Source organism: Macrotis lagotis, chromosome 4, assembly GCF_037893015.1.
Source record: "Macrotis lagotis isolate mMagLag1 chromosome 4, bilby.v1.9.chrom.fasta, whole genome shotgun sequence".
NCBI lineage: Eukaryota > Metazoa > Chordata > Mammalia > Peramelemorphia > Peramelidae > Macrotis > Macrotis lagotis.
Window position 1 is genome coordinate 115,457,853 of NC_133661.1, and position 71,025 is coordinate 115,528,877.

Consider the following 71,025-nt stretch of genomic DNA (forward strand, 5'->3'; position numbering starts at 1 on the left):
GAGAATTTGAAGGATTAGAGAGGATTAATACAACTGGTGAAATTTGCTACAAAACTAGTGGTAGAAACATGGTAGCATTTGGGTAAAGATCAATGGAAGTAAAAATAAAATTAGTATTGTTGCCAAAATATACTAAAACTATCTGGTCAGAAGGAGGAAATCGTTGAGGAATTCTGTAAATAGTAATAAGCTTAATATGGGGGGCGGGGATGGTTGTGTGACTGTCAAATGCCTTTTTTTTTTACATTTTTGCAAGGCAATGGGGTTAAGTGACTTGCCCAAGGCCACACAGCTAGGTAATTATTAAGTGTCTGAGGTTGGATTTGAACTCAGGTACTCCTGGTGCTCCTGGTACACCAGGGCTGGTGCTCTAACCACTGTACCACCCCACATCAAATGTCTTCTTGAACATTTCTAGTGACAATTTCTATTTCACATTTCTACTTCACAAAATAGTCTAATCCATCTAAGACAGATCTAATTATTAGAAAGTTTTTCCTTATATTAAACCAAAAAATCTGCCCAACTGTAACCTAAGCCTTTTGACCATAATCTTGATCTCAGGAGATACAAAGATATCTATTTCTTCTTCCACATAACTGTTCTTCAGAGATTTGAATATAACTATCATAATCTTCTCCTCTCAAACAAACCCTACAACCAAAATGACTTTTATTTAACCTCACTCATTGTAGATCAAAAGCCAAAGAGACTAGGAGAATCAGAAGATAGTTATTTCAGTGTGACCTAGTGGAAAGAGCATTGTATGATATTAGGTAATTTAATTTATTTGTGTCTTAGCTCCCTCATTTGTAAAATGGACATAATCACATTTGTCTTAGACACTTCACAGGGTTATTAGGAAAGTGCTGTCTTCAGGTTGGGGCTACCTAAAAGTCTTAGTGAGATTTTAGGTTTTAATAATTAAAACTTTTGTGACATCCTGAAGTGAACATCACCTGAATCTTGGGAGTTCTCATGTGAGAAGCAAAAAAAAAAAAAGCAAAAAAACAGATCTCTTTTAGTCAAGATTTGGAATCCCAGGAATCTAAACTGTTGATGTAACTAAAGTGGAAGCAGCAGGAAGATCTTAAAGATGAAATGTGAGCTTGTAGAGAGGACATAACCATTGACATAAGGTCTATACAATGATAAATGCATCTTATAAATTTCTCAAGGACTATCCATCCTCTTACACTGATTGTTGGCGTCCCTTTCCAAGAACATCAACTTTATGAGCAAAGGGAGAGGTGACCAGGGTTCCAGCCTTCCTCTTAGTATCAGTTTATCATCAGTCTTCACATTCATATATCTATTTCATCCCTGACTAGACTGTGAGTTTCTTGCAGGCAAGAGACTCTCACTTTTGTATTTGTGTCCCCAGCATCCAGCACAGTGCTTTGACACATAACAAATGTTTAATAAATACTTGTTGATTGATTTATTCCAATATTAATATTTTATAGATGAAGAAACAGACTCAGAGTGGTTAAATCACTTAGCCAGGGGCAAATGGATAGAGTTAACAGTCATAATGAACATTTATTTAGTGCTTCAACATACAAGACCTTCTTTCAGCTTCATAATACCTACCTTTACAGGTAGGTACTGAAAGCATTATTGTCATCATTTTATATGATGAAACTGAGATTTGGGGAGGTTGTATACTCTAACTTTTCTTATGGCAGTTAGGTGCCACAGGAGGTAGAGTATTGAAATCAGGAAGGTCCCAGTTCTAATCCTATCTCAGCCACTTAGTAGCTGTGATCCAGGACAATCATTTATCTTCATCTCATTCTCCTCATCTGTAAAATGGAGACAAAAATAGTATTGTTATGAAACTCAAATTAGATAACTTATTTAAAGCATTAATGAATTATATAAATTTTAGTAATGAAAATGATGGTGATGGCCACACAACTAGTAACTGTCAAACACAGGAAGAATCCAAATCTCATCTCAAAGTGGCAGGGCTCTGAGATGACCCTTTTGTTTTTTAGTCAACCCATAACTATTTCTGGGTGTCCATACATAAAAGAAATTTCAGGAATTAGCTAGCAGGTGGAGAAGACATTTTCTTGGAGAGAAAATTACAGTTCTAGACAGCTGGCCCTGCCAGTGAGATAGTCCAAGGCTGGGATTGGATCACAGCTTCTTAAAGAAGCCCCATCTCAATCACCAGTCCTCTCCAGTTACTGAGCTTTCCAGGCAGCTGCTCTCTTGTTTTTATAAAGAGTGAGGGGACCCTAGGGAAAGCAAAGATTCGGTCTTCTGTCCATTGCATGTCCAAGAAGGTCTGAACCTACAGAAGTGAGGTATTTTTCATTAACTTATTTTTCAGATACTGTGATTTGATCTAAAAAATATTGCCTGAAATTGCTTAACCCAGCATTCGTAGAAATTGGGGAAATGAAAGGGTATTTAGAGACAATTCTTGATTCCAATGTATGCGTCTCATTTTTAGGATCAGTCCATTTAAGTCTGAGAGGGACTTTAAAGATCATCTCTCTCATTCTTTTCTTGCCTGGAGGAGGAAACGAAGATCCAGGGAAGCGATGTTAACTTGCCCCTAATCACGAGGACCAGGAGGAGAATTTGAACTCGGGTCCTAACCTGAGAGCCAGCACTCTTTTCCCTTACATATAGATGATATGGGAGCAGAAACACATCTAGAATTGTTTTGCCTCAGTATACCACCGGCCAGCTCGTGGCTTCTACAAAACCCGGGTCTCCCCATCGCCTGTCTGTCAATTCAGAGCCCACGGCAAGCTGCAGCCTCAGAGCTGAGACTACATCTCCCATAACCCCCTCGCGCTTCGCGAGTCAATCCCCTGCCCACCCCAGACCACTTGATAGTTGCCGCCGCCAATAGTCGGGGAGAGTTGCCGGGGCCGCATTCGCGAAGACCAATCATGGGAAGAGAGGGGCGGGCTTTTCCTGTCCATTGTTCTCAGCGCCCGAGCGTCCAGCCCGAGCTGGCCCGGGAGCTGGGCTGAGCCCGGGGGCGCGCGCCGCCTCCGTGTCCGCGTCCCGGGCGCCCTTCGCGGGGAAGCGCCCCCAGCCCCGCTGGCCGCCGGGCCCCTCGAGCCACGGTGAGTCCGGAGGGAAGAGCGGGTCCCTCTGCGCGGGAGGTGCGGCGGCAGAGGAATAACGGGCCCCGCCACCCATCGGGGGCGGGGGTCCCGCGCAGCCCCTGCCCCCCCCGCGCCGGACCGCTTCACTTGGCGGGACTGCCCTCTGCGTCCCCAAGCCCCCCTCCCTCTGAGCCTCCCCTTAATAAGGGACCCCCCCTTCCACGCAGCCTCCTTTATGTAACTGCGCCCCTGGACCGCGGCGTGCTGCTAGCGCTGCCCCCGCCCCCGATCAGCGCCGCTTCCCGACGAGTCCCGCAGCCACCGGGAGGAAAGTTGGTGTCCCCCGAGGGGGCTGGGAGGCTCCTGGAGCCGGGGGCTCCGCAGATTGGCGGGGCCGGTCCCCAGCCTTCCTGTCTTTGCACAGGTGTGAGACGGAGTGAACAGGTTAAGTGGCACCGCCAAGTCCTTTCCTGGCAGAGACGCCAGGTAGACGCGCACCTGGCCCCCCGTTCTGCCAGCGGCTACCCTGGGCGGGGGGTTCTGCTTGAGGTTCGTCCGCTCTGATTTGCCCCTTCTGGCTCCTCGCTCACGCTGCGGGATTCTGTGGGTTTGTGGGCAGCTGGAGCGCTTTGGGTGTTGGACTTCGCTTTTATTTTTCCCATTCCCTGGCTACTAAGTATCATTATCTGGCCCCTTAGGAGGTGGAGAAATGAAGTCGCAGAAGTTTGAGCCACAGTTAAGTGGTCCAAGGTCGCAGACTCCGGGGAGCTGTAGAGCCAGGGCTAGGGAGCTCAGCCTCGCTGTCCTTAAAAGTGCCAGAGAATGTTTGGTCGAGACACTGACCCACAGGAGCCGTCCTATGGCCTTGGGGGAAGCAATTGGGTCTGTGACTTGTAAAGTGCTGGTGGGAGTTTTGAATTTGCCTCTCCACGGGGAAACAAATTTGAGTTCAAGCATAGACTGTTCTTTTACAAGTGAGAGAAGAATTGTTGCTTTGTAACAATTATTTTGCAGCCCGATGTGGGAGCCCGTTGTTAGTGCCTTATCTACTTTTGTCTTGTACATATTTTATGACTTGTCTGTTTATCTATATGTACTTGTTGTCTTGCCTCTTAGGATGTAAGCTTCTTGAGGGTAGTTTTCACTTTTTCCTTATATTTCCAGTGCTTGCTGATTGATTGACTGTGCAAGTGGAATTATTTTATGCTACTTCTGTTAACAGACTCACTCTGTCAAATCTCTCTTAGAAGTGACTCCCCAGAGAAGGTCAAGGTTTGAGTCTTCAAGTGCAAGCAGGAATTAGAGGGACATCTTCCTCCAGAGTTGGACAATGGCTGGAGAAGTCCCAGGAATGACTGCCGCCTTGGATTCTTTGGCTCAGAGAACAGCAGAGGAAGAGGAGGAGGAGGAGGAGGAAGAGGAGGCCTCAACAATGATATTGGAAGATGAGAACTCCTGGAAGACTGGCTTAACCCTGCAGGGGGACCGCTGTGACCCTGAATCCTTCCATCAGATGAAAAGTAAAATTGAGTATCAGGAGGCCACTGAGCCCAGGGAATCTCTTAGCAGACTCAGGGAACTCTGTCAGCGATGGTTAAGGCCAGAACTGCATACAAAAGAGCAGATGCTGACTCTATTGCCCGGAGAGATTCAGGCTTGGTTGAGGGAGCATCGGCCAGAGAGCAGCAAGGAGGCCGTGGCTCTGGTGGAAGACTTGACCCAAACTCTTCGGGAAAGTGGTGAGATATCAGAAGTTTATTGGGAGAGGGAAGGAGGAGGTTGCCTTAAAATTGGAAATCAAGTAATTAGAAGGAATCAGAGTAACTAAAATCATTTCCTTGGCATAAACAGTGTGGGTCGAGGGCTGAACATTAGCAAATTCTGAGAAAGCTCATATAACCAGATAACACATAACCAGAAAACTCATAATCCATTTTTCTCCTTGTACTCTGTTTGAATGAGACAGAAAGCAGATGATAAGTAACCAAGAAGAGGCAATGATACTGTATTTGGAATCAAGGACCTGCCACTTACTAAGAGAGTTGGAGGGGGAGAGGTTGGGATAAGGATGGAAAGAGATGAAAGGTGTTTGTATAAATGATAACCTCTGTTGACCTCAGTTTTCTTCTGAAAAATGAAGGGATTTGACTAGATAATCCTGAAGGCCCTCTAGCTCTTAAGCCTCTAATCTTCAATGATCTAATTTGATAATCAGGTTTTCTAAAGTATATATGCAACCCTTTAGTAATTCCTAACCTGTTCTTGATGGGACTCTAAAATGGCTAACAGGCAGAGTTAGCACATACTTCCAATGTCCAGGGTGGTATGGTTGGTTATTGGATTGTAGCCATTTAGTAAGCATTTATGTACCTGTGATGTACAGAGCACTGTGCTAGGTCCTGGGAGAGATACCAAATTGAGACATCTCTGGTTACTACTCTCAAGGAGTTTGCAGACCCCTTTAGAGGCAGTATATGGGCCAATGAATAAACTTGGGGTAAAAATGCAGGAAAACTCATCTTCCTGAGTTCAAATCTGACCTCAGACACTTCAAATCCTTCTTTGCCTCAGTTTCCTTATCTGTAAAATGGGGGTAATAAAAGGCAGTTAGGTGGCACAGTGGCTAGAGTCTTGGACCTGGAAGCAGGAAGACTCATCTTCCTAAGTTCAAATCTGACCTCTGATACTTCCTGTGTGACCCTGGAGAAATCTCTTATTTTTGCTTCAGTTTCCTTATCTGTAAAATAGGTATAATAAAAGGCAGTTAGGTGGTACAGTAGATAGAGCCTAGGTCCTGGAAGCAGGAAGACTGCTTCTGAGTTCAAATCTGACCTCAGATACTTCCTAGCTGTGTGACCTGGGCAACCCTTGTTTGCCTCAGTTTCCTTATCTGTAAAATGGGGGAATAAAGGCAAAAAGAACCAGTGTATAGAACATTGGGCCTGGAATCAGGAAGACTTGAATTCAAATCATTTCAGATGTGATTTGACCCTGTGTGACCCTGGACAAGTCATTTATTCCAGTTTGCCTAAGTTTCTTCACCTATAGAATGAGCTGGAGAAAGAAATGGCAAATCACTCCAGTATCTTTGCCAAGAAAACTTCAAATGGGGGTCATGAAGAGTCAGACCCAACTGAAAAATGACTGAACAATAATAACATCTACCTCTTAGGGTTGTATCAAATGAGATCCTATTGGTAAAAATTACTTAGTGCATTGCAGGCAATTCAAATTGAAATAATGCACAACAATATGAGTAAGTAAAAAGAGAGGGACAAACCAAAGTGCTTCTTGAAGTCCAAAGGGGAGAAAAGGATGATCATGACCTAGGGAATCAGAGAGGCCTCTTATTTTATCTTAAGCAGCTTTGTGTCCATTGCAGTAGAAGATACAGATGGAATCAAATGGGAAGGGAGGGATCTTGCCCTTTATGAAGCTAGAGTCAGACTGCCAGGAGAAATTCAACAAATGAGCATAATAAAGAAGCACCTAGCTATATACTGATGATAGGACTAATAGTTCAAAGAAAAGAATTTAAATGTGAGCTGTAGTTTTTAACAAACGTTTCATGGAGGAAGTGTTGCTTGAATTGGGTCTTGAAGGATGGTTAGGATTTGGAAGGGTAGAGGAAAGGAAGAGTAGAATGTCATTCCACCTTCTCCTTGACTCTTCAATCCAGTTTTTAATTTGAGTTTATATGCCCAGGTAGATCTCACAAGTTGACTTTACACATAGTGGTTACTTAGTAAGTGCTTGTTGGGTTGGATCAGAGCAGCAGTGAGGTTGCTGATTGGAGTATAAGGTATATATATTAGCTGTAAAATGAGAAAACTGGTATGAGACATTGAAAAAAGTCCCTTCTAAGGTGGGAAATCAAATTTTAAAAAAAATGAGTAGTAAGAAATAAAATTGGATAGGGAAGGACAAGATCCCAGATACTTATGTCAAATCTTGCAAACCACATTAGAAGAGTTTGACAGGTTTGGTGTTTGTTTTTTAAACACAGATAAAAAGGTATGTTTTAGTAAAATTCATTTGGAAATTGAATACAGGAGGAATTTCAGTTGCAGGGAAGGAGAACATAAGGCATGAAGTGTTAGGGTCTGAATGGGTGGTAGCAGTAGAAAGAGAGAAAAATGGTGTGAAATTGAAGCATACTTAAGGAAAAAATGCCAGGATATGGTGATGAATGAAAGGAAGAAAGGAGAGTATCAGAGGTGATCTTCCAGGTTTCTAGTTTGCGAAATGGTAATCATAGTGATAGTTCCAATACAAGTCAGAGAATTGGTTTGGTAATAAAGATGAGTTCAGTTTTAGGCAAGTTGAATTCGTTACAAGAGGAGTTCTCTAACAGTTGGAAAATCCCAAAGTGAAGTCAAGGTGAGAAGATAGAAGTTTATCTCTAAGGCTGTGTGAGGGCCTGAGAAAAACCACAGTATGTGTGTTCCCTGTGACCTTCATGAAAACAGCTGTTTATACACCTGAATAACAAGAGCATTCAGTTTATACAGTGTAGGAAAAGTGGAGAAGCAGCCACTCTTTGGAATATACAGTCTTTGAGATCCTGACCCTAAGGAGAAAAAATAAAGAGGTCAGGGAGTCTTTCTCATTTTTCTTCTGTGTTGCTTTTTGCCTGGCTCACACTTCTATTTGTGTGAGGCCTATGGGGAACATTAATTCTCTTTCTTTGGAGAGGAGGAGCAGTGGTAGTTATGGGGCTTAGATGATGAGCTAAGCTTCAAATAAGGAAAGAATTTCACAAAGACTCAAGACTCAGGGTGACAAGGCACAGATAAGTTTTATTTTTCAGGTGCAAGGTCAGGGAAAAAATAGGAGTTATATAGGGGTCCAGGAGATAACCTACATACTGTGAAAGGTGTAGGAGTCAACATAGGCATAGTGGAAAGGATTATATCAGAATGTTCAGGGGGTAATAAAGGCTCATTTTGGGTAACAAAGAGCTAACAAGTTTGTTATCCTGTTGGGCTTCTGCCTCTGTTTCCGACCTTGTAGGAACTTCCCAGTGGGTCTTTATCTAATTGGCAGGATACAGGGTCCACAGATGGTTGTTATCAATTCAAAGTTTGGTAGAGGGAGGCAGTTTTTCAGATACAGCTTCACAGAAAGGGTAGAAAGCTTTTCCCATGGGGATGACATAATTTTTCTATACTATACTTTTCACAAGGTCAACATAGCTCATGATGCATTTTATTATAGAAAGGTACAGAATTTAACTATTTTCTTTCTATCTAGCATTTCCATGACAACATTAACATGTTTTAGTGAACCCAGAGACTTTTTGTTTCCTAGGTTCAGTGAAACAAAGGGATGAATAATATGGCAAGAAACTGGAACAAGCAGGAGATGGTTTAAGATCTTTTATGTGAATACTGAATGGTCCAGGCCTAGGGGACTTTTGGGTGTGCCCTCCTCAACATCTTTGGCATCATTCATAAAGCAGGAACACTTCACTTTCTTTTCAAGGTTTTTCAGATTTGTAGCTGGAGCTGAGTTGTATTTCCCAAGGATTTCTCACTACCTTTATTTTTTCCTGCAAAGGTCAAAAGGGGAAAAAAAGACATTTAACAAAATACTTGAGTGCTTATTCTCCTTGGTGTAATAATATCTGCCAGTATTTAGGAACAGGACCTCCTTTTTTCATCCTTTTTTTTTTTATCATGATCAGCCAGGTTTTCCTCCTCCTTTTATCTCATTTGTAATTCTCTTTCAGACTACCTTCCCTCCCTAAGCTCCTAGTGACTGAAGAAAGGGGTGGGAATCAGACCAGTCCCAGAGGAAGCAGCTCTAGGAAAGCTGGGGTGGATAGGAATGGATTTGTGAAAATTGAAAGGGTTGGGGAAGACATCCAGCTTTTTTATACAGGTCTGAAGTTCTCCATTTTCTGTGCTGAGTATAACATGTACTTCTTGGTCTGGAATCAAGAGGACCTCTGCTCAAATCCTGTCCCATCTTCTCATAGCCTTTGTATGAGCAAGTCATGTAATTACCCAGAGGCACACTTTCCTCATCTATAAAATGAGTTGATTGGACTAAATGGCCTCTGGGGGTCTCTTCTAGCTTGATGATCTACTTCTAGGAAGGTTTCATATTATATTTCCCATGTATTTCATTAACAGTTTTCTGCTCATTCCTTGATTCTCCTGACCTCTTCATCAAGATAAATTTAAAAACCACCTTTAATTCATCACAAAGAAGTCCCCAGACATTGAGCTATCTCTAGTAATAGAATAAATGAAATGAGTCATTTTGACTCTTTTCTCTTTCTGTGTAGAGGCAGCTAGTTGGCACAGAGGAGCAGTGGATCTGGAGTTGGGAAATTGGAGTTCAAATCTAGGCTCAGACATCAGTTGGGTGATCTCGGCAAGCTTCTGTTTTCAGTTTCTCATCTATGCTCTTGGGATACAGCTTTACAGGTTGTCTTTTTTATCTGAATTATAATACTGTGAAGTTGGTGGTATTATTATCATCCCCATTTTACTGATGAAGAAACTGAGGCAGATAGGTGATATGATCCTACTAAGACAATCATCATTTGGAAAGTGGATTGGAATGGGGAAAAATTGCACAGGGGGATGAATTAGAAGGCTAGCAATAATTTAGATCAGAGGTGATGAGTGCGTGAATTATGGGGGTGATTAGAGGAGTAGAGAGATTGGGCTGGATCAAGAATTGATATGGTGTTAGAAATGGCAAGACTTAGCAATTGACTAGATATGTAGGGTAGGAGAAAATGAAGAATTAAGGATAAAGTCAAATTTACAAACTTCAAAAAATGGAAAGAATTTTTGCCTTCCACAGAAATAGGGAAGTTTGAAAGAGGGTTGTCTGTCTACATCTTCCAATCTTGACTCCATTCTGTACTACTATCCAGTTAAATCAGTTTTAGTCCTGTTACTAATGTATTGAAAACCTTCTTGAAAAAAAAAAAGGAAAAGAAAATCTTCTCCACTCTTCTATCAATTTCATATATTGTTATAGCAAAACTGAACTGTTTTCTACTCCCCTAATTCTCCCCAAGTCTGTGGCTTTGTATATGTTTCCTCAAACTGAAGTACAGTCCCCCAATCTCTTCCTGTTGAAATCTTACCCATTCTTTAAGGTCCAACTCAGATGCTACCTCCATAAAGCCTTCCTCACTTCAGCCCCACCCTCCCACAGCCACTGCACTCTCAGCAGTTATACTCTAGTGGCAAAAGCCACTAGAACCTCATTTCAGTTTTTAGTTCTTTGGTCAAGGGAACGGACTTCTCTGAATCTGTCTCCATAGTCTATAAAACTAAGAGACTGGGCTACATCTCCGAGTTCTCTTTTGGTTCTGAATGACTGCTCCTATAATTGAACCTGGCCTACCCTGAACTCCCCTCACACTTTGTACCTCTCTTATTTGCTTTAACAAGTTTTATCTCCCTTACTAGACTTAATCACTGAGGACAATGATTATTTTATCCATTTTTGTATCCCCCACAGGTCCTTGTATTTGATAGACATTGACCAAATTAATGAAATAATTTTAAAAAACCATGTCGGGAATGGATAAAGATGAGCTTTTCTATCTGGTTTCCAGAAAGAAACAAGCAGAGTAAAAAGAAGAAGAAGAAGAAGAAGCAAGCAGATAGTTGCTTGCTCATTTAGGCAAACTGAGAAGGTATATGGATACTTTTGTTCTGAGAGAGGCAAACTAGTTACTTAAAAACTATTTTCTTTTCCTAGTAGTGGAAGGCAGGGTCAGACCAGAAACATGGCTAAAATAAGCATGGTCTGGTTGGCTTTTGAATCAAAGAAAGGACTCAGGGAAAATGTGTAACTTAGCCCTGGGGAAATAATTAAGTTTAGACTAAATCCCAACTCAACTAATTCAATCTAAGGAGAGTAAATTCTTCACTTTGTATTTAGGTATTTGTATTTTTGTTTAACTCGTGTGCCATACCATATTGCCATGTTTGGTTAACTTTAATGGATCTCTAATTTTAATCCCTCCATAAACACAAGTCACAACCCTTCCATACCTTATCATCTGGCTTTGTTTCATGCTTAGTAAGGAAAATGAATCATTCAGGTTTTCTGTTGCTTTACCTTTATAGAGAAAGCACAATTGAGAGTAGAAGCTGTGTTATTTCTTCTTTGTGTACTTAAACAATATTTATCCCTTAGACCTATAGGTATGCTGTTAAATTAGGAAATAATTCTCCATGGGACTGACCTTGTACTTTTAAGCATATTAACTTACTACAAATATTACAATCCAAGTAGCTGGATGTTTGCCTACTTGTATTGTGAAATTCACTCTGTTGTGAGGAACTGTGTACTTATACAGACTGTGTCTGCTGAATTACAGTGTTCAAGGTGAACAAAAGGGTACCACTGAAGAAGAGGAAAAACTGGACAAAGTTTATGCAAATCTAGGGACACCTGGCCTTTAATGAAAAAATCTTAATCTGTTTTCTGTTCGCTTTTGGTGACTGTGGAAGGTTAACCCAAGAGCCACAAAAAGACAAGGAACCTTGCTTGAGGAGCCTTCTATCTGAACTGGAGATGCTGCTATTAGGTAGAATACTCCATTTCATCATAAGGAAAGAAAAGATTGCTCATAATTGTAAAATAATTTCAAATTCAGGGTTCTTTAAGTTACATTTAGCTGTTTAATTATGCCCATCACTAAAGCCTGGCTGTTTGTACCATGTGGTCAAAAGCAAGACCACTGAAAATCTTGAAGCTTATCCTAATTCCCAATGAAATACATTTGGGCAGTTGGAAAGCAGATTAATAACTTTTTGTGTATCAAACTCGCAAACTTAAAAATAAAGTGGCAATAGTGCATGCACTCTTAGTGGTTCAATGTGAAACTGGCTCCCCTTTTTGTTCCCTTTTTTGGGAACACTACTGTTTTTATACCATGTCAGACTTTTGTTGTTATTGTTGCTGTTTCAACTGTGTCTGACTCTTCATGACCCTTTTTGGAGGTTTCTTGTCAGAGAAAATGGAATGGTTTGTCATTTCCTTCCCTAGCTCATTATATAGATGAGGAAACTGAGGCAAATAGAGTTAAGGTATTTGTTCAGGGACACACAGCTACTAAGTGTCTGATCCTCGATTTGATCTGGAAGATAAATCTTCCTGACTTTAGATGCAGCACTCTATCTATTGCACCTTCTAGTTGCCCATCATGTCAGACTAATAGGGAACAAAGCAAATAGAAATTTTGACCAGCAATCTTTTTTCCATTATGCAACTGACCATATAAAATAATTTTAATGTGAGCATCAAATAATAACTTTATCAGATAAAGATTAATAATCCTTTTATTTTTATCCACAATTATGATTTTATTGGTGCAGAGACGTGCCAGTAAGAAAACTCCTACCAATACAAATGCCCAGCTGTTGTGGAATTGATAACTTTAGAAAGTTGCCTAAGGCTCTGAGGTTAAATGACTTGATCTGAGTCCCACCGTGAGCATGTATCGGAGATGTCCAACCTGAGCCAAGGTCTTCCTGGCTACAGGGAGTGGGAATGTGCTTCTGTTAACTGTGCCACATAGCTTAAGCAAAACAAAAAGTTGTGGTCATTTTTAAGGGATGGGGAGTTATTCAGGGGTAGCAGCACTCAGATCTTTTTCTTTGTACTAGAGCTCTTCAGAGATTGAGGCACAGAGATTTGTATATTCCTACACCCTTGTGCTTTGTCCCAGAGCTAATGCAATTATGCTTTCTCATGGCATTGAGATTAACATAGGTTCCCAATGTCTGTGCTTGCAGAACACACGCTCTGGCAAGTTTTACCATTCCATAAAGGCTTTTTGTTGCCCAACCCAACTGAATCTGGAGAAGGCTTCAATAGATTGGCCACCAGGTGATGAATTCTTTAGCTATAGTAACTCAAGGAACAATGAAAAATGGCCTTCAGTCCTGTGCGTCTACCTTATCCTTCCATGGTGGTGGTAGTAGATTGTCCGAGAAGGGAGCATCGGATCCAGGGAAGCATTCAGTATTTCAGTGACCAATGAATTGATCTACCATTGGACTGTATCAATATTGCCTTTCTTCTGATTGAATAAGACAAAGGAAGTTACAGCTAAATGGAAGAATGCCTACTTTGAGAGACAAAGGAATATTCTGAATGTTTTATCCTGTTAGCCAAAGGCAGAATAAATGTCATTTTAATGAATACTGACTCATCTCATCTTAAAGTGCTCATAAAGAGCATCAGCTAAAAGAACATTGTAAAGATATTTGCAACTAGCATACCTATTTTTATTGGAAAGGATAATAAAGTAGACAGCTTTCATAAAGAACTTTACAAGATTCTCCTTTACAAGATTCATCCCATACTTTGATACTTGGTGACTTCAGTACAAGGTGAAAATAAGAGAGGATGGCAAAAGTATGTCAAAATATATGATTCAGATTTAGCAAATTAGGTCAAAAGTTTTTAAGACTTTTCAAAAGTCTTTATGTCATGAATTTCCTCAATAAGAGACAGGAAACACTGGATGCAATGAAAACCAAAACAATACTTTTCTGAAGCATGTTCAGAAAAAGGAACCAGTATGATTACAAAACTGGAGAACATACTATAGAAGAATCAGCTAAAATAACTGAGAGTGTTGGTCATGAAAATAAGATTCAGAAGGGGAAATAATGGCTGTTTTCAGATCTTGGAAAGATTGTTTTATGGAACAGGAGTGTTCTTTTTGGTATGAGAGCTAAGAATTAGAAGTCAGGGTTGGCTGTTCCGGAAGGGTAGATTTGGCTATGATATCAGCAACAACTTTAGAGGATTTGAAAAAAATGATTAGAAGGTAAATCTGATGATTAGAGTAGAATACGTGCATTTGGAAGATGAGTTTCCTTCTTGCTGAAGGTTCTCAAGCGAAGGCTAGATGTAGAATTAGTCAATAATAATAATAATAATAATAATAATAATAATAATAATAATAACAATAACATTTATATAGTGCCTACTATGCTCCAGGCCCAATATTAAGCACTTTATAAATATCATCTCATTTAATCATCACAGCAGTCCCAGGAGGTAGGTTCTGTTATTATCTCCATTTTATAGTTGAGGAAATTGAGGCAAAGAGAGCTTACTTGTTCAGGGTCATATAACTAGTTGAATGTCTGAGGCCAGGTTTGAATTCAGGTATTCTTGACTCTAGACCCAGTATTTTTATCCACTATGTCATTTAATTGTTTCTAGCCACTGATTTGGTAGTTATATCAGAATCAGATCAATTTGTAATTAGATCAACCAATTAGAACAAGAATTAAGCCCAAATCAGATGATTCTGTCCAACATTGCAACAGTTTTGACCCAGCCCATTTAAACTAGCCAAAAAAGGGGGAAATGGAATAAGGCAAAGATTAACCTTGACTTTCACTTTTCTTGCAAAAGTTTTACCTCTGTAAAGCAGCTATTACAATGAGAAAGTCAAAGTTGTTTTAGCTTGATTTCCTTGCCAAGTGGAAGAGAGACAGCAGCCAAGGTTAGACAGCAATTAGAAATACAAATTCATTTGTAAACCACTGTAGGAAAAACAAGAGGAGGCAGAAGATTAGAAGCAGTATTTCCTCTTAAAATAGCATAAAGTTGTAGAGGTGAAAACAAGTCATTAGCTTGATATGAGACCCTACTAAGCTGTATCCCAAGAGCATAGATGAGGCAGACAATATGATAAAAAATGACATGGATTTATCAGCATTTTAGTAATTCTCTCCAAAACTAGAAAAAATTCACAAGAGCAGCTGGGCCAGACCAAGTTCACATTAAGGATATCCAGGCCAGAGGTAAGACAATCTTGAAAATAATATAGTTTATCTCTCAAGGTATAAGAAATATAAAAATGGAAAAAATCATTGTTAATCTCTATAAAGAATGATAGCTAGGACATTAGAAAGTACTTGCCCATATGCCTTCTTTCTCCTCTTTATATAATTGTTATAAAAATAATCTGAACACAATTTGAATATCCTGGATAAAATATGATATGGGAATAGGTAGGTCTTCACAAACAATTTTCCATAGTAGATCATATTTTTACAATCACCCTGCTAAGAATTTCAGAGAAAACAAAGTCTCACTATTTGTATCAAAAACAAAATCCATTTCATTTGGTATGGCAAAGCATAATATTCAAAACTCTTCCCACAACAAGGAGTCTCTCAAGAACATGTTAAGATAATAGAAGATTCTTTAATAAATAAATCCACAAAGACAACAACTTTCTGATTATCAACATGAAATGTGAAATAAAATAGGAGGAACTAAGGTTGCCAAGGATATTCATGACTGTCATGCAGGACGTCCTGCACAAGGTTTAAATAGGAGATTCCCAAGGAAGGATACAAGAACTTATTGTACACCTACTATATGAGTCTCAAAAACATAGAGAAAAGAGAATATCAAGGAGAAGAAGATGATCAATAGTATCAGAGGCTACAGATGAGTTAAGAAGGGCTTGATTTCACTGGGATCTGTATCATTTGAATATATGATTTAGTGAGAAGCCAGATCACTGAGAGTGGAGACATCAAATTGTAGGCCACCTTCTCAAGGACTTTAGCCACAAAAGAGAGGAGAGATAGGGCTATAGCTATCAGGGATAGACAGATCAAGTGAGAATTTTTGAAGGTGAGGGAGGCAGGCCTATTTGTAGGCAGGAGGGAAGCAGATAGTAGAGAGGAAGAGATTGAAAATAAATGAGAGGGGCAGCTAGGTTGCACAGTGGTTAGAACACTGGCCCTGGAGTCAGGAGAACCTGAGTTCAAATTTGGTCTCAGACACTTAATAATTACCTAGCTGTGTGGCCTTGGGCAAGCCACTTAACCCCATTGCCTTGCCAAAAACCTAAAAAAAAAAAAACACAACAAAACAAACTAGTATGGTGAGTGGAATAGTGAATTAAATAGGAACATGTAGGATTGCTTTGCTGCAGTGAATACTTAGTTGAGATTATATAACAAATTTCTGATGCACCAGCTCTGTTTCATGATTTTTTCCAACTTCATTAAGCAGTAAGTTCAGAGGATAGAAGCTTGTAGATGGTGGGAGTAATCTAAGACTAGGGCTTGATAGGAGTGGTAACAGGTTAAGGGGGCAAGGGCCTCCCTCAAATGAAGAGAATTGATTTAGGAAGAAGGCAAGTAGGTTAACATGTATTGTGAAATTATACAGTGTAATGATTCTCAGCCAATCCTTAATTTTTTTAGTCTTTTTAAAAGAGCACAAATGGTTTCAAATGATGTATAGTTAGTAATCTTAGAACACTATTTTGATTCTGTAGTGTCAAAGTTGTAGGTGAATTTCATTTGCAAAATAGGTGGTCAAAAGCTTTTCTATTCCCTTCCCATACTTTCTTCAGGGATGTCCTTGATGACTGAGATTCCACAGACCTAGGAAAGTGCACATAGAAGCAGAAGAGTCTGTAATGTTGCTGTTCTCATGATTAAATTTGCTTCCCCACATCTTTGGTGTATTCCCCTTTCATGGACCTTGAGATCTGATCCCTCAAATCCTTAAACACAAACTTTGTATCTTTGATCATGCCTAGCAGCTCTTCCTGCACTCTTTCCATTTCCTCAGATAGGATACTATGTATTGTGATTGAGTTCATACATTATTCCATTTTTCTTGTTGGTGAAAAGTTTACAACAAGCATTATCTGTCTTTACATTTTTTTTCATTTATTTGCTGACCTTTTAGTTACAACCTTAAATGTTCTTGGAATAACTTTGGCAAAAGAGCACAAGAGCTTGTTAGCCAAGGCATTTTCTAGGCTTTTAAAAAAATCTCATAATGGCAGTTGATTTACATTGCTAAACTTTATGAAATAGTTCCAATCTGTGCCCTTGTCTTTTCCTCAACTTCTCTTTTTTTTTTTGGGGGGGGGGGGTCTCATGATTTCATTTATGGAATGTCAAGATTGATGTGATTCTGTTCCTCCTGTAGCATGTCTATTGGTCATTGAATCAGGATTTCACATAGAGAGGACTAATGGCCAAGTTAATGTTTTAATGGTGGTCTAAAAACCATGATTCATAGTACACTTAGTTCCTTTTTCCTTCACTTTGACCCATCACTGCCAAAGCAAGAGGGAGGCCCACTGGACTAAGGAGCACTTAGTATTCATCACCAAATGACCAGCCTGCTAGTGATAAGACCCTGAACTCAGGCTAGTCCTTGAAAAGTAGATATAGTCGCTGTCTGGACCATATTCAAAATCCATCACAGTAAAAACCTACCAGAGCTTGTGTTTTGCTGGAAAAACCTTGAGAATTCATGATTACCACTCTTTTACCACAATAAGGTACAGGAATAAAATTCTATATAGATATAAATGCTTATTAAATTGGTTTAAATGAACATAATTCCTTATTGTTTTTGGGACCATGGGGTGAAGCTTCAAGTTCCTAAGTGTTGGGGTACAGATTAACAGGTGCTAGGCCTTGACTTTTTTCTCTTGTGCCTGAATCAAGTTTTTTGGTTTAAAAAACTTATTGCTAATGCTGTTCAAGTGACTTTACTGACAAGGAGAAACCCTCCCCCCCAAATAAGATGACCTTTTATATGCTTTCCCCAGGTTAGTGTGGTTATAGTGACTACAGCAGCTCCAATCTTACTGAGAATCATACCCTTTTCCATTGTCAAACTCTACTTTTGTCTGTATGCAGTTAAATTTGTCATTTCTTAATGGACTTCTGAGACAGGAGGAACAGGAATGAGAATAGGCCTGGTCTTTAATGCCATCACCTTCTCCTTTAGCTCTCTCTATAGCACGTGTTCCAGCTTTTTCTGAGGAAGAAAGTACAGAAGATCAAGTTATGGAGGATGCACTCCTTATGACCAGGGCTCCGGTGAGTTTGGGGTCCTTCTATCCTCTTAGTATTGCTTACATGAAGTTTCCCCCATTATATGCTCTGATAAACCTACTTTTTTAATGGTAATGTAACTTTGTCAAAACAATATTATTTGGAAGATCTTTTAGATTTTTATTCTAGGGGAATGAGTATTTTTCTCAGGTTGTTATTCTGTTTCCAAGGCTTCTCCCTTGCCATCACTGGAATTCCATTTCTTCAGAACATCTAACTTTGGGGGAAGAGAAGCTTTACTTGAATATTATTTGCAAGCTTTGGTTATCTTTGCAGGTGGTTTGTCCCTGAGGAAGGAGATATTAGTGAAGGGTTTTCTTGTTACAGGGACCAGAGACATTTAAGGATGGGGAAGTTTCTCCCTCCCAAGAGGAGCAAAAAGGTCCAGATGCTGTTCCGAAAAACCTCTGTGGTGCTGTGATGCAAAAGAATTATGGGAATGACATATCACATGGTAAAGATTTATTTTCTCCGGGAAATATTGAGTATTTTTCTTTAGAATTGTGCCCCCATATGAAATTTCATCCCTGGATAAGAGTAAAAAATGAGAGTTAAACATGATCAGAGTAGTAATATTTAAAATAAAAATGTGTTGCAGTATATATGGCTGATTACCAACACTGGCTGTTGAGTCCTACCAGGCATGAAAAGTTACCACATTGTTGAATCAGAATTTGTTTTATATTCATATTATCACTTCATTTTATTAATCTGTATAAAACCTTGAACTCATTGAAGGTGTAATGTATACCTGGATCCCTTCTGTGCCTTATTATGACATGTCAAATTTTAATATGTAGGAATGAACCACCTTTCCATTTATTTATGGATATGAATGGAATTTAACCACAGCAAAATATTTGACCTAAAACCAGAAAATAATGAGTCTTGATATTAGAAGTCTATCATCAGGATTGTAATAATTTTGCTAATTGGTCTTCTTACCTAAGTATGGGTACTTTTTTATTCAGGAAGTCTAATTTTACAAAACTGTTGAGCTTAATCAGACCATCTTTTCACTAAAAGTATTCATCAAGAGCCTTTTGTTCTAGGTACTCTGGAAAGCAATATAATGAATTTTTCTAGTCAATATAGATGTAAATGATAAGACAACTCAGAAGACATAATGTAAAAGTCATATGTAAGTAAAGGGTTGAGTACAATTCTGATGAGTTGAAAAGGTTCTTGAAATGATATGTTTAGACAGGGTAGATTCTCTGACAGTGTAAAGAGTGAAAATCATGGCATCAAAGATTTAAGGAACCTTAAAAGGCATCTGGTTTAGCCCCCTCATTTCATAGATAAGGAAACTGAATTACTTTTTGAAATCAAGTGCCTTCAAACCCATATCCCCTCACTCCAAATTCAACACTTTTTCTGCTGCACCAGGATTTTGATTCTCCTTTGGGAAGATAGAAAGGCAAACTACAGATAATAGATTAACAACAGTATAGCCAAGTAGCACTAATTAAATCAAGGCAGCTAGAGCTAGACAAGGTATAACCCACAATACAACACAGAATGACACACTTGATTTTTTTAAAAAAGATTTTTACAGTTGCACATATTTAGTGGCTAATCATTATACCTGTCATGGAATAGTCATCTTATTTTATGATATCAAGTTGAGACAGATGACCTGGTTGCACATCTGGGCTCTACTACTTAGTATGTGGAGTTGGGCACACCTCTTCCTCTCTGTATTCCTTAAATTTTCTCATTTGAAACAATACCGTGGGACTAGACAGTCAATCAAATTCCTTTTAGCTCCAAATCTATGGTCCTTTGTTGGGTTACAATGAAGTCTAAAAGGTGAAGTAGACAGTAATTTTCAGAGGGCACAATTTCCAAACTTTGTCTATGGCACACAAAAGTCTTTCCCCTGTTCTTTACTCCAAGAGGTTTAGGTTTGAGGGCAATGCTATATGTTAATCAGTCAATGATTAAGCACTTATTCTGTGGGTATATATTTATCTTTGCTGCTTATGTAGCTATAAATGATGTGGAATGCACAAACAGAAACTAAGGAGATCATTTAGGGCTGACTGGGATGGACTTAAAGCATAGCTAAATGTGTCTAGAGACATTTTTAGCAACTAATTTTTATGAAATGTAAAAAGATAGATAAGTTTCTTTCCTTCCCTAATGTTCCACTCTTTGAATACAAACAATTAATTATTTTGGTTACTTTGGAAGATCACAAAAAGGGGGGAAAATGCAAATCAAACCATTTGATTCATAAAGTCAGCATTTTCCTATGAACCACTAGGGTGAGCAGGTCTAGAAGGTGGCAGTGAGGGCCTAGGATGGCAGAGAAGAGGCAGTAAACACAGGGGAAAGAGATTTCTGCCTCCAGAGCCTCTGTGCTCTACCAGAGAAGACTTGAGCAATATTGAGAGGCATATTCAATGGAGACCAAAGAGGAAAGTTAAACATGCTTATCTTGGTTTCTGCAGGTGCTACATATTAATTTGAAGTCTGGAGGTGTAAAATTCTGAAGTTTGAATTTTTATATTCTAGCCTTTATTTTTAAATTCAAATAGGGTTAGAGTTGAAATTTAACTTTATTAAGAACATTTCATGTTATTTGTTACTCAAATAAGACAATATTCTTTTTTTGATAATAAAAACTGCTAAGAAAAAATAACTATGAAATAATTTAATGAGATGATCCAAACAATATCTCACTGTACAACAAGAGACTTGTGACTCTCAAGGAGCTAGCCTTGTGCTCAGCTTAGTGAGGAACCAGTGGAAAGGGAATGTCAACTACTAATTTTTTTAATTTATATTTTTAAAATCCATTTTTAATGCGGGGGGGGAAGCATTTTAGTATGTTCCCAGGTTTAGCTTGTAGTCTCACTTGCCTTTGAGCTAATGCTCCCTCCTCAGATTCAGCTCTTTATATTAACTTTTGAAGAGTGCTAATTAAATATAACAGATTATCATACGTAGCCACAGGATAATTTGCTTTCCCTCTTCTTCTGGGTAGCACATTAGAATGATAGTCTATCCTCCTTAACTTTGCTCTTCTCCATCTCCACTTGACTCCAGATGGCAAAGAAGCATCTTCATGTTCTGGCCTAAATTATTACAAGGTGTCATTTTACCTCTGAAATCCCCCAATTGAGTACTTTCTTCTCTCACCATGTTCTTGTTCCGACATTAGTCTCCTCCTGGCTATACTATCCTCTGCCCCAAATTTATTCTATTGTATTGTTAGCTATTTGAGTGCTGCCCTCTATAGGATTAAATGTTTCCCCCTCTGACTTTCCACAGACCAGTCTAATCCCCAACAGGTCTTCACACCAGCCTTCCCTGTTCCTTCTCCTAGGCCTGAATTACTTTGAAGACCACAACAAATATAACTTGATCCTTGTTGGTTATTTAATAGTATCTTTGATCATTTTCTCCTTAGTTCTTGGTTTACTATAGCTGATGACCCAGACTCTCATTTCCTAACATACCAGTTTCTCCATCTGGCCTTTCTTTCTTACCTTTCATTCTTTATCACAGACTTAGCATGTAATAAACAAGATTCTAATTACCTCACTCCAAATTTTCTTCTAATTTTTATCAGTATATATATATATATATATATGTTTATATATATACATGCACATATATGTATTTCCATTATTATATAATCATCTTTGTCCATACACTGGGGTAGCCATTTCTGCTTTTAAATTATTTCCTTTCCATGGATCAACCTAATCTACATAATTTCCATTTTAATAGTCATTTATTTTCATAATTTTTGAAATGTTCCCTGCATTTCTCAAAGAAAAACCCATTTCTCTACCTTTCTAAATTCTTTTTTATTATTATTATTTAAGACAATAGAGTTAAGTGACTTGCCCAAGGTCACACAGCTAGGCAATTATTAAGTGTCTGAGGTCGAATTTGAACTCAAGTCCTTCTGACTCCAGGGCCAATGCACTATCTACTATGCCACCTAGCTGCTCCTCTCTGCCTTTCTAAAACCAAGTCCTTCCCCTGTGCTCAGAATCCTGACCCTTCCTTTCCCACTGCTTCCCTTTTTTCCTCCCCTATTGCTACCAAGATCTAAAGTTCCATCTACCATTTCCATTTCTTTATTAACCTACTTAATAAGTCTTACATCAGGCTTTACTGTAATGAAACGTTTTGGGGTTTTTTTTCTCTCTGATCACAAGATAACTTGCTCTTCTTGATCTCACTGATAGATTATATATTGTGGATTATATTCATTTTTAAAATTTTTTCCACTTATTTCCTTCTTTACTGGTAAATATTTAATCTTTTCTTGATTCATAACAACATAATGGTTTTTGCAAGGCAATGGAGTTAAGTGACTTGCCCAAGATCCCACAGTTAAGTAATTACTAAGTGTCTGAGGCTGGATTTGAAAGCAGGTCCTCCTAACTTGAGGGCCAGTGCTCTATCCACCTAGCTGCCCCCTTAACAGCATATTTCATCTTTGGAAGACTGATTTAGAAAGCAGGAATCATCATAGGTTCATCATCTGAGGCAGCAAACTTGTATAAAGTTTTGTTTATAGTAAGTAGCTTCTTAGAAAAATTGAGAAAAACTTAGCCCAAGAAACTGCTTTATGATTATTTTTGTTATTTCTCATTCTCTGTGTAATTTTCTTTCAGATCACTTTATTGCCATATATTATTCTACAAAACTTTTTTTTTAGGTTTTTTGCAAGGCAAATGGCATTAAGTGGCTTGCCCAAGGCCACACAGCTAGGTAATTGTTAAGTGACTGAGGCCGGATTTGAACTCAGGTACTCCTGACTTCAGGGCCGGTGTTCTATCCACTGCACCACCTAGCCACCCTATATTCTACAAAACTTTTGTAGAAACTAGGAAATGTCTCTTAGAAATCTAAAAAAATTCATCATGGGAATGACTGGAATGATGTTACTAAAATGTAATTACAGACATTTCTCTTAGAAATAGTAATATTCCCTAATAAAACTTTAGACAAAATTAAGCTTATTTGCAATAGTTCAAAAGCCTAGAACCTCAGAGTTGGAAGGGACTTCAGGTCCAATCTATACCTGAAAAGATTCCCCTTGGTAAGACTGATCATCAAGTGGATGGCCACTTGTTATGTGTGAGGCAGAGGGAACTCCACTCTTGAAGGATTTTTCTCACCTTATATTCTTATTCATTTCTATTCTTATTCTCCCATTCTGACTCTACTTAATTCCTTTGTCCTACCACTGTCTCTCCCATCCAGCTTCCAGTTACAGTCTTGCCTTCTAGAACATCTCCCTCCATGTGAATGTCCCACTGTTGGCTCAGGTCTAATATGTCTGGATTCAAATTCATCTCCCCTCTCCAAATCTGCCTCCCTTTCCACCTTTCCTTTCTTGATCAATAGCAGTATCTTTCTACCAGTTATAGAAGATTAGAATGTAAGAATCATTTTAACCAAATCTAGTCAATCATTAGAATCCTGCTCTGAAATGTCTAACATTTTTCAATTTCTTTTCTATAATCCCTGCCACTACCCAGAATTATTGAATAATCTGTCTTCTTGGCTTCAGTCTCTGCTATCAAATTATTTTAAAAACTTTCAACACATTCCTGCAGAATATTGTTACCCAACACATTTAAATTAAACTTAGCTCTTCAGCCTAGAATTAAAATTTTGTATTTATTCTTCTCATGGTCCCATGGTTCCCCTCTATCTCTAAAGTGTGTAATATAGTGCTCAGTAAATATTCAGTGACTTGTTGGAAGTACATAGTTTAGTATCATCTTACCTGTTTAACTTTTATCTTCTATTTGTTTCCAGCACGATCCTATTTATTACTCTGCCTTCCCTCTCATTGTGGCCTGCTTGGGTTCACAGAATAACATAAAGGAAGTCTGAATTTATCTAAGTATTTTATTAAACCTGAATGGTTTAATGTGGATAATGCACTTGCTGTGCATTTCATTCAAATCCTACATCTCCTCTGGATACAGGACCATACTCATTAAGCCACATATCATTTTCCTCCCATTCCCATGACATTTACAGATGTCATTTCTCCCTCACCATTCCCCAAAGGTCATTAAAGCATCAGTCCCAGATATTGGAGGTCTGTTGTTTTCTGTAATTTCCACAGTCTTCCACATGTCCAGTCCAAGACCCATTGAGGATGAGAGGTACCTCTGCTGTCCTAGTAGCTTTTCTGTTGCACCTTCAGGTTGTTGCCTCAGTTCATTCTCTGGTTTTCTTATCTAGGCTTCTTCCCAATTACCCTGCATTCTTGGGGTCTTCCACGTGGCTCTCTTTCCCAGTTGTGTCTTCCCTTAAATATCTTAAATATCTCATGAGTTAACTTCAAGGAGAAAGAACCCCCAATTTGTCCCTTCTGTATCATATCCCCTCTAACCTTGAGATAACATGCTTCTAATAATACATCATTAACATGGAACAAGCAAGGTTATTGCACATTCCATTGAGAGCCTTCTAGCTTGAACCTGGATTGATTCTTTCTCAGGCCATGTTCAACCCCAGCTTTTAGCCAACTTTATTCCCCTTAGGCACAGTAACACTATTTACCTTAATTTCTATACATTTCCCCATATTCTTATGGTGCTTACTTCCAACTCCATTTCTATGTTCCTACTGTCCCTGTCACTTGTAATGGCCCTCCCCACCCTCCAGACATTTATATAACATTTACTTTCTTCAAAACTCAGCTCAAATCCTACCTCTTTTAAAATCTCCCTTCACTCCTAGAGTCCACATTGAGATCACCTTTCTTTGAATTCCCAGGACATTCATAAGCTCTATCAGCATTACACTAGATACTACAATATCCTCCATTTACTGTTATTATATGATTTTAAATATGAGTGTGTGCCCACAGAATTTCCCCTTTAGCCCCAACCAGATTATAAAATATGATAAGGAGTGTGTCTTTTGTATTCTTTGTATCTCCTATGGCAGTTGTCAGACACTCAGCCACATGTGGTCCACAACACTCCCAAGTGCTCCCTTGAATCAGATTAAAATGACTAAAGAAATATTTAACTAAATAATACAAGAAAATATAGATAACATTATATTTTAAAACTAAGTCAATATGTGACCCATAGGGAAATTTATATATATATATTAGTGGCCACTGTTTCCATTTGAGTTTGACACCATTGCCCTACAGTATTGAGCTCACAAGTCCCTTATTGCTGATTGATCTTCTCAATGAGTCCTCAAATGATTATGTGCTTTTGACCAGTTCTATCTAGCATAGTGCTGTAACATAGACACTATCAGCAAAATAAGTCTATGAAGAGGACCATAATTGCAATTGAGGTTAAGGAATTGCTGCCTCTTGTTTCTTGAACTGCAGTAAATGTTTTGGTCTTCAGAGGTTTGATATTTTCAAGGCAATAGCCAAGGCTTTCTGCCCTTCATTTGCCCCTCAAAACTGCAGAAATTGAAACAGTTTCCTTCTATATCATCATAATCTAGATCATCAAGATACTCCTTGAAGCTTTTTACCTAAACTACAGATGTACTTTTTAAAAAAATTTTAACCATAAACATAGTTAGCTATGCAAATGCTTAGGGACTTGGTTGTAATGATTTCATCTTTTCACATGCTGTTAAAATGCAAAGTAATGTGATGGTGGATCCTAGATCATATATATATATATATATATATATATATATATATATATATATATATATGCATATATATATATATATATATGTAATGAAAGTGATAACTCTACCTACTACTTCATTAGAGCTGAGACTGTCCTTAAGATTTTATCTGTGAGATCAACAAAATATACCATTTATATACCCTGTTTACATCCTGGTGATCGGATTCCCAAATTTTAAACCTGACTATTGATGTAGTAAGTATGCTTCAACTGAAGCAAAAAATAGCCATGTACTGACATTTTTAGGCTTTGGGAAAAAAGGAAGGTTCTGAGACATTCAAACCTACTCAGCTGAGGTGGTTATGAGAATGGCTGGGGCATCAGCTTGAAGGAAGTAAAGTGAAGATTGAACCTTCTTGAATTCTTAAAACTCTTTGCTATCACCAGAAATTTAATTTTACCTTTTTTTCTTTCCTTTACCTATAGTTTCTTTCCTTTTCCATGAAAGAAATTATTTATAAACATGTTTTTTTTTTGGGGGGGTGTTTTGGTCCTTTCAGATTTTGAGATCCAGAGTGAGAATGAAGAGAACTCAAATCAGGAAATGTTTGAAGCCGTGGAAGAAAATATGTTATTGGGAAGGCCTGAAGGGGAAGGCATTCATCATTCTGAGTGGGGAAGTGACTTTGAAAGAAACTGTGGGATAGAGAGGTCTCAGGGAAATTCCCAAGCAGAGGAATTTGGGGAAACGACTTCACAGGACAGGGAAATAGGACAATTCATAGGCCTTCAAGGAACCTATTTAGGGGAGAAGCCCTATGAATGTCCTCAATGTGGGAAAACTTTCAGTCGGAAATCACACCTTATTACACATGAGAGGACACATACAGGAGAAAAATATTATAAATGTGATGAATGTGGAAAAAGCTTTAGTGATGGCTCAAACTTTAGTAGACACCAAACAACTCATACTGGGGAAAAACCTTATAAATGCAGAGATTGTGGGAAAAGTTTTAGCCGGAGTGCAAACCTAATAACACACCAGAGAATTCACACGGGTGAAAAACCCTTCCAGTGTGCTGAGTGTGGGAAAAGTTTCAGCAGGAGTCCCAATCTCATTGCTCATCAGCGAACTCACACAGGAGAAAAACCTTATTCATGCCTGGAGTGTGGAAAGAGCTTTGGTAACCGTTCTAGCCTTAATACACACCAGGGAATTCACACTGGAGAGAAACCCTATGAATGTAAAGAGTGTGGCGAAAGCTTTAGTTACAACTCTAACTTAATTAGACACCAGAGAATCCACACAGGAGAGAAACCATATAAATGTACTGACTGTGGACAAAGATTCAGTCAGAGCTCAGCTCTTATTACACACCGAAGAACTCATACAGGAGAAAAGCCCTATCAGTGCAACGAATGTGGAAAAAGCTTTAGCCGGAGCTCAAACCTAGCAACACACCGAAGAACCCACATGGTGGAGAAGCCCTATAAATGTGGTGAGTGTGGGAAAAGTTTCAGCCAGAGTTCTAGTTTGATTGCCCATCAAGGAATGCACACAGGGGAGAAACCCTATGAATGTCTGACATGTGGGGAAAGCTTTAGTTGGAGTTCCAACCTAATTAAACACCAGAGAATCCACACAGGAGAAAAGCCCTATAAGTGCTCTGAGTGTGAGAAATGTTTCAGCCAGCGATCACAACTTGTAGTTCATCAGAGAACTCACACGGGAGAAAAACCATATAAATGCCTCATGTGTGGAAAAAGCTTCAGCCGGGGATCGATCCTGGTCATGCACCAGAGAGCTCATCTAGGGGACAAACCTTATAGATGTCCTGAATGTGGGAAAGGCTTTAGTTGGAATTCTGTTCTTATTATACATCAAAGAATACACACAGGGGAAAGGCCCTACAAATGCCCAGAATGTGGGAAAGGCTTTAGTAATAGTTCCAACTTTATTACACATCAGAGAACTCACATGAAAGAGAAGCTCTATTGATGTAGCAAGTATGGGAAAAGTTTGCTGTCGGGAAACTGATAGGAAAGGAAAGCCACAAGCATCCTGAAGGCAGTAGTTCTACCAAAAAAGCTGTATCTAACATCCCATTTAAAGATCCATTCATTTTAATATTCTAGAGAACTTTTTTGCCAAAATCTTACCATTGTCCTTCCTGATATTTGTGATCCTATCTTAGGAGTCTGAAGAACTCAAAACAAACAGGACAGGAATGGAAGGTCAGGCAATATGGATCATGTATCTGGTCCTGCCATCAATTCACTGCTTAATTCCCAGTCTCCTTCCTTGTGCCTAAAATTTCCCCTTGGCAAAATAGGGAGAATATTTCCAGTTGTAAGGAGAAAAACGAATCTACAAAATGGGTCAGATTGCTCAGAAAAAAAAAAAAGCCAGAGATCCATATGAATGCTTGTTCTTTTCCCCAGCTTTGTTGTTGCTATGGTGCCTTCATTCCATTCTGTTGTGCAGCCACTAAATATTTTCTTCTTGGATTAAATATATTAGGCTACACCTCTAAGATCAAAGACAGAGACAGGGCAATCCAGCTTTGTAATGAAAAGAAGAGGGATAGACACCAAAATCAAGTACTTTTCTGTTTCTGGAATATTTCAGGAGCACAAAAAAGGGAGAGAGTAAGTCCTGCCTAAAACCTGGATATACCCTATGGAAAGGTGTTGGGCCTCTCTGGGCTAAAAATTTATGAACTAAAGTGAATTTAACCATTGCCCACTAAGCTAAGCTTGTGGTAGCCCTACCAGAGTAAAAAGGCTACATTGGAGAGTGGGATTAGTTGATGAGAATATACATCTGAAGGGGTAGTGGCCCATTTGAGACCCAGTAACTTCTACTACTGGTAGTTAATTTTCTTCCTCATAGTGGGAGACAGTTGATACTTCCTTTACTGCTGGAGGAACATTTTTTTTTCACTTATGCCTCACACAGATATGTAGCCCTATAATCATTTTATAGTGATTCATTCTATGCACTCGTATTTCTCTATAGATGATTTCTCTTGTATATCCAGCTCTAGAATTCTATCAAGTAGTTTATTGCATACTAAAAACTTATTTCTTAAGGAAGTTCTGGTGTTCATGTCATCTGGTCTTAGACCCCTGTGGGAGGTCATCCTGTGGCTTGTGCCCTACTGTGTGACACTGCTATGGCTCTGTGCCTGTGGTCCCTAATTCCTATAGCAATGAAGACAGTGGAAGGAGAACAGCTGAAGGGGGTTATTAGTTGGGCAGAGGACAGACAGTGAAGACGTTTCTGGGAAATTTGAAGCTGTCTCCTTCCTCTGCAAATGGAACCTGGACTCACCATGAATCCTCAGGTCCCATGGTCTTCATTTTAATAAAGTATTCCTGTGCCTCTGCTGACTCAGTCCTTTAACTCGTGTGGTTCAAAAATCATGTGTTTCTATATCAGGAAGCCCCAGTCAGTGGATTATGATTATGAAAGCCTACCTAATAAATTAAGCCAGCTGTCCCTACTGCCAATCACAAGCCTCCAACCTGTGATGGTTTGCCAGGAGTCCTGATAGGGTGAGGAAGACAGCTGGTATTTTATCGCCTTCCTTATTCAGAATAGGGCCTTGATTTGTCAAACTGCTTCACCCCATTCCAAGTTTAGAGACTTTACCATCATTCTTCAACCCTCTTTCCTGTCCCTCTCCCCCCTTCAAAAAAATGATCTCACTAATGCTTCAGAGGGAATGAAAGATAGCTCCATTTAACAAAGTTTTGGGACCCCTGTTGTATATACTATATGTATATGCTACCAGGACTATTGTAGCCCCAATCCATGATAAGTGTTCAGTTTTAGCTTTTCCAAAGCCCTACATAGTGCCTTGCACAAAATAAGTGATTAATATTTGTTGGTTGATTGTTCTCCTAATAGCCTTTGAGCAGGAGGGAAAACTATCTTGAAGGACAGAGTGCCAGCTTTCCTTAGCTGTCTGATCATGTAACAAAAGTGTTACATTCTCTTAGATTCTCATTTTTTTTAGATAATGCATAATCCATTTGTCATTGCTTCATTTTCAGCTACAGTTTAGAATTATGAACTGGAAATTGATTTGAGTTTTTTAAAATACTCTCTCTTTGATGTAAATGTGATTTATCCGGCTTTTGTAAGACTAAGCTGGCTCTCAATATTTGTTCATCTGATAGACTTTTAACACTGCATTTTTTGTAACTGGCCTTAGTGAATGTATTCAAAACTAAATACACTAACCAAATAAAGGCACATTGAAATAACATATTTTAAACAGTCACCCTGCATTTCTATCATATTGTTAATGGTCAATATAAAACAATTTATCAGGTTTAAAATATAACTGACAGTAAATACACATAGCATTCATTTCTCTTCTATCTCCTCATTTAAATAACCCAAGTCCTCATGACAGAATTGTATTAGATGATCTTAAACTTTAGCATTAAATCCTATAAGGATAATATAATCCTACTAGCTATATAGATAGCAATGTACTCCTAATAAAGTCTACCCTCATTTTTATTAGTCTTTTTTAGGATTTATAGCAAATCCTAATGGGGTATTTATTTCCTTATAAGTCATTTTATATTACACCAGGCTGATTCTATCAGGTGAAAGATGTTGCCAAGTATCAGTGGCTTGCTGGCCTAGATACTTTACATGTAATTGGACATAGATTTCTCAATCAAAATGAATCACTGCTTACTTATAAAACAATTGCATATAAAAATAAACTGTTTCTAAACCAGTGAGAAAGCCTAACTAGCCTGAAGCATGTATGTCTACTTATTTAATCTGTCATTTGTAGTTTTCTGACAGGTTTTTACAGGTTTATCCACAGCTCCATAGTTTATGCTTAGTTGCACTCATGTTTATCTTCATTAATACATTTTCTTTTTTTTTTCCTTTTTTTTTTTAAGGTTTTTGCAAGGCAAATGGGGTTAAGTGGCTTGCCCAAGGCCACACAGCTAGGTAATTATTAAGTGTCTGAGACCATATTTGAACCCAGGTACTCCTGACTCCAGGGCCAGTGTCATTAATACATTTTCAATATTCTTCCCAAAGATTATTCTTTAACGCTGAATCTATTGCTCTCATAATGGAGGAACATCCCAACAGTCCTTTAAAACTGTATAATATGCCCAACTACTTTAATAGCAAAAACTCTAACCGAACTTCTCCATACCATTTTCCATATCATTATCTATGTTTCTAAATTACTTTATGATCCTAATGAATCTGTAAATTCCCATAGTCCTCATTCACACAAGCCTTTCCAGACCCCATTAAAACTTTTTTGTTGAATCTGCTCTTCTAGTTGTCTCCTACAGCTTCTACTACCCTTAATTAAGGGTCTAGCTAGATGTTTCCTTCCAAATGATCCTGTATTGGCAGTTGGTGATCACTGGGGACTTGGTCTCCATAGCAATCAGTAGTTGTAAGCAAGTTTTGTTCATGGACTGTCAAGGGTTTTGTTGAGAAGCATCCTCTGGGACAAGGATATTCAGTTTGCTAATTAAGGAAGACCCAGTTTTTTTTTTATGACAGAAAAGTCCAGTCTGGATGAAATACAGAGGGTACCCAATGTCCCAGCACTCAAGTACTACACTTCAAAGCATAATAATTCCAGAAGTGGTATCTATTTGTTCTTTCTCCTGAAGATATGGGATGAAGTGCATAGAGAGTTGTGTATGTCCAAAGTTTGCATGTCTGACTTTGTTCCCTATCACAATTCCCACTTTCTTTAAAAGACCTCAGAAAACCTGAGGAGGTAGAATTTAAAAGGCTGAATGACTGGAAAAGAAAAACCCAGCATTGGTTTCTTCTATTAAACATCTTCTACAGATACTGGATCTAAATGGCAAAGATCTTAGAATTCAAAGATTCCATTCCATTCATCCATTTAAAGGTTCTGAAGTATAGCAATCTTAGTAAAAAGTTCCAAAATGACGAACATGAGCTGTCCAGAAGATTTATATGGCAGCTTGTTTTTTTTCTGGTAGGGTAGGGGTGGGAATGTTGATTGACAGGGTGCCTATCCTTGAATTGCTGATGTTCCCTCTAGTGCCCACCTACATTTAAGACTGGACTCCGGATTCAAATAGGAGGGGATCTTAGGGACCACCAAAGTCAACCCTCCACATACCAGTGGAGAAGGAGGGTCACTGGCTGCAGGACGGCCACAGTTCAGCCCTAGGTTCCGGGGAAAGTCACAATAATCCCAATTCTTATCCACACCTGTGCTCTGCCCAGCCCCGCCCCCCACAGTGTGCCAAACAGATGAGGGTGGGAGACTTCAACAGAGAGGAGCCCCGCGCCTCCAGGGGGAAAGGAGGGGGAGCGCAACATTCTTCTCTGCTAATCATTTGCCTTCGCTTGTTCGCGTTACAGTTTCCACAAACACGGTCTCTCCGGCCCCTCACCACCGCCCTGGGCGGGCCGCGGGCAGGGCTCAAAGATCCAGTCGAGGAGCCGGGGCGGGCCGGGGCCGGGCCGGGGCTGGGCCGGGCCGGGCGCCCGCCTCTCGGAGCCGCCCCACTCCCTTTCTCCCCGCTGCCCGCGACCCCCGGGGGCCAGGCCTTTCCGGGGCGGCAGCGCCCCCTCTCTCCTCCATCTCTCCAGCTAGGGCCCCGGGTCACTGAGTCTAACCCCCACACCGTACAGGCGAGGACACGAGGCCAGGGAAGTGGAGCGACTTGCCCGTGGTGGCCCGGCGAGTCCGTGGCGGAGCCGACGTGGGAACGCGGCCGTGCCGTCTCCGCGCTGGGGGCGCTTCCTCAGCCCCTGTGCTCCTGGCCGCAGCAGGTGCGCACGCACACACACACCTGGGGCCGGGCCGGGCCGGGCCGGGCCGGGCCGGGGCCGGCCTCGCTGGTCGCCGGCACCAGCCCGGAATGGGTGGAACTAACAGAGTCCGGACATCGCTGCTGGGGGCGGGGCTCCGACGCGGGCTCTCGCTCCCCGGCCCGGCCCCTCTCTCCTGGGTTCTCAGCCAGCCGGGCCGGACCCGCTCGACCCGGCCCCCGCCAGGCCCCGCCCCGGGCTTTCGAGGGCGCCCAACAGAAGAACCGCGGGGTGGCAGAAGACTTAACGGCCCCGCCCGCAAAAACGGCCTCCAGGCCCCCGGGACCAGTGAGGTAAGAGGCGCCCGCCCTTCTCCTCCGGTGATAGGTCTGTGTGAGGGCGTCCTCGAAGTGGCTCTTTTCCCATTGGCCCGTCTTGCGGGGTGAGAGGGCGCGAGGAGGCTTCTGGGGGATGTAGTTGCTCTGACTCCGCCTGGGTCCCGGGCGGCGGGAGCCGCATTTCCGCTTCCTGTCCTGCCGCGGTTGTGGCTGTCGGTTCGGAGCCCTAAGCAGAGGCGGCTCGAGGGGCAGGCGTGGAGGCCGCGGGGCAGAGCGGGCGATCCCTCGGGAGTGAGCAGACCCACCCGCGCGGGGCGGGGCTCCAGCCGCGGCATGGGGAGGGGGCTGGATGGATGAGGGCCGGCCGCGGAGGCAGGGGCGGGGAGGTGGGCTTCTCCGGCTGCAGGCTCCGACTCTGGTGCTGGGCAGGGGGCCCGGAGGGCAGCACCTCCCGACGGTTACTCCCCGGCTGGAGAGACCCCGTCCCCCGCTGCGCACACGCACACGCGCGCGCACACACGCTTTTTCCCCCTTTTCCCACATTTCGCTCTGTGGCCGAGGCACGTCCAAAGTCCCCCGAGTGTTTTGCGTGCGCTTCCTCAGAGTCCCCAGTGTACACCTCCCGTGAAAGACTCAACTCAAATTAACCCAATCTTGAGGTTGAATCGCCTAATACAAGTTTAAACCCTAGAACCCTTTTTCTGCCACTAATTAATTTGCAGGACCTTAGGAAAATCAAACTTTTCTCATTATATTTGCCCTCTGTTTCCAAAAAGTCCTTTCCAACATTAAAAAAAAGTTTTGATTTGTTGACCTACTCAGAGAACCCGAGACCCAAAGAAAAGAAAGCCTGGGGCATATAGACAACCCATCCCTCACCCTTTCCTAAAATTCCATGTCCCACTAAGGTGTTGCTCTCCATGGTGCTGTCTTGTAGGTTATCTCAATGCTGTTCTGGGTTCTAATTTGTAGTCCTGGGGACAAGTTTGGTATCATAACAGAGGGACCGGTAGAAACTGACCTTTCTAAGGTACAGTAATCAGAATAGAAACAGGAACTGTTGAAGAGGACTAGGAAAGAAAGAAACAAGGAGATATTTTGTGCTTTTCCACCAGAAGTTGAATTGGGTTAATAGATAACTTAGATGTTAGATAACACGTGTTGACGCTATTGTTGTGTCTCTCTGTACCCAGAGTCCTCTGGAAGAGTTCCACTCAGTGGTGCCTAGCCAGAGGCAAGAGTATTTTTTTAAAAAAGGGAAAAGATCTTACCAAAAGAACAAAACCTCTTCTTGAACTGGACAATGGCTGTAGTTTTGGACCCCCAGATGCACGCTCCTCAAACACAAGATGGGTTCCTAATAGTGAAATTGGAAGATGATTCCCACTGGCATCAGGAATCTTTCCTTCATGGAAATGACCAAAGTCCTGAGACTTCCTGTCAGCGTTTCTGGCATTTCCAATACCAGGAGGCAGCAGGACCACGTGAAGCTTTGAACCAACTCCGTGAACTCTGTCGTCAATGGCTGAGACCAGAGAAGTGCACCAAAGAGCAGATTCTAGAGCTGCTCGTGCTGGAGCAGTTCCTGACTGTTCTACCTAGAGAAATCCAGACCTGGGTTAGAGAACAACATCCAGAGAGTGGAGAGGAGGCAGTGACCCTGGTGGAAAATTTGCAAAGAGAACCTGGCAGGTCAGGGCTGAAGGTAAGAATGGGATGCCTTTGTTTTATGAAAATAAAAAAAACTAAATGAGATACAACCTTTAGCTGGAAGCAATGTGTGTAAAACATGACCCTTTACTTATTCGTGCTCTTTGGGATGATTTTGATGTTAATTGATTGGAAATTTCCCATACAGTGTTCAGAGAATATGTCCAGAGAATATAAAACACTTTCCTGCTGTCTTTCTTGATGTCTGTTCTAGAATGGAAAAATAACTTGATGGGTCCCACATCCCAATGTTACCAATGAAAATGTAAGTTCCTTGAAACAAGGGTTCTATCATTTTTATATCATTAGTACCTAGAAATGTCTTAACAAATAATTCAGTGAATCTGTGATTTTGTTGATTTAAGTACTCCCATTAGTGGTGCAGCACCTTATTCTGTGCTACCCTTGTTCATATCTTCTTCAAAGGATGTACCCAGTAGATAGTGCTAGGGATCTTCAACTAGATCTCTTGATATTGCAGGCGTACCACAGGAACAGATGACTAGTTATGTGTATCCCTTGTTCTTTCTACATGACCAGCTCACCTCCTCTTCTAGTAACACATTTCTTTGAGGACATCTTTTTAATTGTTTCTCTTGAACAATTCTTCACTGGTCTACTATGAATCTCCATATCTTCTTCTGACTTGCAATTTTCATTCTTTGGAAACTGTTATTCCATGACTCGTACTTAGAACACCACCAAAAGAATATGTATCTTAAAAAGAAAAGTCTTTTTTTTTTTTTACGGAAGATCCATGAGATCATTAAAAGCATTGTTCAGTTTCCTACCAGCAATCCAGTCCATTCTTCCTCTGTTTAATTCTGGGGCCAACTCTGTTTCATGTCTTTTGAGATATATGGAACTGCTGAACCCCTTCTAAGTTCATTTTCTGGAAAATTGGCATTCTCCATCCTTTTGGATTTTCTTATGTTGTGACAAACACTTTTGAGAGATTATAGATCTCAATTAGGAGACTCTTCAGTTTTCCCCAGGTTTGATATAATCATCCAAATACTGGAACATATGGAATCTGTGGGGAATCCTTCTTTCATTTGCACTCTGTACTGAATATTCTCCATGATGATGACAACACATTTGGCAAACATATATCTACCTTTTTATGCTTCACTGAATATCAGTAATCAACGTCTGAATCAATTTACCTTTTCTTTCCCTCCTGATCCTTGGCAACAGATGTTGGGACCTAAGCTGCAATTATTAGAGTGATCTTTTTTCAAATCATGAATGCTGCAAAAATGAATGATCAAGTGCACAATAAAATAATGTTTCTTATTTTTTTTTGGCTGTATGTTAAAACTATTCCTTTGATTTTTTTTTACTTAGCTCTCTAAGAAAAATCTATGCATGATCCTTCCACTTAATTATAACTTCCTTTTGTCTTGTTTCCTTGATATTGAGGATATCAAGATTGAAATGATTGAACTCCTCCACAAATATGACCATTCACTGGTCACTGAACAAAGATATCACATTTAGAATATCAATAGATAATTTGATGTTTATAATTTTAAAACTATTTGATTCTTAGTACTCCCTGCTCCCTTTTTCACCACTCTGATAGTATCACTGCTGAAGGAAATTACCATGAGAGTGAGGCTCTTTTGTTTGAAAGGTAGTCATGAAAAAAGAATTACCAAATGGCCAGCCTTTTGGCAATTATCCTCTACCAAGATGTGTCCATCCCTCAGCCTTATGAGCCACCTGTAGCCCTCAAAGCCTACTCATGCAGACAGTTCTACACTCATTGGTAATATGGGTTACATTATTGTCAAAAACAAATCTTAAATTCTGTTTGCAGCCTTTGGCAAGTTTTTGTTGGATGATGTGGTCCAGAAGAGCTAAAGGTTGGATACCCATGCTGTACACACTTAGCTAATTTGGTCCTGGAAAAATAAAACCCTATTGTAGGGAGCATCTGCCAGAACTTGTTCTTCATTACTATAATCTTGGAGCAATGAAACATCACAATAGAATTTTATGGAAGGTCTTTTCCTTTGTAGACACTTCCTAAATATTGACCAGAATTGAAGGAGAACTTTGTAAATGGCAAGGAGTTCATTTCTTTGAGATAGTTATACAAATGACCATTTCTGCCAATACATAGTCTGAAGAAAAAGGCTTAAAAGGGCAGCTAGAATCCTGAACTTTGACTCAGGAAGACCTCAGTTTAGTTCCTACTTCAGACACTTACTAGCAATGAACTGGGCAAGTCACAGTCTCTGATCTGCATCAGTTTCTCCATCTATACAATGGGGATGACAACAGCACCTAAACAGTAAAAATACTGAGTCCCACTGACATTCCTGCAGATCACTTCACTATTGTTGGTCCCTTAAGGGCTTAGCAAGGATGATCAATGTTCCAAGGCAGTAGGGGTGGATATCAGGAAAAGCGGGCAGATGAGTGGCACAGCTCCTGACAGCTAAACCTGCATCTAGCATAAGTGACTGCAGGTACTCACTGGTAACTTCAAGAGTGTCAGTAAGCCTGGTGTTCTCATCTTATTCTAGAATAGTATGGGTGACCCTCTTTTAATTTACAAGATTCTGCCCACGTTTAGCAGGCTTTGAAGTGACAGGAATTGTGGGCTTTTCCTAGGTCCCAGTCGTTATGAAAGGGCAGGAAGTACTCACAGAGATGGTAACAGCTGCAGGATCAGTACCCAATTCACTAAGTGTCCATCTGAAGCAAACACAGACAAAATCCAAATGCACATTCCAGGAGAACGCAGAGAGATTACACCTAGAACCAGAGAAAGAGCTGAGCTGTGATCCTAAGATAGAGCCCCATTCCCTTCAGGAGAGTGGTAAGTAACTAGAAGGAAAGAGGGAAGACTTTGTGGAAGTTTATAGACTTGTAAGAACCTGGACAGCTTTCAGAATAGAAAATGTGTGGTGGGGAGATTTTCCTGCCTTTTGGAAAGGATTTTGTACAAAACTAGTACCTTTAAAACTGAATCTTTAGAAACTGAATTTGTAGCCTTCGAGTAGTCTCTATAGGTAGTTAAAGAGGAAGAGCTATTCTTTAATCTTGTGAAATCATTAGGTAGATTCTAGATTGGGAGGGGGGAGTGGGAGTTGGAAGGGAAAAGGGAAGGGGGAAAAGGCTAAGTCCTAGTAGATGAGGGCAGAGTCACAGAAAGTGTTTTGGCTTGCTTCAACTTGGGGCCCACAGGGACAACCTCCCTCCCAGAGGGGAGCTAAGAATGAGTCAAGCCACCACTGCCTTATGCCTCCAACTCAAGTTTATTACTGCTTAGCTTCCACATATATACTGTTAGATCTTCTGGGGTAGAACAAAAGGAAATGAGGGAATGGGGGTGTACAAGTAGTGTATGTGCAGCATCTTGCATTACAGGATAAGGGGGTACCTTGGGGGGGAGGTGGTAAAACACAGCTGTGTCCTGTGCCCTTGGGCTGTGGGGCAGAATGACCAGCTCCCAAGGATTCCAGTGCACCTTATCTCTCAGGGCAGCATGCCAGTTCCTGAGACTGTCCAGGTGGAGGGGCTGTTAGAATAGCCTATGTTCCCACAAGAAAGCTTAGACCCCTGAATTCAATAATTCTCAGTTATGTGTTATAGAACTATTCAAGTGACAGGAGTGTCACAGAGATGGGGGAAAACGGTTAGAAATGAAAGGACAAAATCTTGTTGCATCCCTTAGGTATTTCTCATTTCTCTTTTTCAGCAAATTCCTTTGACACAAAGAGGCAATAACAGAAATAGCTTATCTCCTATTTAAACTCATTTAGAAATATTGCCACATAAAATGGGTTGGAAACAGTTACAATCTAATGATTCTTTTTTCCTTTAGCTCTACCTACTTCTCAGGTGCTTGATCTTTCCATGGAAGCAAGTGGTAGTAATCAAGAGATTGCTAGCCAGTCCCAGGTAAGCTACTATTTGCTCTTTGTCTCCTATGCCATTGCCTCCACTAGAACTGTTTAACCCATGAGGAATATTGCTCTAGTTTCCTTCTCTCCACTCCCTTCAGCCTCACCCAAACTCAGTGATTATATCTAGTAGTCAAACTTGACTGTCCTGGGAAAAATAGGTTTCAAAAGTTCATTAACCTTCAAAATGTGTTGTGAACCTTCTTACATAGACATAGGAAGGGAGGGAGGGAGGAAGGAAGGAAGGAAGGAAAAGGAAAGATACAATAGCAGGAATTGATTATACAGGGGTGGCTAGGTGGCATAGTGGATAAAGCACTGGCCTTAGAGTCAGGAGTACCTGGGTTCAAATCTGGTCTCAGACACTTAATAATTACCTAGCTGTGTGGCCTTGGGCAAGCCACTTAACCCCATTTGCCTTGCAAAAACCTAAAAAAAAAAGAATTGATTATACTAATCTTCTGTTTGACAAACCCAAAGAGTTCAGCTGTCGGGATAAAAACTCTCTCTTCAATAAAAACTTGGGAAAATTGGAAGTTAGTATGGAAGAAACTTGGATTAAACCAACACCTCACAACCTATACCAAGATAAGATCAAAATGGATACAGGATCTAAACAAAGGAAACAATATTATAAACAAACTAGGAGATCAAGGAGTGGTTTACCGGTCAGATCTATGGAAAGTGAAGCTGTTTATAACCAAGGAAGAGATGGAGAACACCATTAAAAATAAACTAGTAATTCAATGTAAACTAGTAATTTAATGTAAAATTAAAAAGCTTTTGCACAGACAAAACCACTGTAACAAGATCAAAAGAAATGTAGTAAATTGGGAAACAAGTTTTACAACTAGAACTTCTGACAGAGGACTCATTTCTAAAATATACAGAGAACTGAGTCAAAATTTTTTTAAAAAGACAAGCCATTCCCCAATTGACAAATGGTCAAAGGATATGCAAAGGCAATTTACAGATGAGGAAATCAAAAACGATCTATAGTCATATGAAAAATTGCTCTAAATCACCAATTATTAGAGAAACGCAAATTAAAGCATCTCTGAGGTACCACCTCACACCTCTCAGACTGGCCAATATGACCAGAAAGGATAATGATCATTGTTGGAAGGGTTGTGGGAAATCTGGGACACTATTACATTATTGGTGGAGCTGTGAACTCATCCAACCTTTCTGGAGAGCAGTTTTGAATTATGCCCAAAAGGCAACAAAAATGTGTATACCCTTTGATCCAGCAATACCACTACTAGATCTATACCTTGAAGAGATTACGAAAAAGGGTAAAAACATCACTTGTACAAAAATATTCATTCTGTTTGTGGTGGCAAAGAATTGGAAATTGAGGGGATGTCCATCAGTTGGGGAATGGCTTAATAAACTGTGGTATATGTATGTGATGGAACCATTGTTCTATTAGAAACCAGAAGGTATGGGAATTTAGGGAAGCCTGGAAGGATTTGCATGAACTGATGTTGAGCGAGATGAGCAGAATCAGAACAATGTACCACCCTAACAGCAACATGGGGTTGATGATCAACCTTGATGGACTTGCTCTTATTAACAGGACAACAATCAGGCACAATTTTGGGGTATCTGCAATGGAGAATGCCATCTGTATCCTGAGAAAGAATTGTGGAGTTTGAACAAAGAACAAAGAACATTATTACCTTTAATTTTAAAAAAAGTTATCTTGTTATATAATTCTGCTATATCTCATACTTTATGTTTCTTCCTTAAGGATATGATTTCTCTCTCATCACATTCAATTTAGATCAATGCATACCATGGAAACAATGAAAAGACTAACAGACTACCTTCTGTGGGGGGTGTGGGGAAGAAAGCAAGATTGGGGGTAAAATTGTAAAATTCAAAATAAATAAAATCTTTCAAAAAAAGAGAGAATGAATCGGGCTAAGGAACATGTTCATACATTTTATGAAAATTCTTATTTTTTTCATACTGACTGCTGGGCTTCTGCAAATTTGCATAATTGTTTTAAATAACTAGATGTGTCATTTCTTTTGTGTTTCTTTTACCCAATAGACTTCCCACACTCAGAAATGAATATAAATTTCTTTGCTTTCAAACAAGGCAATTGCATTTTTCTGGAGTCAGTCATTTCAGAGTGGGACAATTTTTTTCATTTCAGCAACTGATGACTTTTGGAGATGTGGCCATGTACTTCTCTGAGGAGGCAGAGGAGCAGTCGGACCTAGTTCCACAGGACCTATGCCAAGATCAAACTCGGGAGAATTGTGAGCATGGTGTCTCACAGAGTAAGAAAACTCTTCCCTGTTAAACTCTTAAGTTATTGTGCTTCAGTAGGACCACTCCCCTTAGAACTCACAAATGACAGAGATATCCATTCCCTTCCCTCTTAGCACAGAGGAATTTTTAAAATTCAGTAAATTTCTTTTTTTTAAAACCCAGTAAGTTCTCTGTTTGTTTCCTTATGAACAGGATTTCCAATCCCCAGACCCAGTATTATCTCTCACTTACAGCAAGAGAAGAAACTGGAGAACTCAGATCTTGAAAGTTCTAAGGAAATGGAAAATTCAAGAGATTCTCAAATTTGTGGTGGAGAACAAGCAAAATTTGGTCAAGCATCAGTAATGAAAAAAGTCAAACACTGGGAAGATCTGGAGCATCAGGGCTTGGAAGATGAGAAGGTGGCAGGTGTACACTGGGGCTATGAGGAAACCAAAATTTTCCTAGGGATTCTTGGTGAGTCTTGGATTTATGAAAAACTCCGAACTTGTCACCGGAACCGTCAAGTATACAGGATTGTATCTGAGCGACTACGTGAGCGAGGCTTCCTCCGTACTCTGGAACAATGTCGATATAGATTTAAAAACCTTCAGACAAATTATCGCAAAGCAAGAAGCACCCACACTCCAGGAACCTGTCCATTCTATGAAGAGATGGATGCTCTTTTGAGTCCTCATGTTGTTATCACTGCACCGGAGATGGAAGGGAATCTCCTTGGGCAGGGGGACCATGATGTTGAAATTGAAGAACTTGAAAGGGATAGTTGGGAACATGAGGCGATAACAATGACAGGGGTTGTGTTAGAGGGTGGATCCAAGGAACTGAACCTGGGCCATCCAGCAGCATCTCTGGAAGAATTACATTCAGGGGCTTTAACAGAGGATTCTGATGGTGATGAATTGTGTCATGACGAACCATCTGAAAGCCCCAGTACCCCAACCCTGTTTCGAAGTGCCACAGGTAAGAACACTATGTCAAGAACAAAGCTGGGAATTCCTGGGTTTTCATGAAATTTAGTATTGGATTCTTGTCCTAACCTCATATTTCAGAAATGTCATAGAATCAGGGCAGTATAATAAGAAGGCATGTGGGCCAAGGCTATGTGCTTGCACAAAAGTCCTCCTTCATGGGACTAGTCAGAATATCCATTACATCAGAATAATTTAAGTAAACAAATTCATGTTTTAGAGAGACTACCAAAACCTAATCTTAGAAAACAACTCCAATCCAATTGTTTTTTAGGAAGTCACTGCTAAAAAAAGATTAGAAAGGAATGGTGGTAGGAGAAGGATTAAAAACTTCTACTGCCCACATGGTCAACAGCCTTAATTTGATAGGTCTAAACTTTTCTCTAGGAGTACACTGGGGTTATGAAGAAACCAAGATTTTTCTGGGGATTCTTGGTGAGCCACGTATTTATGAAAAACTCCGGACCCGTCATCGGAACCGTCAAGTGTACAGGATTGTGGCTGAGCGACTTCGTGAATGTGGCTTCCTCCGGACTTTGGAGCAATGTCGTTACAGATTTAAAAACCTTCAGACACACTACCGTAAAGCAAGAAGTGGCCACACCCCAGAAACCTGCCCTTTCTATGAGGAGATGGATGCCCTAATGAGTCCATGGACCACCATTACTCCCTTTGATGTCCTAGAGATGGCAGGGGGTCTCCTAAAGGGAAAAGCTGAATCCGAGGAAAGCATTGACCAGGAGAACCAGGAGACAGTAGCAGAAGATGGCAATCATATGGAAGTGGAGGCTTCACCAAAGGAGCTCAAGAAGTCACAGGATGTATTTCAGAATCCCAGTGGTAAGCAACTCTTTCTATGGGACCTTATATTCATGATAGTGGTCTTAATGCAGAGAGTCACAATCTAGGTATTAGGAAATGTCAGTTGTAGTACTGATTCTGCTATTGATCTGTGTCAAAAACACCATTTGCTTATCACATGTCCTGATTATAAATTGTTGATCTCCCAATAACAAAATGCTCCACATGCATATCTCTCTATTGACTCAGGCGCTATCCTTGGTGCTAGGGCTGTGAGCAGTCTGATACAGGGAACAAAGAAGATATGCTTTTCTTAGCTCAAGAACATGTCATATTAATTGCTATTGATAGAAATGAAAACTACAGAAGTGATAGGAAATTGGTTAAAGAGGGTCACTTTATTGAGCTAAAGTAGAAAGTTTGCGGTTATTTGTTTCTAAAGTACCTGAAAGCATTGCTATAGGTATTTTGTTGCCCTAATATATAATTTTCCTGCATCTCCTAAATCTTAAACTTGCCCATATGCCTATTGCCTTCAGAATACAAATTTTTACGTCATCTTTAATCATAGAGTCTATAAACTTTCTAACTATACACCAAACTTTCCTAATTTCCTAGGTTTTTTTCTTAATGCCTTTTTAATACTTTTTATGGAAGTAAACTTCAGAAAAAGTTCTAAAGAAATTTCATGGGACTTGTTTGTATTTTCTTAAGCAGAACTTCCCATTCTCAAGCCAGAGTCAAATTCCAAGGCTGTGAGGGAGGAAGATCTGTGGAATGTCAGTCTTCCTGATTCCAAGGAAATTCAGAGAACTTCCCATTCAGGTAAGAACAAAGAAACAATCGAACCTGTGGTTGTGACCAGAAGAGAGTTAGGACATGTTGGGAGCAGGGGAATTCACAGAGGACATTTATTTTGTAGATAGGCAACAGCTGCATTTTCTTTACCTCCTCAGTGCCAAAGTGGCACCAAAAAAGAATAATACTACAGGAGAAATGAGTGCCCAAGATGACCTACTCACTGTTCTTGAGGCTTGTAACTAGCACAATGGTTGTAAATAGAACCGACTAAATTTGTAATCTTCTACTTATCTTTGAGAACTTACTGAGCACTCATTGGACATGTGCCAATATTTTAAATGTTACATGCTTCATCCACAAACAGTTTTTATTCCCTCCATTTGAAAGATCAGTAATATCTATTTTCTACTCATTTTTCAGATTTGGAAAAGAGCAGTGAGAACAAGAGTAATCCAAGCCAGGAAATTTCTGAGGAATTAGAACTACATGCAACATTACTGGGAAGCTCCAAAGGAAATGTTTCCCATTATCTTAATTGGAGGAAAGCCTGGGAAAGTGAATACAGAACTGAAAGTCAATGGGAAATGCTCCCAGGGGAGGCACAAAGCTCACCATCTCCTCGGGAAAGAAATTTAGGCAATTTTATAGGTCTTCAAGGAACTTATATAGGAGAAAACTCATACACATGTTCTGAATGTGGAAAAAACTTCTGTCAGAGCTCACATCTTGCTGTACATCGATTAGCTCACATTGGGGAGAAAAAATCATATAATTGTGATGAGTGTGGCAAGACCTTTGGTCGAAGTTCACATCTTATTTGCCACCAGAGAATTCACACAGGAGAGAAGCCTTACAAATGTCCTGAATGTGGAAAAGGCTTCAGCGATCACTCTAACCTCACAGCACATCAAAGAATCCATACAGGAGAGAAACCCTATAAATGTGGTGAGTGCTGGAAAAGCTTCAATCAGAGCTCAAGCCTCATTATGCATCAGAGAATTCATACAGGAGAAAAACCTCATAAGTGCAGTGAATGTGGAAAAAGCTTCACTAATAGTTCACATTTCAATGCTCACTGGCGGACACACACAGGTGAAAAACCCTACCAATGTCCTGAATGTGGGAAACGATTTAGTAAGAGTTCTACCCTCACCAGTCATCAGAGAATACATACAGGAGAAAAACCTTATGAATGTCTTGAATGTGGAAAAAGTTTCAGTGATCGTTCAAATCTCATTACACATAGACGAATTCATACAGGAGAGAGACCCTATAAGTGTGGTGAGTGTGGGAAAAGCTTCAATCAGAGTTCAAGTCTTATTATACACCAGAGAATACATACAGGAGAAAAACCCTATGAATGTAGTGAATGTGGCAGAAGGTTTAATAACAGCTCACACTTTAGTGCACATCGGAGAACTCATATAGGAGAGAAGCGTTAATTGGCACCAGACATTGGGGAAGTATCAGTAAAGATTCAAGTTTTAAATACCAGTCAACCCCAAAAGAAAACTTTCTATTGTATTTAATTCTGTACTGCACCTGAAAAAGACTAAAAGTAGTTGAGGTTCACTGACCCAACAGAAATAGGTTTGTTGTTTTTTTTTTTATTAAAATGGGCTCTTGTCTTAGAAAACATTCTTCAAGCTTCTCTTTTAAATGATGTTGAAACAAAAGCCATGTTTCCAAAGCCATTAGAGACCAGAGTTCTTTTCTTACTTAGTCACCTTCTCACTGTATGGCTCCTGTGTGACTATGCCTTAGCTTCCAATTTCAGAAATAGGAAGAGAACAGTCCTGTCCTTGAACACCCTCCCTGCCTGGAGAGAGAAGTGGCATTATCACCATCAGAGTAGTGACAAAGACAGTCATATAACCTAGCTGCCAGATCCACAGTGGGTGTGCAGTGATCATTACCCAGCATCATTTGAGAAGGTGAAAGTAAAAAGATCACATCTCTTAAGAATATCTTCCAGGGAAGGATGGAAGCAAAGATCAGTGCCAAAGATTATTATTCTCTAAACTATTATGAACACCACCTGCCAGTTTGATTTTTCTTTATTTAATTAGGTATGGCTATGAGTAATGGTACTATATTTAATTAAAGTCAATAGCCATCATAGTAAGTGCCTACTATATAGAAAGCTCTACACTATGCACCATAAGTAGGGGTGGAAGGAATACAAAAATCATTGTTCCAAATTAAGCTATGCTTCCACAGTTTGGAAGAATTAGTCTTTGGTTTGAAACCTGCTGATGTGTATAAGATAATGTAATTGGGTTATGTAGGAGAGACAAAGTGGATGATTTTTTGAGATGTGGTAACAGTGTCTTTAAAAATTGGCTTACTTTTAAGACAGGCCTCTGAGTCTCCTGGACTATAAATATGCTGGATACTTCCCCCCCGCCCCAGTCAAATCCCATGATTTCTATCTGTGCCTCATTGCTAGTCCCACCAAACATCAAGATGAATGGAATCAGGCTTAATGTGTGAGATCAGGTGTCACTTCCAGAAAGATGAAAAATTCCGAAAAGTAAAGTTGTTTCCATACCCAGCCTTTGTAAGGCTTCAGAATCAACAATAATTTCCCTTTCTCTTAATAAAACAATTCTATTTTTTCTTGTTTCATTTCTGTTTTTCATTGTAGCTTCAGTCAGTCATAAAACATTAATGATTTCCATCAAACTTCTGTCCATACCTATCAGTATAGTACCGTAGTTAGGTGGTACAGTGAATAGAGATCAGGTCTGGAGTCAGGAAGATTTGAGTTCAAATGCAGCCTTAGACACCTACTAGCTCTTTGACCCTGAGAAAGTCACTTAACTTCACCTATAAAATGAGTTGGGAAAGGAAAAGGAAAACTACTCTAGTATCTTTACCATGAAAATTCCAAATGGGGTCACAAAGAATCAGACACAACTGAACAATAAATGATATCAGTATATTCTCTGCCATTCTTTCCCCAGTATATTATTCTTCATTTCACTAATCTAAGAGAATACACTGTCTGTGAACACTTGGACAAATGCTTTTTTTTTTTTTGCCTTGTGTAATTTTATATGTTTGCTTTGGGAGATAACCCTCCACCTGGGATATGAGAAATTTGGGGGGGGGGGTATCTGGAGATCCCAAAAAATGTGTATATGTTTTTCAACTTTTCTAGGATAGGAGTCATAATCTATGTAGTCTAAGAAATTCTATAGAAGCCATTAACATTCTTAGCTTTATTGTGACTAAATTAAATGACTTTCCTTTGTGATGGTGACATGAGAAAACAAACCAGTCTCAAAGGAACTCTAGCTGTGAGTAAACTCTAGAAAAGACAAGGGGGAAAAAATCTGTGAAGAGAAGTTATATGCTAACTTCTTGACTGAAGCAGTAACTAAAGGAAAGGCCTATAGTTTGCATAAATAGATGTGAGAGGTTCCCTTTTAGCATGGTAGATACCAGGTGTTCTTATTTATATGAAACCTAGATGCCTGGGGAATTGAGTGATAAGTTCCTGATCTGGGCAAAATAATTTAGTTAAGTTTTATGCAGTTCTCAAGCTACAGTTCTGTGATAGGATCGGTTTGACCATACTCCAGAACTTACTTTTGATTTTCTCTGTGATGTTTTTACTGGTATCTGAAAAATCAAGATTAAAAATGTTTAGAAGGGAAATATTTTGTCAGATCAATGTCCCTGCATACCCAGGATCCAAGGAAGAGGCAGAACCTTACTGAAATTCCTCTAAATGTAAGAACTGTTTAGGCACTATCATGAATAGTACTAATAATGCTTCAGCTCTAACTTGCCAAGTCTGTTCTGTCCTAGTGAGGTAAAATGTCTCATTCTCAGAATTTCCTTTTGCTGGGTATGGACATACTGATAGGTATGGACAAGATACCAGAATTTTAGTTCCCTCTAAAATAAAAATTAAAAGGCTAAATCAGGTCTTCCCAAAAAACAATGATAACAAAGGGGTTATGAGAATCAACCTACTTGCCTTCATCAGTGTCTGATTGGCTATTTTTGCCTGAGGATCTTGAGTGATTTAATGAAGTCTTTCTCTTGGGAAAAGACATATTTATGTACTAAAACAAGATCACAGTGCTTTTCTACTAGAAATATAGAATGTAAATTATTTGAGTCTTGTTGAGTCTTATGCATAGTACTGTCCATAACCAAAATAGTCTCTGCTTTGGATAATTGAGTATTTGAAGATCTTCCTCAAAATCCACTGAGGTCAGAGATATTCTTTAAAAAAATTGAACAAAGTCGAAAAAAGCTACCATGTTTTACTACAGAGCATCTCTTGGTCAGAAATACTAGATTGGGTTGACCAATATAATGGATACTCTTAAGGCTACCTGACTTTCATTTTCATAGAAATTTGAAGTTTGAACAAACTTTAAAGATCATTTAGAACTCCAGTCCAATAAGAAAATCTACAAGAACCTTCACATGGTCATTCAGTAACCCAAGTACATATATCACTAAGTCAAAAGTGGTCCAGTTAATTGTTTTATATATATATATATTTATATATATATATATATATATATATATATATATATTTTTTTTTTTTTTTTAATTTGGAGTTTAAAGTTACCTCCCTTTGACTTCAACCACTGGTCTTTTTTCTTCCCTACAGAAACAGAATAATTCCATTTTCTAATGATCAAAGCTTTTGAGAATATTGATTTACTAAGCAACACATGACAATCGCTCAATAAACCAGGACCAAGCGTCCTCAGCTTTGACACTTGTCCCCCACCCCACTCCAATACATGGGGAGATATATCTATGCATTAAAAATCAATTCATTAAGGGGCAGCTAGGTGGCGTAGTGGATAAAGCACCGGCCTTGGAGTCAGGAGTATCTGGGTTCAAATATGGTCTCAGACACTTAATAATTACCTAGCTGTGTGGCCTTGGGCAAGCAACTTAACCCCATTTGCCTTGCAAAAACCTAAAAAAAAAAAAAAATCAATTCATTGAATAACCAAACATTTGAAAGCTTATAAGTTCACTTGGGCAACTAGGTGGCACAGTGGATAGAATGATGGGCCTGAAGACAGGAAGATCTGACTCAAATATAGCCTCAGACCCTTACAGCTATGTGACCCTGGGCAAATCATTTAATCCCATTTGCCTGTTTCCTCTTCTGTCAATTGAGCTGGAGAAGGAAATGGCAAAACTACTCCAGTATCTTTACCAAGAAGATCCCAAATGAGGTTTGAACTTGGATTTAGCACTGGATATATAGCTTCCAGAATTAAGAGATATCCTTGACTTTTAGAGCACTCCCATCCACAGAAAGTTAAAGAGAAGGGATGAGTAGTGCTCAGAGCTCTGTAGGGAAGCTGGAAGAAGGGGTTAGTAAAATTTCTATTGGCTGAGAACTACATTGTAATAAGTCAGAAGTTGCACCACCTGTGGCTAATTTTTTCAATTTCCAATAGTTAGCATACTGACGGGGACATAAGTATTTTATAGATGCTTTATCAGGTCCATAAGGTTGTTCAACTCACAAAGCCTTACTTGAAGTGTTGCTGCTCAGGGATGACACATAAGTAACTATTTCAGTCAAAAAATAATATGTATATTGTGCCAAGGCAAGGGTACCATTTGTATTACAGGGCATTATAAAATTGGACACAGTGGTGGGTGAAAGTTGAAATGACTGATAAACAATCAAGCTCCGAGGCATGTTGATTTATTAAGCAATACGTGACAATTGCTCAATATACCAGGACCAGTCCTTCTCAACTTTGGCACTTGGGGAGATATGTCTATGCATTAAAAACCATCTCATCGAATAAAACCGATTAACTAGAGAACAATCAAGCAGGATATAAAATTAGGTAATCCAATTTCTAATTGGAGGAAAGATTAGGAACTTCTCCAATTAAGAGGGGGAAACCGGTACAAGTTCCTGAATTCAGAAGTGTCACAACTCCAATATATTCAAAGGAAAGTGGAAACTGACTGATGGGGCATTTTTCAGATGAAATATGTATTTCTTGAGATCTGAGACTGTGGCAAAACTCCTTACATCAGTCTTTGGATCTGACTGGGTTTCTAGTCAACATAACCCAAACCTGGAGGCTTTTAGTGAGTTTATAAACTAGCTGGGGAGCTCAGGTATAAGCATGCAATATATGCTGCCTTTTATAAGGATACTTTGCATATCCTGTGTCAATCTATGGTGTAAAAAAATAAGATGCTGTAGAGCCAAGAGCTCATTATTAGCAGATATGTAATTTCTAAATTAGTAATGACAGTTAATTTAAACCTAAGAGGGAGAAAATGGTAAGGGGAAGAGAATCGGAAGAAAATTCAGATGGCAGCTGCTCACCAGCAAGCATGTATTAAATTTGAGTAAGTATGACGGATACTGGAGGTAGAACACAAAAATTGCTACTGATGGAAAACATCAGATACACAGATAAATTAATATGGTTTGGGGGCGGCTAGGTGGTGCAGTGGATAAAGTGGATAAAAAAAGAAACATATTTTTAAAAATCTTACTTCCAAAGTCTTTCAACCCTTCCCTCACCCAATGAGAAGCCAAGCAACACGCCCACTATACACAAGAAATGATACCAAACCTATTAACCTACTAGCCATGTAGAAAAACAAAAACTCAAAGGAAATTTAAAGTGAACAGTTTAATACTAAAAGGCCAATCGGATGGATGTTTTCTTCACGAGTTTCTGGGGATTTCCTTGGCTGGGCCTGAACATTAAGACCTTAATCACTTCGGCTAACCGGAGAGGAGAAAGAGAGGCGGGAGACCAAACGGGAGAGCGAGGAGGGAGGGCATGAGACGGTCCTAGTCGCGGAGACAGAAATGAACCGCCCAAGGCTTGACTTCCGCTTTCTCGGAAGCTCCCAGCGGAAGAGGCGGGACTTCCTTCACTGGCTCTAAAAGTTTCCGGGGCGCAGACTCAGGCGGCCAATCCGACGTCGCCTTCCGGTAGTTCTGACTTCCCGCTACGCAGTGCATCCGAAGCACTCGAGAAAAGAGAAGTCGGAAGTGACGCACCCTACCCCGGGGCGGGCCATAGTCCGGGGCGGGGCGGGGCATCTGGAGCCAGGTTAGAGTCCCGCCTCCCCAGTTAAGTAGCTGTGGTCCCTGGTAGGGCACTGAACCTTTTAGAGCCCCCCAGCTTCTGGCTTCACCCAGGAACCCCAGGCCAGCCTAAGCATCTAAATAAAACCCCTTCCCCCCAACCCATTTTTGGGGGTTTGTTTATTTTCCAAGGCAATGGGGTTAAGTGACTTACCCAAGGCCACACAGCTAAGGTAATCATTAAGTGTGTGGTGCTCTATCCACTGTGCCACCTAGACGCCCCCAAACTCATCTTCTAACTTCTAACTGATTTCAGTCAATCTACTTTAGAATTAATCTTATCTTGTGTCTGGAGCTTTGATAAGTGATGAAGATAAAAACAAAAGCAAAAATTAATCCCTACCCTCAAGTGGCTTACAAGTCTAAAATGGAAAGTCAGATATAAATAAAATAGGTGCTTACAACTATATTTACATAGCAGCTGGAAGATAGCCTTAGAGGAAGTAGCCCCTAAAAGTTGGTGGTAAATGAAGGAAAAACATTTATTAGGAGTTGACTATGCACTAGTCTCTGTGATTGGGGGATGCAAATAGAAAAAGAAGATCGTCCTTGCCATCAAGTAGCTTAAATTCTGACTGGGGAGACAACACCTTGTGTGGGACAAATGCCACTTAAATAAATTCCGGAGATCTCTCAAGGTATAAAGAGAAAGCTGGAGGAATGGGCCACAATCAATTACAGAGATTGAGGCCAAAGCAAAAGGCCCAAGAATCACATTTATCCTAACTCGATTCCTGCCCCCCACTGACCCACCCTCGTTATTGAGGAATGTGGTTTTACTAATTTAGGGGAAAAGAGCATAAAATTTAAACCAAAACCAGATTATCTGTTCAAACCCAGGGACTGAATGGTCCTCCGGACTTCAACAGATAAAGTGGGGTCAGTTGACTCTTCACCAATATCCCAGAGGTTGCTTTGTCAAGGGAGGAGAGGCACATAGTTAACTATTCTCCAATCTATAATATTCTACTGAAGAAATCTCAGACTTTATCCCACTCAACCTAAAGATTTCAAGTTCCAGGCTTGAATAGGATGGGGGAAACCTGAAGAAGGTAGCATTTCCTGAGTCTTTAAGGAAAGTGGGGACTCTCTAGTAACCTTTAGGATTATATGCAAGTGTCTAGTCTGAAAATATCCCCTCAGTGAAATAGTGAAGGATTTCCCCCAAGAGTCTGATTCTGAAGAGGCCAAGGAGCTCCAGAGTGATTATAAAAATAGCATAATAAAGTGGAATACTCACAGTCTAGAATGGGGGCTAGACCAACATATTGGAATCCCCCCTCCCCCTGTGAACGGTCTGGAGTAATTATAGAAATTAGAAGAAGGGAGGAGTTATATAATATATTAAGGGCAGATTGACTAATATTTGGGGGCCTTTTCAGCTCTGCACAGGCCTGGGGTCCCTAGACATTTGGTTGCCATTTCAGTGTTGTTTTGGAATTCAGGATTTGCAAGACTGAACATTTTCAGTCATACCCTGATCAGTATGCTTTCTTTTGGTTTACATTAATTATGGTTTACATTACCCATAGTTTTCATTGATACAGACTTATTATTAGTAGTAGTAGTAGTAGTATTGTTATTATTTTATTATTTCATCACTGATAGAAACTTTCCTTTGCTAGGAAACCCACATCATCCTTTTCCTTGCTTAAGGAATCCATATCATTGCTTTCACCGCTTAAGAAGTTCACATTATTATTATTCACATCAATAGGGATTCCACAGGGAGCCATGGAATTTATTGAATAAGAGATTTATCATGTTTAATGGTTAAGGAAAATGATCATTTTGGAAACTGTGTGAAGGATGAATTGGAGAGGGGATGGCAGCAGGGAGAAGCAATAAGACCAGTAAGAGACTTTCAATAGTTCAGGAGATGTGATCTGGGCTTGAACTAGAATGATGCTTATAAGTTGAAAAGGGAGTACTGACAGAAGAGATATTGTGAAAGTGAAAATAACATTTGACAACTAATTAGATATGTGAGATTATTGTGAAGTTAAAAATGACCCCAAGATTGCATACATTGATACCTATAAAGATCATTATGTCCTCGGCATAAATAAGGAAAGCTAAAACAAGAAAAGTTGAACAATGATGACCTTTGAGAGAATCATATTGAGTTCAAGATGTTTGAGATGGGAGCAACCAGTCTGAAAAGTTCATTAAGCAATCGGTGGCCTAAGTACCTGGGTTCAAATCCGGTCTCAGACACTTAATAATTACCTAGCTGTGTGGCCTTGGGCAAGCCGCTTAACCCCGCTTGCCTTGCAAAAACCTAAAAGAGAAAACAGGGATTGTCCTATTTTTGCCTTCTGTATCTCCAGAACCAAGCATCAATGCATTCTTGTGGGATGATTGAAGTGCGTGGCAACCCTTAAGATATTCTCTCCATTTCAGCTATTATTATTTACAGATTTGGTGAAATGACTACTCAAAAAAATATCAATTTCAAATTCCCTACTTTGTGACCCTAGATCTGTTCATGTGACCCCTCAAAACCTTCTGTGGCTCCTTGCCACAGCCGGAATGTTTACATTTCTGACTCCCGAGCGATCCTAGACATTGCATTTCTCCGCTTCTCCGTTTTCTCATTTATTAAAAAAACAAATCAGATGTCCCTGGGGTGTCATTTATTAAAAAAACAAATCAGATGTCCCTGGGGTGTCTACATCCATGAGCTTCTTCCCAGCACCAGCTCCTCCTCCCCTCCCCCGCGTTCGGGCAGAGGCCGGTCTAGAGCGGGTCCGGAGGGCGCCGGGCGAAGCGGAGAAGGCGGGGCCGAGTTGGGCTGGCCGGACCTTGGCCGGGGCCAGGCGCAGCCATGGCTCCTCTGCGCTTCGCCGCCAACTTGTCGTGGCTCTTCTCGGAGCAGGGCCCAGCCCCGAGCCAGCGCCTCGAGGCCGCAGCCCGGGCCGGCTTCAGGGCGGCCGAGGTGGCCTGGCCCTACGCGGAGCCCGCGGCGCGGCTGGCGGCGGCGGCCCGGGCGGCGGGGCTGCGGTGGGTGCTGCTCAACACGCCGCCGGGGGACGCGGCCCTGGGGGAGCTGGGGCTGGCGGCGGTGCCCGGGCGCCAGGACGCCTTCCGCGAGGGGCTGGAGCTGGCGGTGGCCTACGCGCGGGAGCTCGGCTGCCCCCGGGTGCACCTGATGGCCGGCCGCGTCCCGCGGGGCGCCGAGCGCGCCGCCCTGCTCCGCGACATGGAGGCCGTGTTCGTGGAGAACCTGCGGCACGCCGCCGACGTGCTGGCCCGCGAGAACCTCGTGGGGCTGGTGGAGCCCATCAACAGCCGGCTCACGGACCCGCGCTACTTTCTGGACACGCCCGAGCAGGCGGCGGCCATCCTGCGCCGCGTGGACCGGCCCAACCTGCGCCTGCAGCTGGATGTGTTCCACTGGCAGATCATGGGCGGGAACCTGACGGCCAGCATCCGCGCCCACCTGCCCCTCATCGGGCACGTGCAGGTGGCCCAGGTCCCAGACCGCTGCGAGCCCGACAGTCCCGGGGAGCTCAGCTTCCCCTACTTGTTCCAGCTGCTGGAGGAGCTGGGCTACACGGGCTACGTGGGCTGCGAGTACCGGCCCCGCGGGGACACCGACGAAGGCCTGGGCTGGCTCCGAGCCTATTGGGAGAGCCGGGGGCTGGGCGGCGCCGACGATCCCACCTCTCCGTGACCCTCTCACCCGCCACCTCACCCAACAGCCCATCGTACGCGGCTAAACAAAAGCTTACTATTTGACTGATTTTTGAAGAGCTCTTATAAAGCCTCTTAACCATCCATGTACCTTAAAATGTTACACTTTTAGGGTTGAGGGATCATAGAAAGGCCAGGCCCCCTAATTTTACAGACCCCAAATCAGAGATCATCTAATCCAGTACTCCTTTTGTGCGTAACAGAGCTGTAAGAAAATGCAGGGCTCCTAAGCTCAAGGGCAAGGACTTAAAAACGCTAAGAAAGCGGCGGCTAGGTGGAGCAGTGGATAGAGCACCGGCCCTGGAGTCAGGAGGACCTGAGCTCAAATCTGGCCTCAGACACTTAATAATTACCTAGTTGTGTGGCCTCGGACAAGCCACTTAACCCTTGCAAGCCTTGCAAAAACCTAAAAAAAATTGCTAGGAATACTATGACTTACAAAACAATGGGAAAAACCAATGATTTTTCTCCTAATTGCTCAGAGAATAAGCACAAGAGGCTCTTCTTCAGGAGCTTGGGAGGAGGCTAACTGAATAAAAGCTGCTGCTTTCTCCCTTGTAGGAGTTAGCAATCTGATCTCAGCTGGATTTGTCTTCTTTCCCACACAGATGGAGGCTCTCATGGCATGACAGCTAATCATTTTGTCCTGTGGGTATGAATACTGACTGTATTGGGCTTCCTACTTAGTCCAGTACTGTTTAATCCTTTTACTGTTTACAGCCATATTCACAGATTGCAGATCCTGTCCTGGGGTTGGGAGGCATTGACTGTCATGGCAAGATCTATTCCTGGTTTGCATATTAAGAATCCTATTTCCAATGCTTGGGGAATACCCATCTACCTAATTCTGAGTTATGTCTAGATTTCTTCTTGAGAGTAAAAAATAAAAAGACAATGATGTGCTGCTGCAATTCAGAGTTCTGTTTGTAGGGAACAAATTAGTTTCTAAAAACTCATTTTTTATCAACTTTGCTCTCTAACCATCTTCCTTTTCAAGGAAAAGAAACACAAAATTCCAGAAAATTATGGATACTTCTTGCATATCTGAGATAGGTATATTTGTTTGATTTTCTGATTTCTGAGTAATCATTCCTGAAGCACTTTCTGTTTTTTTTCACTCTCCACTATTAATAGTACCTCTGAATCCTACAATCCCTATCTATTCATATACTTTATGAAATCTGGCATCTGGCCTGCCTAGTCTTTTATACCTTTATATCACACACACACACACACACACACACACACACACATATGCATATATATATATATATATATATATATATATATATATTAAAGTAACCCTAGGGCCATTTATAATGTGAGTATATTTGGTCCTAGGTAATTTTTATTACTCTTTACAGAGAAGAAAAACCAAATTAGCTCCCTTCCACCCCTTAGATCTCTTTAACTGGCCAGGAACAATGAATGAGCAGTAAGATACAGGGAAGATAGCACTTAGCTTGATGAGAACTGGTCCTAAGATCTATTTCTACAATTTACTGGTTCTGTAACTTAGGGGAACTTGGGATATTTGTCCTTCCTTCTTTGTGGCTATTGTAAGGATCTAATCAAATGTATGTATGTGAGAGGGCCTTTTCAGTGCATATGCTTCTCCTGGCCATATATCTGGGATGGATCCCAACCAAAAAGGGGGGTATGTCAATTACAATTAGCATGTAGGATAAGAAGAGAAGTCAGTGCAGGTGGTGGGGAAGGGAAGGAATCTTTATTTCAAATATCTCCAGTAAGATTTTGCTGAAGATAGACATCTAACAAATAAATATGTGACTAAAAGATATTCCCAACATATTTTTAAAAATTGAAAAAACAGTTCCCAAAAGAAGAGTGAACTATGAACATACATGAAAGGATGATACAGATTACTGTTAAGAGAAATGAGATTGACCTCATGCCCAGAAAATTGGCAAAGAAAAACAAAGAACGGAATAGCCACTAATGCATTCATTGCCAGCAAAGTTCATGAAACCATGAACTGGAACAATTATTCTGAGAAGCAATTTGGAATTATGCAAATAAAGTGGCTAATATGTCCAAACCATTGACCCCAGAGTTTCCACTACTAGGCAATATATATATACACTAATGAAAAATGACTCAAAAGAAAACAGGCTCCATATCTACCCAAATATTTTTAGCAGCATTTTTTTGTGGTAGCAACGACTTGGAAATAAAGGAGATCTCCACTCATTAGGAAATTTGGCTTAGCCAAACTGTGAAACATGAATATAATGAAGTATTATTGTGCTCAAAATTACTATTAGCATGAAGAATACAGAAAAGCTCTGAAAGACTTAAAACAAATTAATGCAAAGTGAAGTAAGCAGAACCAGAAATACAATATTGCAATGACTGCAAGAATGTAAATGAAAAGCACAAGAGCTACAAAACAACAGAAACTTGTTTTTGGAGATTTAAGATATTTTTCCCCTACTCTTTTCCAGAAGCTAGAGCCCACCAGTATGGAAATATTACATTGTGATGATTTAAAAAGTTCAAGACATAGCTTCTGGGTAATATAATCATTTTATTAAGGCCACAGGTTCATAATAAAAGGATAGTCATTTGATCAACTCTCTTAGACCAAACACTATCATGTAGGTTTAGTAGGTTTAGTTTGTGTATTCTTCAAAGAGTAGGGGCTGGGAATGATATGTCATCCATAAACAGAGAAACTATCTCCTTACTCAGACTTCCCCCAATCTTGGGCTAGCTAGACAAAAGGATCTTTCTCCATCGAAGCTTGGGTAGAACACTTTGGGCTTTCCCCACATTAAATAAAATTCTTAAGGTTGGGCAAGGTCTGACAAAGATCTCAGGAGAGTTAATTCAATCTCATCAGTAATGCCTTTCCAAAGAGTGAACTTAAAATCAAGACTTTGGAAGAAAGGAAAAGGGGTTCTGAATCTCCCCAAGGTATTGATTATTAATTATTGTTTCTTTCAACATAAAAAACCAAATTTTTTAACATGTTCATCAGGCTTTATTAATTTTATCTCTTAATCTTTTTCTTTTAAAAATTATTTGTTGGAAGCAGCTAGGTGACACAGTGGACAGAATACTGACCCTGCAGTCAGGAGGATCTGAGTTCAAATGTGGCTTCAGACACTTAATAATTCCCTAGCTGTGTGATCTTGGGCAAGTCACTTAACCCCATTGCCTTGCAAAGAGAAAAAAAAACCCAAAATTATTTATTACAGGGAGGGCTCTCTAGAATTGGGATGGTAGAAAATCAGTAATGTAAACAGTATCAATAAAAATCTATTTTTAAAAATTGCAAATGCCATTAAATAAAGATATTATGATGGTAACTAGACATGCTTCATTTCGCAGATAAGGAAACAAAAAGTTCAAGATCATATAGCTAGTATAGAGTTGGGCCTTGAACCCAAGTCCTCTGACTTTAAGGTCCTGATTGTGCCATCATGCCACAATGCTTCTTTTCTATTATCCTTGGCTGGTGGTAGCAGAAATGAGATGATTCTAACAAGATGGCAAAGAAAGTGCCATTTAACTATGCTCAGCTTGCCTTCATTACCTCAAGACAATAATGAATGTGCTAAATAACGACAAATTACACATGGAATAAAGGAGGGAGCAAAGGATAATAGATTTAGAATTGGAAAGATTTTTTAGGGCTATTTAGTACAACTTCCTAATTTTATTTTATTTTATTTTATTTATTTTGAGTTTTACAATTTTTCCCCCAATCTCACTTCCCTCCCCTCACCCCCACACAGAAAGCAATTTGTCAGTCTTTACATTGTTTCCATGTTGTACATTGATCCAAATTGAGTGTGATGAGAGAGAAATCCTTAAAGAAGAAACAAAGTATAAGAGATAACAAGATCAGACAATAAGATAGCATTTTTTCCCCCTAAATTAAAGGGAATAGTCCTTGAACTTTGTTCAAACTCTACGGCTCTTTATCCGGATACAGATGGTATTCTCCATCGCAGACAGCCCCAAATTGACCCTGATTATTGCACTGATGAAATAAGCGTATCCATCAAGGTTAATCATCACCCCCATGTTGCTGTTAGAGTGTACAGTGTTTTTCTGGTTCTGCTCATCTCACTCAACATCAGTTCATGCAAATCCCTCCAGGCTTCCCTGAATTCCCATCCCTCCTGGTTTCTAATAGAACAAGAGTGTTCCATGACATACATATATCACAGTTTGCTGAGCCATTCCCCAACTGAAGGACATTTACTTGATTTCCAAATCTTTGCCACCACAAACAGGGCTGCTATGAATATTTTGTACAAGTGATGTTTTTTACCCTTTTTCATCATCTCTTCAGGGTATAGACCCAGTAGTGGAATTGCTGGATCAAAAAGTATGCACATTTTTGTTCCCTTTGGGCATAGTTCCAAATTGCTCTCCACAAAGGTTAGATGAGTTCACAGCTCCACCAACAATGTAATAGTATCCCAGATTTCCCACAACCCTTCCAACAATGATCATTATTCTTTCTGGTCATATTGGCCAGTCTGAGAGGTATGAGGTGGTACCTCAGAGAAGTTTTAATTTGCATTTCTCTAATAATTAATGATTTAGAGCAATTTTTCACATGACTATGGATTGCTTTGATCTCATCTATAAATTGCCTTTGCATATCCTTTGACCATTTGTCAATTGGGGAATGGCTTTTTAAAAAAAATATGACTCAGTTCTCTGTATATTTTAGAAATAAGTCCTTTGTCAGAAACATTAGTTGTAAAGATTGTTTCCCAGTTTACTACATTTCTTTTGATCTTGGTTACAGTGCTTTTATCTGTGCAAAAGCCTTTTAATTTAATGTAATCAAAATCATCTAGTTTGTTTTTAGTGATGTTCTCCATCTCTTCCTTAGTCATAAACTGCTCCCCTTACCATAAATCTGACAGGTAAACTAGTCCTTGATCTTCTAATTTGCTTATAGTATTGTTTTATATCTAAATCCTGTATTCATTTGGATCTTTCTTGGAATAGGGTGTGAGGTGTTGGTCTAATCTAAGTTGTTTCCATACTAACTTCCAATTTTCCCAGCAGTTTTTATCCCAATAGCTGGACTCTTTGGGTTTATCAAATAGCAGATTACTAAAATCATTTCCTGCTATTGCTCCTAGTCTATTCCACTGGTCCACCACTCTATTTCTCAGCCAATACAAGGCAGTTTTGATGACTGATGCTTTATAATATAATTTTAGATCAAGTAGGGCTAAGCCCCCTTCTTTTGCACTTTTTTTTCATTAAATCCTTGGAAATTCTTGATTTTTTTTATTTTTCCATATGAATTTACTTACTTTTTCTAACCCATTAAAGTAATTTTTTGGAATTTTGATTGGTAGGGCACTAACAGGTAGCTTAGTTTTGGTAGAATTGCCATTTTTATTATATTAGCTCTACCTATCCATGAGCAGTTGATGCTTGCTCAGTTATTTAAATCTGATTTAATTTGTGTGAGAAGTGTTTTATAATTGTTTTCCAACTCTCTAATTTTAGAAAAAAGATAATTGAGTTCAAAGAGGGTATCTTAACTAGGGTCACACAGGTAGTTAAGTATCTGAGGTAGAATTTGTACTTTTATTCAATGGAAAGAATTATGGTTTGCAATGCCTGGAAATTAAAACACATTGTCCAAGAATAAGTGAAGAAATCAGGAGGCATGTACAATAACCATGAGGGAAAAAGCAATTTAGCATATCCTTGAAGTATTTTTCCACATTAGGATCAGCAGAAACAAACACAAGAAGGAAAGTTTCTAAAGAAGGTAATTGCCCTCTATTCCAGTGCAATGGGGCCAGTATTTCCTTTAAATTTTTTTTATTTTTTCCAATTACATGTAAAGACAACTTTTAGCATTCATTTTAAAAATTCTGAGTTCTAAATTCTTTCCCTCTCTTCTTCCCCCCACCCAGTTTGCTATAAATTATACATGTGCAATCATACAAAACAAAGTTCCAAATTAGCCCATATTGTAAAGGAAAATATAGACCAAACAAAACCACAAAAAAAAATAAAGAGGGGTCAGTATTTCCCAGAGGCCAGTATTAATTAGAGATGTTAAGAATCTTGGGTCACAGGCAGAAAGGAGGTGATCCAATCAAAAAGTATTTGAATATCTAGCAACATATTAACTTTAGTATAAGGAATAACCGTCAAATAGGAAATTCTGCAGAGAAAGTAACAAGAACTTGAGATAAAAAGAATGGCCAAAATGAAGGGGAAAAGGGTAAGTAATTTTTTTTCTCTGACAGATAATTATGGTTGATATATTCACAGTTAACTGTAAGAGGTATAAGACTAGTTAGAACTGTCTAATACGCCATTATCTCCCTAAAAGTTTTTTTTAATAATCTAAAATATAAAGAGGAAGACTTTCAACATGTAAGAAGAACCTCTGTGGGACATATTAGGGAAAATATAGACAAGAATTACACAGAATAAAAGACTAAAAAAAGGTGTGATCAGTGTCAAGAATACTCATAGCAATGAAAACACAGCTTTCAAAGTAACAAGTGATAAAACAAGAGTAGCTCATTATAAAGAGCACCATCCAAACAGATAACAGAGGTGTAAAATAATAAGTACCTGACCTGAAGTACCTGAAGAATCCTGGCAAGTCAAAAGTGGGGCATATTGTAAGGAGAGGGTATTGCAGGGTAGTAGCTATCAGGGGTTTTGGAGGGAGAACTATGGCAGCATCTGATAGCTGGAGGTGACCCCTACTCTTCCCTAACTACTAACAAACATATCCTAATACTCCTACTGTAGATCTTGCTGTATAAAGATTTACATTCAGTCACTGTCTACTTTCATAACATGTTGTTCTTATTTGGGTCAAAGGACAGTGATGGAAAGATGGGTATGGAGCCTCTAGCTTTCTAGCAGTGCATTTTAAACCACCATCCTCTGTCTTAATTTCAAGAAAATTAAAACAATTCCCTCATAGTCGACAAACAGGACCTTAGAATATTTGCCCCTTCCATTACTCAGGATTTTCTATGACTCAGATGATTTAAAAACACTTCCTCCTTAAAAAGGGAAACAGGAAGGAGACTGGAGGATGGAGGGGACTGAATGGGGTAAATCTCATTACATTAAGAGCTACAAAAGACCTATTGTAATAGAGGGGAAGAAGGGAGATGAGAAACACCTGAATCTTCCTATCATCAGACTTGGCTTAAAGTTAACTTATACACACTCAGTTAACTTAAAAAAAACATCTTACATTTCAAGTATTAAAAGGGGAAAAGGGGAGGGGGGGATGGAGACAGGGAGGGGGAGAGAAAAAAGGGGAATTAACAGAAGGAACGTAAGGGAAAAAGGGAAAAGGGAAAGAAAGGGGAGGGGTGGATATAGGAGGACAAACACACTGAAGGGGGTGGTATTCAGAAATAAAATACTGGGGAATACAGATAAAGGGGGAAGGGAAAATACAAACAGAAGGAAGATAGCATGGAGGGCAATAAAGAGTTAGTAATTATAACTCTGAATGAGATGAACTCTCTTAAAATATAAGTGGATAGCAGAGTAGATTAAAAAATAGAATCCTACAATATGCTACTTACAGGAAACTCATTTGAAGCAGAGAGATACATATAGAGTAAAGGTAAAAAGTTGGAGCAAAATATATTTTGCTTCAGCTGAAGTGAAAAAAGCAGGGGTAGCAATCCTTATCTCAGACAAAGCAGCTGCAAAAATAGCATTAAAAGAGATAAGGAAGGAAACTATATCCTCCTAAAAGGTACCACAAACAATAAAGTGATTTCAATACTGAATGTGTATGCACCCAATGGGATAGCATCCAAATTCTTAGAGAAGTTGAAAGAACTACAGGAAGACATAGACAGCAAAACTCTATTAGTGGGAGACCTTAACCTCCCACTCTCAGATTTAGATAAATCGAATCATAAAATAAACAAGAAAGAAGTTAAGGAGTTAAATAGATTTTTAGAAAAACCTAGATCTATAGACTTATGGAGGAAATTGAATGGGGATAGAAAGGAATATACCTTTTTTTCTGCAGTACATGGCATTTACACAAAAATTGACCATGTACTAGGGCATAAAAACCTAATAATCAACTGCAGAAAGGCAGAAATAGTGAATACATCTCTCTCAGATCATAATGCAATAAAAATCATATGCAATATTCGACCAGGGAGATATAGACCCAGAACTAATTGGAAACTGAATAACCTCATTTTAAAGAATGAGTGGATCAAACAACAAATTATAGAAAGAATTAATCATTTTATCCTAAATAATGACAATAACGAAACAGCATACCAAAACCTATGGGATTCACTCAAAGCGGCTGTCACCAGATATATTACACCTTTAAATGCTTATATGAATAAATTAGAGAAAGAAGAAATTAATGAATGAAATATGTAAATAAAAAAATTAGAGAAAGAACAAATTAAAACCCCCCAAGTTAGAAATTCTAAAAATTAAAGGAGAAATAAAAGCAAAAAAACTATTGAATTAATAAATAAAACTAAGAGTTGGTTTTATGAAAAAAACACAATAAAATTGATAAACCCCTGCTCAATTTGATTAAAAAAAAGAAAGATGGAAACCAAATTGCTAGTATCATAAATGAAAAAGGTTAACTCACCACCAATGAGGAGGAAATTAAAGTAAAAATTCGGGAATTATTTTGCCCAACTTTATGCCAATAAATTTGACAATCTAAGTGAAATGGACCAATATTTACAAAAATAGAAGTTGCCCAGGTTAAATAAATTGAAGATTAAATGCCTAAACAACCTTATCTCAGAAAAATAAATTCAACAAGCCATCATTTAACTCCAGAAGAAAAATCTCCAGGGCTGCTGGATTCACAAGTGAATTCTACCATACATTTAAGGAACAGTTGGTTCCAATTCTATATAAACTCTTTCGGAAAAATAGGGAAAGACGGAACTCTGTCTAACTCTTTCTATGACACCAATATGGTGCTGATACCTAAAATCAGGAAGAGTTGAAACAGAGAAAGAAAATTATAGACCTATCTCCCTGATGGATACAGATGAAAATATCTTAAATAAAATTTTAGCAAAACAACTACAACAAATCATTACTAGGATAATACATTATGACCAAGTAGGATTTATCCCAGGAATGCAAGGTTGGTTCAATATTAGGAAAATTGTTAGCATAATTAATTATATCAACAACAAACCTATCAGAAATTATATAATTATATCATTAGATGCTGAAAAAGCTTTTGACAAAACACAGCACCCATTCCTACTAGAAACACTAGAGAGTGTAGGAATGAATGGACTGTTCCTTAGAATAATAAGCAGTATCTATCTGAAACAATCAACAAGCATTATATTCATGCCCCTTCCATGCAGAGATGAGGTTTACAGGTCTTCCATTTCAATCTCTACAACATAGGAAGTGAGCCTACACCAATAACTTGGGAATGTTTGGGTCTGTTCCTTCCTCTGACTGGGGTCAACTGGAGCAGCGGCAAGCATCCACCCAGTCCCACACATGCAAAGATGCATCAGCAGCTGCAGACAATAATGTCCTTGGTTTGCTGGGGTGCCAGGAATGTGTGGTAACCAATGAAAGCATGTCCCTCTCAGTCCCATCCATGAAAAGATGTCCTTTATGAATAAAGATTGGTTCTACATGGCTCCCATTTCTCTCCCAAGATGTGGTATCATAGATCTGGACAGTCCCATCAAAACCTAATGAACACAAAAAATATTTAATTAACAAACCAAGTTAAGCAACATTAGTCTTTCCTCAAAATTTTCCATGACATAAAAGCTAGCAACGAGATGCTGAATTTAAAAAATGAAAGATTTCTTAAAGGGCAAGTTAACATTTTCACTTAATCAAAGTAGTCAGTTAACTACACCAAGTATATCAAAGCTGTCTGAAACCTCTTTCACCTATTAACCCAACAAATCAAAGGACTACAAAGGATAACAAAGAGGACTAAGGCCCAGACATTCACAGACTTGCCCTAAGTTATCCAGCAAGATAGTAATAAGACCAGGACCAAAATCATGTCTCTTGACTCCTTAACCATTGCTATTTTCATTACATCAAGTTGCTACTTATGACTATATCCCAAGAGTTAAAAAACACTATGTTCATTTTTTAAACTTTCTTTTATATTTTTTATTTTTCCCATTTTTTCCCCTTAGTTCTCATTCTTCTTTCAATACTTGACTAGTATATATATATATATTATATATTATATATTTTAGGGGTTTTTTTTTGCAAGGCAAACAGGGTTCAGTGACTTGCCCAAGGCCACACAGCTAGGTAATTATTAAGTGTCTGAGACCGGATTTGAACCCAGGTACTCCTGACTCCAGGGCTGGTGCTTTATCTACTACACCCCCTAGCCACCCCTTGACTAGTGTATCTTAAACATGGCTATACATGTATAGCCTATATCAGAGTGTTTGCTGCCATGGGAAGGGAAAAGGGGAGGGTATAGAAAAATGTGGAACTCCAAAGCTTGCAAAAGGATGAATGTTGAAAACTATCTTTGCATGTAATGGGGGGAAAAATAAAATGGAAAAAACATGAACCACAAGAAAGCAGAAACTAAAAAACCACAATGATGGCCCAAATAAATACTCAGAACTGAAAATGTTGTCAATCACATCTGTGACTCAGAACATTTAAGTATAGGGGAGAACTACTGAACTGGGAGACAAGATATCTGTTAGTCTCTAACTTCTCTAGCAGTAAAGAAAAATAGGGACCTTATAAAAAAACAAAAACAATAACAAAGTGTAAGAAGAAAAGACATGACCCTATTTCCCAGAATGTATAATAATCCTCATAGACCAGTCAAACACATACATATACAGGGTGCTCCAAAGTCTTAATGCAACTTTCAGCTATTAAATCTTAAGAATTTAAAAGTTTTGGGGCAGCTAGGTGGTGCAGTGGATAAAGCACCAGCCCTGGAGTCAGGAGTACCTGGGTTCAAATCCGGTCTCAGACACTTAATAATTACCTAGCTGTGTGGCCTTGGGCAAGCCACTTAACTCCATTTGCCTTGCAAAAAAAAAAAACCTAAAAAAAAAAGAATTTAAAAGTTTTGCTAGCTTAAGACCACCACATTTCTGGAGCAGCCATGTTCATGTGCACATATGAACACACACACAAACACACACACATACATGAGCACAATACTAAGTTATCTCCAGCACCTCGCAGACCTAGGACCCCAGAGATCACAAAGCTGAGGACAATCCTTCTACCACTTTTATGTTCTTTAGTTCCTTTGTAGGCTGGCTATATTTTTTAAAAAATGGTTGGTGGATGGGTTAATTGAAGGGTCCTTGGTAGATAAATTTTAACTCTCAGAAGTAAACTGGGTGTGAAACCAGAAGTTAAGTTAAGATATGCAACCTCCAAAATACCTGAAATGGCTAAGCAGCCCTCGAGAGAAGGAGCCCAGGTTACCCTCAGCAACCCCCAGTCTGGGCTGGGCATAGAAACTGGGCACTGCACTGTTGTCACTGGATGGTCAAGATCCCTTAAGTCTGTGAGCTGAAGCTGCCCACTTGAGGACAGACTGGCAATGAGACCTGACCCCTTGCCACTGGTTTGAACTGAAGCACACCACCACTCCCCACCAGGTCCAGGGCTTGAGGCAGTCCTTTTTGAATCCCCCAGCTTCTGGCGGATGTCCACAAGCCCAAGTTGTCCTGAAGCACTGCAGAAGAAAAACGTATCTGCATCCAATACCTGCAGACTGCTTATTTCTTCTTCATTGTCATTCCCACCTGGAAGGCCAATATGAGAAAGATGGTTGTTATCAAACAAAAGAGAAAGCAAATTCAGTGGATATACTGCTGTTGAATGGCCACAAGTCACTTGCCCATCTAATTTAGACATCCAAGAGCTGAGGGAATAAAAATAGAGTCTCTCTTCTAGTGCCCTACAAAACACAGACCTGGTGTCTAGGATAGGAAGGGGCCTCCATGCTAGCCTCTTATTAAAAGGAAACCCAGGTAGTGGGCACACTTTCTCCAGCAAGGATGGATCAAAAAGTCTTTTGGGAGCAAAATGGAGGCAAAGTAACAGGATAATAGATTTAAAATGGAAGGGTTTTTGAAAGATCAATTCATTCAGCTAGCTAATTTTACAGAATAAGAAAGAGGCCCAGGAGTTTATGACTTGCCCAGAGTAGGTAGGAAGTAGCAGAGCACCAGAATTTGAATCTGGGTTCTCTGACTCCAAATCCAGAATTCTATCCTTTGTACCACATTATATTTCATTCTATAATTGGCCACACATAAATGACTTCAGTTTCATAAAGTGTTTTGAGCACTATGAAGGAGAGTTGCCATAGAAAAACAGGAATTAGTAAATTAAGTAAAGGAGTGTTGGCTCTATCTGGGAAACAAATGCAGGGTGAGAGTAACATTTTAGTACCTGACAAGCAGAGAGTCTTCTGAGACTCCAACTCAGTAATGTCCAGATCACTGACCCTGGATCCATGGAGGACCTTGGGAACCTCAGAGATGACAACATCAATCTTGGGCCAGAGGTTACTTTTTGCCCCATGTAAAGCAATAGTACTTACAGCTTTAATCATGTCTGAAGGAAGAAAAACAAAATATCAACAAAGATTAAAATACTACAACACTTCCACATTTAATATGCTAAAGAAAAAATGGGATGAAACTTTAATGGAAATGATTTAGATAAAAATAAAGTGTAAGGAAGGTCTTGACAGTGATGATAGATAAATAATGGATTAGATTGTCAATGAAGATTGTTTCCTTCTCTGGAGATCTATACATGTTCAAGGAATCCTCATACATCTGAATGGGACTAAATATCAACCTTTTTTTGGAGGCAGCACAAACTTCTCTTTCCCAGTGACTGTGGTAACTCTGGGCAATGGATAATAGTTTCAGAAAATATGCAATATCCTAGCAATAAAATTAGAAAAGGAGCTAAAATACAACAACCAGAATGACAGGCACAGAAACTGAGGGTAGCAAGAAGATTGGGCAGTTTCCAAATCATTAATAAGAGGCAAATTAAATCAACTCTCAAGTTTTTGGTCACACCTTCAAATTAGTAAAGATGAAAAATATGGAAATTATCCATGTTGGAAAGACAAGTGATGTGGTATAGTTAAAGAATACTAGTCTCATAGTAAAGACAAAACAAAACAAAACAATCAAAAACCTGGGTTCCAGTTCTGGTTCTATAGCTTCTTGCATGAATAGAGGAAAAACACTTAACATCTCTGAGGCTCAGTTTCCTTATCTATTAAATGGAAATAATATTTGTACTACCTATTCCATAAGGATATTATAAGATGCTTTGTAAAATTATACAGTGTTATATCAATGTAAAACTTTATTTTCCATGATCTTATTTGAAACATTTTCTGAAATCATTTACCACTGTCTTCTTCAACCTGCCAGATCTGTAGAGAATTGCCAGGGAGACCACTTGTTACCAGCAACCTATGGAAAGCAAGTAGAGCTATTATGCCAGGTTCTACAGCCTGTCTTTTTCATCTTATTTGATTTTTTTTGACCTATATAATCCAAGCTTGTCCATATATTCAAATATTTTGAAGCTCAAAATTTTAGACATTAGGCATTGTTGTTCAGTTGTTTCAGTTGTGTCTGACTCTTCAAGACTCTATTTGGAGTTTTCTTGGCAAGGATACTAGAGTAGTTTGTCATTTCCTTCTTCAGTTCATTTTATAGAGGAGGAAAATGAGGTAAATTGGGTTGGGTGATTTGACCAGGGACACACAACTAGTAAATGTCTGAGGCACGATTTGAACTCAGGAAAATAAATCTTCCTGATTTCAGTTCCAACACTATGCCTCCTATCTGCCACATAAAATTAGAGATCCTTTAATCCAATTCTTTTTGTAGAGGTAAAGAAATGTTAGTATAGGGTTAAAGTGATCTAAGTCCCATACTCAGAGATAGTGTTGGGACTAAAAGCATAATCTCCAGTCTTCTGCTCTTTTCATTATATTAATTTCTCCAAAAAACTAAAAACTCATATGCCTAATAAAAAACACCTAAGTGCCAAGAAATTCCCTTAATCTACAAAATGAGCTGCTCAGATAAACCTTGCTATAAATGTTTTCTCAATCCTCCCCTCCAGTAGTCTACCATGCCTCTCTTTTCTGCTCCTTAGATCTTTTTAGTCTTTTGTTCTCTTCTGTCCTACATTCATTCTCTGAGGCATGCCTAATTTATATTAATTTAGTCAAAAAAGGGTTTGTGGGGGTGCTGTCTGTGAGAGGGCAGCTTTTGTTCTAGTCCTAGCTTTCTTTAGTTTTTATTTGGGGATAAGGTATGGGGAAAAGAGTAACAAAAACAGAGAAGATGGATGGATGTACACAGTACTCTACTCTGACAAGAATTTTGCATCACCTCTGTCCCTTCTCTCCTTTTGGTTATAGAGGAAGGGAATTAGGAGTGCTGAATGTTCTATATGCTGCCTTTCTTTGTTTCAAGGAATAGGGTCACATCTAGAAATGACCAATATAAAAAAATCAAAATGCATCAATAAACCATTTTAAAAGAATTAAACTGTCTGGGGCACAGAGCTGATTCATACCTTGTCTCTGGAACATGCTTCAGATTGTAGACAGGCTTGTCTGAAAATCCCCCATGTTTCACCCTGAAATCTCTTTCTGGGCATAAACCCTAAAACAAAAATAAAAAGTCAATTAAATATTCCCTGGTCTTTGACTGCTTCTTGCAGATGAATTCTATGACAGCAATAAGTTCACACACACAAGAAAAAGGTGCCTATTTGAGAAATCACTGCTAACTTTACTACCTGACTTTTTCCTCAAGATGTCTTACCAGAGGTTTCAGTAAGTAAATAGGTATCAAAACTATTAAGTATCAGTACAGTAGAATGCTCAATAAAATTAGAAGTGGGGCAGGTTATGACTAGAAGGAAAAGGTGAATAACAGATAAAAGCAGCCAGAGGAGTTAAGGGTTGGGGAGCTCAGGGGCAAGGTCTGAATTTTGACCTCCAAAATGTTAGGAGAAATGTAACCCAGTTCAGGTTCTAAGATGTCAAAAAGAATTAAAAGAGTTGTCCAGGTGATAGTAAATGGCTAATTAGTATGAAAACTTTTTCCATGATTTCAAATGGATAAAATACAGGTCTTGGAGTCTGGAGGACCCGTGTTCAAATATGGTCTCAGACACTTGACACTTATTAGTTAACCCTGGTTGCCTTGAATCTAGGACCAACTCCAGTCATCCTGATTCATATTTGGCCACTGGATCCATATGATTCTGGAGGAAAAAGTGAAACTGGTGACTTAGCACAACACCCTCTCACTCAATCCAATTCACATGCTTATCAGAGCATCACCTTCCTGATGTCATGGTTGTCTTCAAGAAAGACAAAAACAACAATTTTTACTGCTTGTCTCTCTTGCCCTTGCAAAAACACACCAACAATCTTCTTTTGTATTACATCCAGCTAAATCATTTCTCCAGCTCTTTTTCTGTATTATATTTATATTCCAGATCCCTCTATTGATAGACATCAAGAATTGGTCAGCTCCTTGCTGTTATCACAGAAAAATGGTATGAGCCCAACCCATACTGAAACATTTAGGGACAAAACCCATAATGCCATTACTTGGAAATCAGTCAGTCAGAAACTGAAAAATACTGACTCTGACCTCAACAAACTCACATTCTAATGAGGAACCCAACATGCAAACAATTATACACAAACAAGACCTATCAATTAATCTATCATTGAGAGAGAGACAGAGACAGACAGACAAGTATGGGAGAAGAGAGAAAGCTGCAATTTCAGAAGGAATAGATTAGAAGAGACAAAGGAGAGCAAGAAAAGCCTCTTGCCAAAGAAAATAGGATTTGAGCTAAGTCTTGAGAGAAGCCATAAATTGGAAATAAGGCAGGACAGCATTCCAAGCACAGGGGACAGGTAGTAAAAAGGCCCAAAGCCAGGCAAAAGAGAATCACATATAAGAAATAGCAATAAAGTTATTGTTGGATCACAGAATACATTGGAACAGAATAAAATGAAAACAATTCAGATTGTGGCTGTTGCCTGTACCAATTGTCTAGATTTAGAATTGTCTTCACAATGACTGAAAAGGCAAAATATACACATATCAATGTGATCCTTGAGTCCCTATTTATATATTTCCCAAAGTTGGAGGAAAAGCTACTGATTAACTGGATAAAAAGACAGTTATACCCCATTCTCCCCACAAGGTGGGTCCTTCGGAAATGGCAATAGGAAATGTGTGAGAATGCCATGAGAAAGAAAATCTGGGTTTACAGCTCAGGACAGGACAGATGGAATTAGGGAACAAAGATCTCCTAAAACTTCATAAACCCTTGATGACCAACCTTGTTCACATACATCTTCATTTCATGCCTCTTGCTTCAGTCTTTGCCTCAGAGGAACTCTAGTTTTCACCTTGGAGTCCTTGACTTCTAAGTATAAAGGGTTCTTTATCTTTAGGCTCCACACAACCCTGGCTCTCCAATTGACTCTTCTTGACAGAATTTTCAGTTGTTCTATAACTCCACTCATCATCTTTTCAATTCCCCAGACCAAACTACCTCTCCCCTATATTATGTATTGTTTTCTTCCATTAGAATATAAGCTACTAAGGGCAGAGACTCAGCTTGCTTTTAGTATTTGTTGTTGGTGTTTGTCCTTTGTTCTTGGAGAGACCCTGATATCTAGGAGGTGATACCATATAACAAGCAAGTGAAGTAGATTTAAAGAAGGAAGACTATGCAAAGTCACCAGCCTCCCTTTCTCTGCTAGAGCCATCTGGGTTCAGTGACCAGATCAGGACTGAGATGACTCTGGATGAGTGGGAGACTTTGCTCTTATCTTCATTCTGAGCCAATCATGATTCAAACAATGACCAAGTGAGGCTTGGCCTGGAAGCCACTGTTAGCAAATCAGTGAGAACCATAGTGATTTGGGTTTAAGAAATCTACCCCATGAACCCCAAATTATATAGGGTTT

General features: G+C 39.6%; 5 protein-coding genes across 11 annotated transcripts in view; 3 read left to right on the forward strand and 2 right to left on the reverse strand.

Annotated features, from left to right (window-relative positions):
- The first annotated feature begins 2,268 nt into the window (after window positions 1-2,268).
- On the forward strand, window positions 2,269-31,956 carry ZSCAN2 (zinc finger and SCAN domain containing 2). Of its 2 annotated transcripts, none has more exons than XM_074233925.1 (5): window positions 2,269-2,315; window positions 4,322-4,813; window positions 17,856-17,947; window positions 18,290-18,416; window positions 26,124-31,956. In XM_074233925.1, exons 2-5 carry the CDS (start codon window positions 4,405-4,407, stop codon window positions 27,560-27,562), a joined length of 2,067 nt encoding a protein of 688 aa, XP_074090026.1. In that variant the 5' UTR covers window positions 2,269-2,315; window positions 4,322-4,404; the 3' UTR covers window positions 27,563-31,956. The 2 variants fall into 2 exon arrangements, with proteins under 2 accessions (XP_074090026.1, XP_074090025.1); XM_074233924.1 differs by lacking the exon at window positions 2,269-2,315 and adding an exon at window positions 2,966-3,092.
- LOC141521398 (uncharacterized) lies at window positions 11,102-33,152 on the reverse strand. Its single transcript, XM_074233926.1, has 2 exons — window positions 17,726-33,152; window positions 11,102-11,168 (listed from the first exon to the last, which is right to left on the reverse strand). Exon 1 carries the CDS (start codon window positions 33,030-33,032, stop codon window positions 32,220-32,222), a length of 813 nt encoding a protein of 270 aa, XP_074090027.1. The 5' UTR covers window positions 33,033-33,152; the 3' UTR covers window positions 11,102-11,168; window positions 17,726-32,219.
- LOC141521395 (zinc finger and SCAN domain-containing protein 29-like) lies at window positions 32,892-45,805 on the forward strand. Of its 6 annotated transcripts, none has more exons than XM_074233919.1 (9): window positions 32,892-32,988; window positions 33,891-34,402; window positions 37,030-37,237; window positions 38,246-38,322; window positions 40,489-40,615; window positions 40,800-41,567; window positions 41,963-42,415; window positions 43,091-43,201; window positions 43,598-45,805. In XM_074233919.1, the coding sequence occupies exons 2-9, from the start codon at window positions 34,001-34,003 to the stop codon at window positions 44,617-44,619; spliced, it is 3,168 nt and encodes a 1,055-aa protein (XP_074090020.1). In that variant the 5' UTR covers window positions 32,892-32,988; window positions 33,891-34,000; the 3' UTR covers window positions 44,620-45,805. The 6 variants fall into 6 exon arrangements, with proteins under 6 accessions (XP_074090020.1, XP_074090019.1, XP_074090021.1 ...); XM_074233922.1 differs by lacking the exon at window positions 32,892-32,988 and adding an exon at window positions 34,622-34,672 and having other exon boundaries at window positions 34,386-34,402; XM_074233918.1 differs by lacking the exon at window positions 32,892-32,988 and having other exon boundaries at window positions 33,110-34,402.
- A 7,262-nt stretch (window positions 45,806-53,067) lies between these two features.
- On the forward strand, window positions 53,068-54,904 carry HYI (hydroxypyruvate isomerase (putative)). The gene has a single exon (XM_074233927.1). It carries the CDS (start codon window positions 53,125-53,127, stop codon window positions 53,971-53,973), a length of 849 nt encoding a protein of 282 aa, XP_074090028.1. The 5' UTR covers window positions 53,068-53,124; the 3' UTR covers window positions 53,974-54,904.
- Window positions 54,905-57,709: 2,805 nt separating this feature from the next.
- WDR73 (WD repeat domain 73) overlaps window positions 57,710-71,025 on the reverse strand; it is a 15,083-nt gene continuing 1,767 nt past the window's right edge. Inside the window, exons 4-8 of the mRNA XM_074233928.1 lie at window positions 68,598-68,686; window positions 67,413-67,477; window positions 66,429-66,593; window positions 65,411-65,776; window positions 57,710-63,709 (exon numbers count right to left, since the gene is read on the reverse strand). Of these exons, the coding sequence (XP_074090029.1) occupies window positions 63,471-63,709; window positions 65,411-65,776; window positions 66,429-66,593; window positions 67,413-67,477; window positions 68,598-68,686 (924 nt within the window). The 3' untranslated portion in view covers window positions 57,710-63,470. The remainder of the gene's footprint in view (window positions 63,710-65,410; window positions 65,777-66,428; window positions 66,594-67,412; window positions 67,478-68,597; window positions 68,687-71,025) is intronic.

Bases quoted from the DNA above. Each gene is read 5' to 3' on its own strand.
- LOC141521398 (XM_074233926.1), bottom strand. From the start codon at position 33,032: ATGCCGCGGCTGGAGCCCCGCCCCGCGCGGGTGGGTCTGCTCACTCCC.
- LOC141521395 (XM_074233919.1), top strand. From the start codon at position 34,001: ATGGCTGTAGTTTTGGACCCCCAGATGCACGCTCCTCAAACACAAGAT. The intron at 37,238-38,245 runs GTAAGTAACTAG...TTTTTCCTTTAG, and splicing joins CCATTCCCTTCAGGAGAGTG to CTCTACCTACTTCTCAGGTG. The intron at 38,323-40,488 runs GTAAGCTACTAT...TTTTCATTTCAG, and splicing joins AGATTGCTAGCCAGTCCCAG to CAACTGATGACTTTTGGAGA.
- HYI (XM_074233927.1), top strand. From the start codon at position 53,125: ATGGCTCCTCTGCGCTTCGCCGCCAACTTGTCGTGGCTCTTCTCGGAG.
- ZSCAN2 (XM_074233925.1), top strand. From the start codon at position 4,405: ATGGCTGGAGAAGTCCCAGGAATGACTGCCGCCTTGGATTCTTTGGCT. The intron at 4,814-17,855 runs GTGAGATATCAG...CTTCTCCTTTAG, and splicing joins CCAAACTCTTCGGGAAAGTG to CTCTCTCTATAGCACGTGTT. The intron at 17,948-18,289 runs GTGAGTTTGGGG...TTCTTGTTACAG, and splicing joins TCCTTATGACCAGGGCTCCG to GGACCAGAGACATTTAAGGA.